A 72,089-nucleotide genomic window follows, 5' to 3' on the forward strand; every position below is an offset into this window, starting at 1 on the left:
TAACTCTTCCTTCCTGACTCTACAGTATTTCTTTTTTCCGTACTCTTCTGTCCTACCATTTCATCAACTGTCCTCACCGGATACATTCCATCACACATATCAGCGTTTCTCCATCTCCGCATTCTACTCTCATGGGTCGTTCCCCATAAACCTCGCAATCTGCCTCTAGGTCCTCTGAACTCTTCAAGCCTTTCTCTCTCCAATTCATGCATCTCATCTTCCCACTCAGCCAATGCCTCAAATTGAGTCGGTCAAGGTCTTGGTTCAAGCTTAATAATTTTTTCTCTCAAATTTTGTAAAACAGCAGTACTAAAAGAACCTACTTCTGGAAATGCTAATACACCATCATTCTTAGTATATCTAGCCCAATTTTCTAACCATATACATGTGTGGTAGCCATATTTTGTCATTATGTACGATGCAGGCGTTTTAGGCAGAGGAAGCTATTTTCCCTCTCTCGTCACTATTTCCTTATCCTTTTTTAACACATTTTTTAATTCCTTAAACCATGTAGGTTTTTCTTCTCTATAATAAAACTCAATTTTCCTCACTGTTTCCTGACTTTCAAACAATCACGCACTCTTCCGCAAACTGCTTTGCTGCACCAACCTATCACAGTGCGGTTCACACTAACGCACCAATCAGAACAAGATACCTTTCAATCACTCTCAACCAATGCTTGTACAGCCTTTGCTATCGCACCAACCAGCGCTCACTCTGTTCTAATCATGCAGAGCAATCCCAGCGCGACCCTTCTTATGTCAGACCTACTCTGGTTTCTACAGCTTCGGCTGACCCCTCCTTTACAAAATTTATCGGCACACGGTATTTACACCTTTAAACAACTAAAATCTGTTAGTAACCACATAAAACATCTCCATTCATCTGTTTCGCTAAAACCAAAGTGGTAGTTTCCTCAAACTCACTAGTATTCTGTATTTCCAGTAGACAGCGCTTACCTCTTCTCTACCACAGAATCTTAATTTTGCCGATAAAGTAGCACACCCCTCTACCTTACCCTTTCTCAAGCTCTGGTGAAAACCTATTATTTTCTTAGGGAGAAGTCTTAATCAGAATACACATTGATTCCTGTGCTTAAGCCCAAGATTTTATAGGTTGCCTTCACTATACATTCACCACTTTTACACGTAAATGTCCCTAACTTGTAACATACGACGATGTCACCACTTTGAAACAGACTATCTGATGTGTGACTTACATGCCACATGTTCCTCTTCCTAGACAGAGTAACCAGCTTCCTACTTCCCGGAAGCCACACATTCCAGACTACACATAACGTAATACAGACTCAACATATAATGTTAGTCATAATTTCTGTATATCGAAATTCTATATACATTGCCTTACTAATTCTATACATTACTTTAACCAAGTTAACCTACAACAACCAGACTCCTGCTACCAAGAAAAATGGATCCAGCTCTGCTCCAAACCAAACCTCCAAACCATCACTATATTTCCTAGGAGCTATCACACTTTACTCGTCGGTGGGGCCCATGACACCGCGAGTCATTCATGCACAAAAAATCACCATGCTCCCAGAATCAGTGAACACTAGAGGAGGAGATTCTGGATTTAGCGGAGTGTCTTATTTCATTCTAATTAATTCTAAAAAATGTATACACTATATACATCTGCAGTTTATCAAATTTACCATGGTTTTCTCCTTAAGAAACATTAAAACACCCCACCATTTGGTCAATGGATCAGCTAGTAAAAGTTAACTAATGGACAACAAGACCAGCTTAATTCTCCATTTATTAAATTTTTATTCAGAGCCTTAATCTCCTAGCATGACCTTATTTTATTTAGCCTTAATTCAATAATAATTAGACATTTAATTAACCTGAAGAAAAGAAAGTTAAAATTCAAACAGTTTACATTTATTAGCAGAATAGTTCAGAAAATAAGTCAAAACCATATTTCCAAGATTTCAGTAAATGGACATCAGGGTTAGCACAGGAAAGTTCCAAACCCCCCCTCTCTATTCTTTCTTGATGTTCACCTCCCATTCGGACTCCGCTCCCATCAAAAGTTAAAGTCAAGAAAATGTCAAAGTCATTGCACCGTGGAAAATTGTTCAGTCCGAGAGGATGTCGTGGTGCGAAACTAAATTCAAAAGCAAGCTCTCTCTTCACTTCTTTTATACCCTTTTTCCCTAACTATCTATCTAAAATTTGAAACTTTTAGGGTCCTTGCTCATTTTCATTGGTCCGTTTAAGGGGTGGATGAGCATCACCTCATCTCCTCATTGTTCATATTTCCGCCAAGTCATCGTTATAATCAAAATAAGGTTTCGATTGTTCCGTATCAGTTAACTCGTGTCCTTTAACTTGTCACTCGGAGCCATATTCCCAGGCTCACTCCGCTGTCATACAAATCTTGGCACCCTTTTACACTCCAGGCCACGCTGACCTTGACCCACGCTGCACAGGCACAGACTGCTTGCACATCTCTCAAGCATAGTCGTGCATGCGTAGATCACCACAGTTTCGGAGGCTCGCAAACATTCCATTTTTGTCTAGGCCGCATGGGCCATAATTGGAACGATTATAGAAACAAACACAATTAAACGTTAGAATTTCGAAGTATAGCCCTTCTGTTTACCTCCCCCCATTCTAAGGTAACCCTGTTAGTTGTTACATAGCATTCTAGCAACATTTAAGCGTTGTTTTCTTACCATTCTCCATTATTTCTGCCACAATAAGACATATAGGAAGCTTCAATGCACGGGTTTTCGTTAGATTATGATATTTGCGTACTATGATAGTATGACAATTTCACTCAATTAATATATTATGATTCGCAACACAAGCAAATTAGTATCCCACGTGTATTTGTGTATGTGCTTTCTATTCTATGTTGGTTAATTTCAAAACCACATGATTAATACATATTACAGTTATCGGAAAGAGACTTTGTGAGAGGTAAACAAAAATGTTTGTTTTCACCCTCGCTATCAGTGGGGAGAAGGGCAAGGGGCATAAGGTGGAAGTCCTGCCATAGATAATGTTAAGTACAAGTAGCCTTGTACATGTATGCCTGAATATATATATTTACATACATTTACAAGCCTACCACTCAAAAATGGGACAAGCCAGATATAGAAGTAAGACTAAAGGCTTTAATCCTACTTTTATTACTGGCGGGTCCCCGTTTTTGGTTCTTAAAATCTGGTCACCCTAAGCATGAGGTGTATCACCTCATGTTTTTATTGGGGTTTTCTTCCTTGCTAACCCAAGTCAAAGATGATTCTACTCTCTGGTCTCCACCTCAAGTGTCTGAAGTAGCTCCACGGCGCTGTGGCCTTCATACTCATTGATCTTTCATGCCTGCAAAGTTTTTAGGTTCTATGTTAAAGAGGAGTCCACTGATGCATCCATTCAAAGTTTGTTATATTTCTTCCCTTCAACACTGTCCCAGGCACTTGTGTTGAAGAAGTGAGATTTGCCCGACTCAACACTTTCAATATGGCTGGGTAAGAAAGCATGTAGGTCAGCTGTATAATTTTGCGCTTCTGCTTGACCTTAGTGAAGGATTTCCGTTATTGTTGGATTTGGTTTGAGACCTGTAGTCATGGAATATCTGTAGTATCCTGAATATGTATCTCTCCTCTTGCTTTGTTCCTATCTGCTCAGCCAGTGTAAATGTGCTGCATGGAATGTTGGTGTGGTGATGATGAATGGATTGATTGGGTGCCTGCGAAGTGAGGTGTGACAGTTGGAGTATGGGCTGAGCAGTAGGCAGGCTGCTCCTGGTGGGGCTGCTCTACATGTACTTACCAAGCTACAACTAAGACTAAATAAACCTACTTAAAACTACATCTCGGATTCTGGACCTCATAATTACATAGATTTGATTCCTATTCCTGCTGTCGCTCATGCTACTTAAAGGATAGTGCCACGGTCCAAATAGTTCAGTATTCTGGTGCTCACCGGTTCAGCTGGTGGGGTCCACTTTATCAGTACTCTGTAGGCCTTTTCGGCTATTAATCAGGCTAGCAGTCCCTCAGGTTGGCTCTAATATTGTAGCAGGTAGCCAAGGACTGTTCTGGATGCACACCATCAGACCTTCTAGTATACATCTGAGGTTGTTTCTGATGGACCTACTCTCTCCTTCTCAACTTTCTAAACTTTTTTGTAGCCATCAAATGGCCCTCTGCTGAGCAATATAGTCTCAGTTTATAGACCAGAAATCAGAGCCCTTCTGTTGCAGTGCTCAATGAACACTACCCAATATATTAAACTGGATTCCGTGTTTCACAGTAAGCCAGTGGAGAGTGTGCAGAGCTTCTGTATCATGATACCATCTCAGGAGTTGTAACAAAGCACCTGCTGTCTCATCCTGCTGCCACTGTTGTCAATATATCATATAACTTCATACCCCAGCAGATAACGACACTAGCACGCGTAGCAAGCATATCTGCTAGCAGGCCCTTCTAATGGTTCTCATATGTAAAAAGTCAGGGCCTCATTTATGAGGTTTTACTGCAGGGCAGCGCTGCTTGCCTTCCTGCTACGCTCTATGTGTGCTGCAGAATGCAGCACACATAGAAAAAGGAAAAACAAGGAGAAATAAAGATATTTCTCCTCATTGTGCCTCATTTACGCCTCCCTGGGGAGGCGTACGTTTTTGGCGCTGCCTCAGATTTACGATTTCTCGTAAATCTGGGGCAGTGTCAAAATGCCATGGATGTTGCTGGGAACGCCCCCAGCAACACCCATTGCACTCCCCTTTGACGCAAACAACGGCATTAAGGGAATCAATATTAACGAGGCAGCATTAAGCCAAAAAAAGTGGCTTAGTGCTACCTCGTAAATTTGGAGCAGGCTCCTGCGCCACTGAATGTCACAAAAAGTGATGATCTGACGGCTAAAGGAGCCTCATAAATCAGGCCATCAGTTTTCCATACATTATTTACTAGATGTATCATAGATGGACAACTAGTTATAGGTGCTCCCACCATCATTTTCTCCATTTTGAATGGGCACTAGTCTAAGTACTCGATAAGTAGCAACGTTCTTCTAGGTGTCTATCTATTAGCTTCAATGTTTGGCATCGGCTGTGTAGAAACAAAAAAAGAACACACCAAACAAATGCAGAAGATCAATCACTTCTAATGTGTGGACATTGAAGAGGCCATGTGGTGTATGATGGCCCAAGAGAGCTCAATCTCCAGCAGAGATCATCAAACAAAGAATAATTCTGGAGTGCCTACTGAGGGTGATTTACTGCATGAAGGACAGGGTAAAGGTAACTATTTTTACCTCTGCACCGGATGACCTTTTCCATACTAATATTATAAAGAGAGAGCCCAAACATTTGAGGCGGGTAATCTCAGTGACCACAACACCAATCACAACACCCAATACAGCGTTGGAAAGGGCAGTTGCAGCAGAAGGACATAGGCTATACAGACGACCACCATTTCTTTTTGTTTTTGTTGCAGAGTTTTATATAGCGCTAACTGAATCAGGTATCAGAGCGCTTTACATAGCACCAGTTACGTTACATGAGGACACACATTCATTTTTGTTAGGCACGGGGAGATTAAGTGATTTGCCCAGAATCACAGGATGTTTGGCGTCGTTACCAAGACTCGAACCCAGATCCTCAGGTCCTCGGCCGAGCGCCTTAGCCGTTAGGCCAACTCCTCTATACGTTTAAAAGGTAAAAGAACTGTGCCAGCAAAGTAGTCCCTTGTGGGCGTGTCTGCGTTGTGCTGTGGGCATGGGCTGGGGGCATGACTAACGCTGGGGGCGTGTCGTACGACCATCACATCGTGGGCTGTGGGCGTGTGCTGGGGGCGTGACAAACGCTGGGGGCATGACAAACGCGGGGGGCGTGTGTCCGCCCTTCATGCCATGTGAGTCGTACATACAAGCGCCAATTACGTTGTTGCGCAGCATCAAGGGGCACGCTGGTGACGTGACACGCTGGGGGCATGAGAAACACTGGGGGCGTGTGTCCGGCCTTCATGCCATTTGAACGCATTTGCTCCGCATCAAGGGGCACGCTGGGGGCGTGAGAAACGCTGGGGGCGTGTGCTACGTTCCGCCCTTCATGCCATGTGGGTCGTACATTAATCAGAAGATCGTCTGCTGTGGCCGTGTGCTGGGGGCATGACAAACGCATTCACCTGGAGGCCTGGTAAGTAACATTACTGCAGCCTCTCCTGCGCGCTGTTACTGAACTCTCTCATTCAACGAAATTACACGCGCCTGCTACCATCAACCAGGGCTCTAGCCGGGCTTAGGCGGCGGATCAGTACACCAATTACACGCGCCTGATAACATCAACCAGGGCTGCAGCTGGGCCTCAAGCGGGGGAACACGCGCCTGCTAACATCAAACAGGCCTGCAGCTGGGCCTCAAGCGGGGGAACACGCAAATGAGCGTGTCTGCAAGGACAATTACTGCAGCCTCTCTACTCGCTGTCACTCAACTCTCTCATTAAATGGATTTACCCACGGCTGATAACTCTCTCATTCAACGACATTACACGCGCCTGCTAACATCAACCAGGGCTGCAGCTGGGCCTTCTCCGTCCCTATTCTAATGAAACAAAAAATGTTGTCTACCGCGAGATTTTAAAATAAATTGCCCTTGCCAAATACACACATTACACACATTCTATTTCATACCCGGACAACGTCGGACGGGCTCCTAGTCAAATAATTATCGTGTTTTTAGCAACCCAAAAGAGGACTACCCTGAGATCAAAATGGTTGATTGTGTCAAAAGCTTAAACAGTTAATACTTCTCCACTACCACCATTAACCTCCAATCACAAGTCTTTTAGAACTTTTTACTGTCAGGCTCCAAATGGTGGGCTGGGAGGGGATACGTTTGATTTTGTTTTACTGAAGTGCAATCAGGCGTCTGTAGTTAAGGTTGACAGCTCACTTCTTAGGCGATGCCATTTTTGCCCCCTTACTGGCGTTCCATTGACCAATTTGTACTGAATGTTGGTGGGGTGAGGGTGAAGACAGTTCAGTGGGACATCTAAGAGCATGCCAAATGTGGTCTACATCACTGAAACAGCTCACAAATAACAAAAGGGTTCCAAAAGAGTTTTCTGTTGCTCGCAAATACAATGGGATTTCCTTTCCAAAGAGGATTTTTTGCTGACCATGAATCTGAAACTACTAGGGTGGCCACCTACCCCCAGGTCCTTAAGGCCACTGTGGCCAGTCCTGGAATTTTGACTGACAGCCAGGTGCATTCTGGGTATCAAAGTCTTGTTATGATTCAATTTAATAAAATAGACCAACACACCTGTAATGTTGAAGACTGTGTCTGGAATGCCATGGCCCTGCGGCCTGTGCTGCAGCCCTTTTCCTGGTCTGCAGCACAAGCCACAGTATTAAAGAGCACTTTTCCAACCGCCAGCCCGGCGGTCTCATCATAATTGGGGGTCGGACCACCGCATGCTTGTCGGTCGCTCTCCCGACCGAGGTGATACTGGGCGTCGGTCCGACCGCCCGTTATCCTAATAAGGCCTTTTATTTGGTAAAAATGTGGTCAGCCATTATAAAGCAAAATGCGAGTGTCCTGTGTGCATTTGTAAGGATATGTATATTTTTCAGATTATCAGTGATTTAACGGTTCTCGAGAAAGTAACACCTGCACCTACAATGCAATGCTGAACACACACATAGGCTTACCCTCACAATGTTCACAAACAGTGCGAGGAAAAAAAAACAGCAGCACGGAGGGAAAACCGAGGCTGCATTATTCCACAGTGTTTGACATGCCGGGAGAAATCAGTAAAATAAGGCCTTAATACCCTCAACCCATCTGACCTGACCAGCATCAGAGTGCTATGCAGAGACCTTGTCTAAGGAACAGGGAAAGATGAACCCAGTCCATTACCTCCTGCCGTGCCCACGGGTAGAACAGCAATGTAAAGCCCTCCTACTCCACAAATTTGCGAACTGCAGGAGTTTACAAACACCAGGAAAGATTTATGAAAAAATGAATCCTGAGATTGAGTGGTTGTGAAATAACCCCTATCAACCTTGGGCTCAAGTAAACAAAAAGCCTAATGTACATAAAACTTGTAGGCCATTTAAAAAAAATTAAAAAAAGATTTTGTAGAGCCATAGACTTGACTTGAATTCAGGAAAGGTTTTTTTTCCATCCTCGTTAGTGAATCTCACCCACTCTTTTACATTTGTGCACCGTAGATACAGAAATATTATAGAAAGATTAGGGAATTTGCAAAAGAAACTGAACGATCCTAAAAAGAAGATGTAAGGAAATGCCTTTTTCTGTCACCCCTAAAGTTTTGAACTGATGCTGCTGCTGGTTTTTTAGGTCTCGCTGAACCAACGCGCATGCGTTGTTCTGCGAGATTATAGTGGGCAAAACAACTCTTGAAACCAGCGAGGATTGTCCCCAATGCATGTGAGTTACTCAAGCGCGATGCTTCCCCAGCTCGCGCTTGAGCTCACTTCTTAATCGCACACCACCATCAAAGGCTTCTGCTCTCCCTCACTCCCTTTCCTCCCTCCCACTCGCTGGCCACGTCGAGAGCTTTTGTAAAAGGGGCTTGCTTAAACAGACCCCCCAGGATATAGCGGCATGGATTAGCAAATTTAGCGGCACAAAAATGGAAATTTAGCGGCACAAATATGGAAATTTAGCGGCAATTTTGCGGCATTTTATGTGGCCATTTTTCCTACAACAAACACAGATATCTTAGTTTTTTTAGTTATTTAACAACATGAAGCTATGTATAGTTGGTTTATTTACAATGTAGACACACTGTGAGGTCCTCAGTGTCCTTTTGAAGTAAATGATCAGTCTCTCCCAAATGCAGAGTCACAGTTATTAAAATGATATTATTGCCTTTGCTGCTGTACTTCTTTGAGGCCAGACAAGTGATTTGAAAAGTAGCATTTTTCAAGGAACCCAGTAGTTTGTTGTCCGACTTGATTTGGAGGAGGTCAAATGCAAAATAATGGCAATAAATAAGGTGATGCTTCCCCTTTAATGTGGAGCAATGTGGGTGCCTAATATGGAAGTGTTCTACCTGGTCGGGCAACTGATCTGGTCAATGCACTGGATAGGCAATCTGCGTGGTCGGGACCTCCCTGTAGCTAGGTGCCGTGATATAATGTTTCATTAATGCACAGTGATATAATGCAATGACTCAAAACGGAACTCAGAGGCGTAACACAGTGTCCTAAAGCCACTGTGGTGCAGGGTGCACCACAACCTTTAGGTGCCCCCATTCATCCCCAAAACTGTGAATATATGCAACATATGGAAGTCTCAGGACCCCTTAACACATTCTGCAGGTGGTTCCATCACCTTGAATCACACCATTTCCTAAACTGAGAATGCTTTGACTATAGCGCAAAGATACTACACACCCACCCACTTTGGAAGGCTTTTTTAGGATTGCAAGATGTTGTGGGTGGCAACTAATTCAGCTCCTCTAACTTTGCTGTGGTGTACCGTCAAGTGTGATGGGTGTTTGGGAGCCAAAGAGCAGAGGGCGCTCTAGGCCAATTTCTAAGTTAGGTGGAAATAAGCCTGCATGAAGCCAGCTGCCCGAGTCCTTCCAGCCAACTTACAATCTTCATCCGCAGTGTGAATTTACAAGAAAGGAGTAAGATTGCGAGCGGACATGGCAGGTCTTGTGCGGGCACAACAGGATATGCTCAGGGTAAAAGAAGGTACACATTGGCTGCTGGAACTTCAAGGATTGCCCTCTATAGAAAGAGATGATACTCTTGCAGAATATTGAAGCCCTTAGAAAGGATTTGAGAAGGTTGTTGGTTTTGATAAGCACTGAGGAGCCTATTTCTGGATGTAGGTTACACATAATCTACGTAAGGACCTGGACAAGAAAGAGTTTGGCAGGAATATTGGAGACTGCAATTTAAAATCAACAGGTTTGACACAAGTGCATTCAGTTAACTAAATATTTGAAATAACTGCAATACTTAAATATTTGAAAGTCGCACATCTTATTTTATTATAACAAGATTTTAGAAATAGAATTCGGTAATGTCGAGCAAAATCTCTCCGTTGTTGACAGTTTAAAAGACAATGTTGCCTTTTGGTGATATATCCAAAGACGTTCATTGCTGAACATGAGTGGTGTTAGGTGATAAAGTCTGCATTTCTAAGTTTAAGATCAGGCACATATCTGTGAGTCACTGCACAGCTTTGAGACCCAGCAGCACCGACCTCCGATATTGCTTTTTCCACCTCCTGCACGTGAACAACATATCAAGTTAGCCTCTCTCTTCTCTTCTACATCTGCACTGGGCCCTGGCTGCCATCCACGTGCCATAATTCTCTTGAAGAAAGCTTTCTTGAGATGCAATCGAAGGCTCGTACTGCTCCAGTGATGGGGAAATGGTTGTGGGGAGAATTCTATACAGCTCACCTCGCGGTTCCTTCGGAGCGCTAGGTGCTGTGATCTTGCACTTTACCTTGCTGGTTCTGGGAAGGATACTGTGTTTGTCCTGGGGAAGCCGCGAGGTCACTCTATAACCTGCAGTGGGGGCTTCAGACAACCGCTGCCCATGTGAGCTCATGCAGACGGCGCCCACAGGCCCGCCGGGCCGTGCAAATAAAACTGCTTCCCCGCGGCTGACACAAGCCAGAGCACTGCAAATTCATGGCCCTGCTTTTCTCGTGACAGACTCGGAAAATTTAGTTGTGTCTGATGGATATTGGGCTCCGTCTACACGAAGCTGCAAGAAACGTCCTGGAGGTCGGAGAAGGTCTGTACAGATCAGATGTTCAGTGCACAGCTTCAGCTGAGGGTACGTACCTGCAGGAATGTAGCGAAGTACAATGCGAAACTAAACTACAAGACAGTATGTGGAGGGAGAAACACGCTCTAATCAGACCCCCCAGGATATAGCGGGTTTTGTAAAAATGCCGCGCGATTTCTACAAAAGTGCCGATTTCGCGGCAAACCGCGAAATCGCGATATCCTGGAGGGTCTGCTTAAAGCTTGAAGGCAATCTGCTTCCACGCCCCCATGGTGTTTCTGGCTTTTCTCGCTTGCTAATCAGTTTTTTTCCCCCTCCCACCCTTCCTTTGATGTCCGCCGCGCGTGGCCTCTCCCTGTAGCCTCTCCGTCCTTCACAGCTTGTTACCACTGCAACTTTGAGATATTTGGTTTTGGGTTACCCTGTCTTCTTTGGCTACACCCAGCATTATGTACACCCCTTTCACCACCCTCTTGTATTCAAAGCTTTGTGAAGACACAAACCTGATATGCTGTCACTTTGCAAAATAAGAAAAGAGTACTACAACATTCTTTGTTTCATAAGTCCGACGTGACCATTTAAGATCAAATAAAGACTTTTAAATAGTGAAACAAGACAGTTCATTAAGGTTTATGTGAATTTGTGTTGAGGTGATCCTGTGTTCAGTGATTTTTCAGATGGAGAGATTTTTTCCAGTAGCTCGCAGGAAATTAATTGTCACGAGAATAGGCCCTCATTACCAAAAACTGGTATTCCAGTCTTAACTCAGAGTTGCTGATATCACTTGATTGTGTCTTCCTCGTCAGCTGTCCGCTTACAGCAGACGTACATTGTGTAAACATTTTCCTATGAAAGGTTTTCCTTTGACGACTTTCAATTTAATGGCACTCACGTGAGTATGATCTTTAGAATGTATACTGTTCAGTTTTTCAGTTTTCATGTACTGTGTTATGACCACGATTACATGAAAGAAGCAAATGTCCTGAAATTGAAGTTACTCAATAGAGGCTATCCTAACAAACGGATAAAAAGATCATTAAAACGTGCGTGGTATTGCCCACGAGAGGAACTTTTGATAACACGCCCTAAAAAAGATATGCAGAAAATTGTGTGTGTAACTACCTTTGGAACCCATACCAACAAAATACGCAGTTTGATAAGAAAACATTGGTATATTATACAAAACATTGATCCCTCAATTGAAGTGCCTCTTTTCGCGTTTAAAAGAGGGAAAAATTTGAAAGACCACCTTGTACATTCCTCGGATGTGGAAACAAGGGGCAGCATAGGTACACTGGAGTCTGTATGGGGTCTACCACCGGTGGTGGGCCACTATCCATGTGGAAACTGTGTGGCTTGCCCATTTACCTTTAAAACAACTGTGTTTCAACATGGTGATCTCACACACACGTTGCAGACCTTTTCGAATTGTAACACGCGCAGTGTTGTGTACTGCATTTGGTGCCCCTGTGGCCTACCGTATATTGGACAGACACAACAGCCAATAAAGGCAAGGATAGGCCAGCATCGCAGTCGGATTAGGAAACAAATCCTGACAGCACCACTCGTAACACACTACAAGGATCTGAATCATAATGCAGATCAGATCAAATGGCAGGTCATAGACAATATAACAATGCCGGAAAGGGGTGGTGATATTTCACAGATCCTACAACGCAGAGAGTGCTATTGGATAGATAGAATTGACTCTATCAATTATGGTTTGAACTCTGCAGATGAATGGAGAGGATATGTTTCTAATGTATAGAACTAATACACTTTACCAATCATGTCAATGATGTTGGATCTCACAGTATAACTTTTTATGTATGGGACATGATGTATGTTATCTGAATAGTTAACAAACAATCAATGTGAAGACATAGAAGAGATAAATATTAATGTGTCCAGAACTATATGTACCCTGGAAAGGTTAAGCAGGCCCTCCAAAACTACCATACAGTTGAACGATAAATTAGTGGCCCCAAGTGTCAAAATCACTAATGAAAAAATGGTGTTTCACTCAATGGGGACTCTTGTAGATTGTATAATATGAATATATAATTTTCTTATTACACATGTAAAGAATGATGTATTAAGTGGTTTTAAATAGGATTTACATTGACCTACCAAGTTACCATTAACATGCTTAACACTGTGAAGTAATTTCCCTAGATAATACATCTTCAGAACTGTTGTTGAATATTTTTAATGTTTATTTTTTAACATTTTTCCAAACATTACGTAATATTAAATTGCACGTTTAAATGTATGTCTAAATTGTAACTACTGCATAAAATTCTCATAACACTGAAAATACGGGCACTAAAGCAAACACATTCGAACAATCGATTTTAGGACCTGACCGCGATCGAGTTTTCCTAACTCTCACGGTCAGGTCTGATACAAGTTGATATCCCGGGCATAGGAGGGGCAGTCCAACACGGACGGAGAGAGCTGTGAGACGCCATCGGGCTCCACAGCAGTGAGGTATGCATAACTCGTTAACGATTCAGTCCTTTAACATAGCAATATGTGGGCAGCGTAACAAGTACATGATTCCTGACGCGTGCGTGATTTATGTTTAAACAGGCATTTCCCCCGTTTTGAACAACACGGCCACCATTGGATTATTGAACCGGTTGTAAATTGGACTATTCTTGCCAATTACTAAAATATCACAGGTACCGATTAACAAACGTTTTTTGAATGGTTGAAATAATGCTAATTAAGATAGATGGCATTCTCTATATATACAATGAAACTAAGTACCTTACTTTTCTGTCAGGTGCAACCACAGTCACCTTTAAACTACGTTACCACTACCCACGTGCACATTTTGCACATTGAAATTCTTTGACCACCACAAGTGGTAAGTGCATTATTCTTAATTTACCACATATTGATTGGTGCATACTCCTCATGGCTTGCTTCATTAATCGCCCCCCCATTCTTTTCACTTTCTCGACATCTACAACAGGGCCCGGCTGGGTCACTTGGTGGTGAGTAATTCCCTTCCATTTTTTCACCGTGCATGGGTGCACACAGGATAAAATCCAGGTATTTAGGTCCCCACCTCTTTTTACATATGAACTTGAATTATAAAATTAGTTGTCACACAGTAAACTTATAGCCCCTTCGTATTTTTAGATTCTAGATGTCCTTCATTGTCCTGTCCTGACGAGACCCATATCCCTGAGGGTCGAAACGCCGTCGACGCTATAAGGAACAGAACCTAATATAAAGTGTCTACGATTGTGTAGAAACACTTTTAAGAATTATATTATTTTCCTTGGTCTTTTTCCTTTTCATATATTCAATTAGAAACCCCCGTGCCTTATGAGCATCTATGTGTTTTATATATGTTTAACTTGGTTTTTGTGATACACTTGGGACACACTGCACTCTTATGTATTGTTTATGGTTTTCCTTTTTTTATGTAATGTACTGTATGATATATTGTAACATGATTCATACTATGAAGTAAAATACATAACTACTATACACAATTGTACGTGCATCTCTCTTTTTCATGCCTGTCAATCCTCAGTACTAATTTTCATTGCTATTGAGCTGTAGAATTAATTTATACTATTCTGATTACACCACTGGAACCATTGTTCTTGTTATAATTGTTGGCCCTGGTTCCTTTGTGAGTAGGGTTTCCCTTGTTTTTCGTTGATGACCAGCTTTGCAGCATGAGTAGTCCGAAAAAACCATTATTTAATGTGACATCGACAAGAAGAAACGTGTCCAGCATCAGTCCTTGACATTGCACCCTGTGGTATTTTTTGTGCCTTTCGGTCATAATGGAGGGCATTGGCATAGGTTTATCAGCATGAACCAAGACTGAAGATCACACCTTGCAATTTGAACAGTTTGTGGCTCAGTTATTTTGTGAATTCATACTGTCTAGAGTTCTGAGACAGTGTTAAAATGACTAAACCTGTTTAATTCCACTTGCGGCTTTAGTTCAGGGTAAAATAAAAACACTATGTTTACGTTATGCTTCAAAGGGCACACTGAGTATGCCACCAGTGTTTATCTATGGGCCATCCTAAACAAGGAGCGCAAGGTTACAATAAGTTCTGCAAGAGCTTTAAAGGGGCCTGCTTAAAGCTTGAAGGCAATCTGCTTCCCCGCCCCCCTGGTGTTTCTGGATTTTCTCGCTCACTAATCAGTTTTTTTCCCCTCCCACCCTTCCTTTGATGTCCGCCGCGCGTGGCCTCTGCCTCTCTGTCCTTCACAGCCCCTCTCTGTCCTTCACAGCCCCTCTCTGTCCTGGAATCTCAAACCCCTCCTTCGTGAACTACAAAAGACAATTAAAATATCTTCTCAATCAGCACATCAGGCTTTAAAGTCCATCATACAACCTGAATCCCAACTGAAACCTCCTCCTTGAGTTTCACTACTTTGTTTATCCCTCTCCAGGAATTGCGGTGATTTGACTTTAAAAAGACTCTATTCTATAACTTTTAATCTGTAACTAATGTGACTTCAAAAAAGACTGCACTCTGTAACCAATTTGTATCCAACACTACCTTTGACAATATTTGAAAATCAAATGTTTTTAAAGCGCTCTGATACACTCGGGTCTTGCCAGTGCTATATGAAAAACTCTTTAAATAAAGAAGTTTGATACCCATAGGAAGGTCTGTGTTCAACACCAGAGGTAGTTTCAAAGCCTTGGGGACTTCATTCAGGCAGACAAAGTGCTCCTTAGGCTTCAGATAATACAGTCCAAATGAACATCTGACAGTACTAAGGTAACACTACAATGCTACCAAATGGTTAACCTCCACAGCATCACTCAGTGCCACCCCAGCACCACACCAGCACCACTCAGCACCACCACAGCGTCACTCAGCGCCACCCCAGCATCACTCAGCACCACCACAGCACCACTCAGCATCGCCACATCATCACCCAGCGCTACCCCAGCATCACTCAGCACCACCACATTATCACTCAGCACCACCACTCAGCACCACCACAGCATCACTCAGCATCACTCAGCACCACCACAGCATCACTCAGCACCACCACAGCATCACTCAGCGCCACCCCAGCATCACTCAGCACCACGCACAGCACCACTCGGCATCACCACGTCATCACTGAGTGCTACCTCAGCATCACTCACCACAGCATCACTCAGCACCACCCCAGCATCACTCAGCGCCACCCCAGCATCACTCAGCGCCACCCCAGCACCACTCAGCGCCACCCCAGCACCACTCAGCACCACCACAGCACCACTCAGCGCCACCCCAGCATCACTCAGCACCACCACAGCACCACTCAGCATCACCACATCATCACTCAGCGCTACCCCAGCATCACTCAGCGCTACCACAGCACCACTCAGCACCACCACAGCATCACTCAGCTCCACCCCAGCATCATGCAGCGCCACCCCAGCATCACTCAGCACCACCACAGCACCACTCAGCACCACCACATCATCACTCAGCGATACCCCAGCATCACTCAGCACCACCACATTATCCCTCAGCACCACCACATTATCACTCAGCACCACCACAGCACCACTCAGCACCACCACAGCACCACTCAGCACCACCACAGTACCACTCAGCACCACCACAGCACCACTCAGCACCACCACAGCACCACCACAGCACCACCACAGCACCACTCAGCACCACCACAGCACCACCACAGCACCACCACAGCACCACTCAGCACCACCACAGCACCACTCAGCACCACCACAGCATCACTCAGTGCCACCCCAGCACCACTCAGCACCACCACAGCATCACTCAGCGCCACCCCAGCATCACTCAGCAGCACCACTCAGCGCCACCCCAGCATCACTCAGCACCACCACAGCACCACTCAGCACCACCACAGCATCACTCAGCACCACCACAGCATCACTCTGGAACACTACAGCATCACTCTGGAACACCATAGCATCACTATGCGCCACCACAGCATTATTATGCGCCACCACAGCATCACTCAGGGCCTCCACAGCATCACACAGGGCCTCCACAGCATCACACAGGGCCTCCACAGCATCACACAGGGCCTCCACAGCATCACACAGGGCCTCCACAGCATCACTCAGGGCCTCCACAGCATCACTCAGGGCCTCCACAGCATCACTCAGGGCCTCCACAGCATCACTCAGGGCCTCCACAGCATCACTCAGGGCCTCCACAGCATCACTCAGGGCCTCCACAGCATCACTCAGGGCCTCCACAGCATCACTCAGGGCCTCCACAGCATCACTCAGGGCCTCCACAGCATCACTCAGGGCCTCCACAGCATCACTCAGGGCCTCCACAGCATCACTCAGGGCCTCCACAGCATCACTCAGGGCCTCCACAGCATCACTCAGGGCCTCCACAGCATCACTCAGGGCCTCCACAGCATCACTCAGGGCCTCCACAGCATCACTCAGGGCCTCCACAGCATCACTCAGGGCCTCCACAGCATCACTCAGGGCCTCCACAGCATCACTCAGGGCCTCCACAGCATCACTCAGGGCCTCCACAGCATCACTCAGGGCCTCCACAGCATCACTCAGGGCCTCCACAGCATCACTCAGGGCCACCACAGCATCACTCAGGGGCACCACAACATCACTATGCGCTACCACAGCATCACTGAACGCCACAGCATCACTCGTCGCCACCACAACATCACTCCGCGCCATCACAGCATCAATCTGTGCAACCATTCAACAACAACTGGTATGTTCTCTCAATGTTTCAAGCTTTATTACAAATGTCACAAAAAGATGTTAATATTTCACTTCTGTTCTTGCATTTTCATCACAATAAAATACACTGAACATAATCTTTACAAAAGTTATTTACAAAAGTTTAAGCTATTGCCATCATAAATTACAATCACTTTTATTTAAGTATTAATTATTTAAAAAAATTAAAAGCTATTGTTATTTGTAATATCAATACATCTAAGTCACGTAAATACAACACATGTTGCATTACAAATGCTATAGGTGTCACATTTCCGAAAGTTATAACTATTGGCATTGTAAATGACAAAGCTATTAATTTAGCTATTTTCAAAACCAACACATAAATACAAAAATTGTCATGTACAAGACCAATAGCTCAAACTTTCCTAATGCGAGACCTATTGTATTGCAAATGTTTGTTTACTCTGAGGGGTTACTGAGGTCTGCTGACCAGACCTCAGTGCCAGTGCCCTTACCCATAAAACATGTATTTTTTTTAATGTATTTTTATTATTTTGTTGTAAATGAGAAATCAATAAAAGAAGCCAGTCAATCACAGCTAGCGCCCATTTCAGCAAATACATATTGCAGATGCACTGATTCAATTGTATAAAGATCGATACATTCATCCAGGTATAGGGGCACAAAAAAACCAACTCAGCGGACAGATCTGAAGCAATACTTGGTAGCCAAACCATATACCCCTTAAACTGGCGGGACCAGCCCGTACACTGTACCAACCATTGCATCAACACATTCCCCTGCAGTTTTCATAACATAGTGTGCCCTCCACCACCCCGAGATTTTGTAGAATTTATGGGGGCAACCCCTACTGAGGTAGGTCACTTTCTCGGCCGCTATATAAAGGTCCATTCATTGTCTCGATTCCTGTAGGGAGGGGTATCTCGCTATGTCCCTTTTTACCACCACTAGACCCAGTGCATTAAACAGGAGCATGAAGTGGGGGACATCCAAGTCATTTGGGCTCCCAATAACCTTAGGGACTGCCTGGAGGCTGTGACCTTTTGGATGACATCCTCCTGTCTCAAACTAAACGGAGACAAAACCGAGCTAATGCTACTAGGTCACCGCCCAAACCCCAAAATTGACCACCTCTGGCCTACCTGCCTTGGACCCCCCTGCCTCCTAAGGACACAATCAAGAGCCTGGGAGTTTGGCTGGACAAGTCCCTCAATTTCAACCACCAGGCAGCAACATTATCAGCCACCTGCTTTGGTCTACTCAGGCTTATCCGAAAAATCATCCCCTCCTACCCTTTAATGCCAGAAGGATCCTCATCCAAGGCCTTATCCTATCACGTTTGGACTTTGGAAACGCCCTATATTTAGGGGCCCCACAGTCCACTCTGAACAAACTGCGGGTCATCCAGAACTGCGCGACACACACCCTTCTCCAGATCCCACACCGGGCCCCAGTTAAAACAGAACTTAGGAAGCTCCACTGGCTCCCCGTCAGGGACAGAATTGCATTTAAAGCCCTGTGCATCACACACCGAGCCTTCTGGAAATCAGGCGCTACTATCAACCACACACTGGTCACCCCCTACCAACCAAACAGACAGCTCAGATCCACCCTCTGACACCTTCTCACAGTACCCAGAATCAAGAAGGTTAGATGTGGTAGACGTTCCTTCTCCTACAACACAGCCAAACTCTGGAATTCCCCACCCCTCCACCTACGTAGGGAACCGAACTTACTGTCTTTCAGAAAAAAGCTCAAAACCCAGCTGTTCAATGACTAGGACAGGCTCCCTGCCCTCAGGGTAGCTACCACGCTTTACAAAAACTCTTTTGATTTCATTCATTTCATTTGGAATCCCCAGAAAAATGTCTTTTCGGTCAAGTGGGAGTGAAGGGTCCAGTATGTGTGAAAGTTCCTTGGTGTCCTCATTCCAGTAGGCAAGTATGTGGGGGCATTCCAATAGTGTGTGCATATAGAATAATCTTTTGTGCCCATGCAAGCATTCTTGTCACCTTACCCCAGAGAACCAGGGCCAACTGTGTCACCGGAGCCAGTCTGTGGATGCCTTTCCCACCATAGAGGTAGTGAAGGAACCAAATATTATCCTAATGGACCATACTCACCAATAGCCCATATATCTTATCCATAAATAATAAGTCAGTCGGCAATGGAGAAGGTTCAATAGTTTATTCCACAAATACAAACCCTGACAGGGGAGCCTCAGTCTGCACCACCCTCAGAGGTGCGCAGAGGAGACTGACTTCACACAAGCAGTACAAGCATATATATGTTTCACACATAGCACAATGTCACCTTAGAAGGAAAGATACAACTTGTCAAGGAGCCAACAGGAAGACCCATATAAGGTACAATGGATTGCTAGTAGCTCGGCCTAAGCTATTCCGGGGGCAGGTCAGTAAGGTGCCTCCCTCTCTATCTGAAGCTCGGGGAGGACAAGAACAGGTTTTGCTAGAATGTGCACATCCCACTAGAATGGAAGGTGTGACCTTGAGTTTCCCGGAGCTACAAACTAGCGAGTGGGGCAGACAGCCAAGTCTGCCATCATGGTTTCGTGCAGAAAGCTTAATCACGTGATTTCAGGGAAACAGAACTTAAAACAGAGAAACAAAAGAACATGGCTCCGGTCACACCAATAGGTTTGAACAGACAGGGAGTGAATCATTCCTAACTACAATCATACAATGTGAATAATGCAATGCTAACGTGTGGTTATAAGGTTATATAGTATATATTAGGCCAATAACATGTATTCATCGAATTTATATCCCATCAGACGGCCCTTTTGGCCTACTATAGCCAATATAACTAGATTTATTCTACAAACACTCCCTCATCAATCTGCATCAGATCTGAAACCTCCTTCAGAATCATTTGTTTGTCGGCTTTGGCCTGTCGTGAGACGTTCAAGGCAGACGTTATTCTAGCTGCACAGAAAGAACAGCAAGCCGGATTGCATTGGAGACATAGGCAGCAAGTAAATATTACTCCAAAGGCTCCAGCTAGAACCATAAATATCTTCCAACCCCAAGTAGCCAAGAGACCCCACAACCAACTACTAAGGGACAAGGTACCATTTTCAACATGTGCTTCGCTAGCTAATCGATGCAATTTCTGAATTGCAAGATGAATGGTAGGGGCCGAATCAGGAATGAAAACACAACAAGAGCTGCCGATCACGTGGCAAGCTCCACCCCTATCTGCAAGGATGACGTCAAGAACCATTCCGTTCTGAAGCGAAACAAGCCTTGTCGCCTGAAGCTCAACAGTAATGTTGGTCAGGATCCCAGTTGTGGTCTGAACCACACTTTCCACTATTCTTGACAGATGTATTATACTACGGCTATTGAAAATAGGTCCCCAAAAAGGGGTAAGACCTTTGGCAAAATCCTCGAATTGTTGCAAGGAGGTGTCTGTCTGATCGGTACTCTCAGTATCAAAACTCCTAATGCTTCGATTAGCTGCTACCTCTCTCCGAACCAATTGATGTGTCTTGTGGTAATCAGATGGGGCAATATAAACTGGAGGGTAGAGGAATGAGAGGTAGCAGCGCCCTGCCCATCCCCTTTGGAGCCAAGTATACGCGTTTTCACCGCACACAAAATATACATCGGGAGGAGTAATCATGAGAGGAGTACTGTATGTCTGCAAGGTGTAAGTGTAATTAAATTTACTCTTCCCTACCTTAACATGACCTCGTCCTTGTATGCAAAATGGGGAGGTAGTATTAATAATGGGGATCGGCAAGGCTTTGTCATTAGTGACATTTCGTTCTTTGAAATGCTGAAAATACATGGTGTAGTTGAAAAGTTCAAAATCCTGCATTTCCTCATGCAACCAGGTAGCATTTTTATAATCAGTATACACATTCATACAAGCATTTGGATCCAAGGATCATTCTCCTCCATTTCCTTTGGCATCAAATCTTTGGTGCTGTTCTATATACTTCAAAATGGCCTCATAATCCTTTTCAGTATATATCTTAGGTTCAGCTACATAGTGAGAATACATTAGTGACAGTAATTGGAACCATGCTTCACAGCTAGCTAAGTAAGATAACGGTAGGGAAATGAACAATTCATGGTGGTGCATTACTGACGGAAGATACCCACAAACCCAACAATTCGTTTTGTTCGTAGTGCTATGGGTCTGATGTAACATTTCAATAAAAGCATTTTTCGCATAAGTTTCTCTATGTCTAGCCTTATGAGGAGGTAGGGAATAGAAGATGTGTCCCTCCGGGGCAGGGGTAGTTCCTAGCAGTTTCTGTACAGGGTGCTGGAATTCTAAATACGCAAATACACACATCAATATCACTGTGATTATAAAAATAAAAGCAACGAATGCCACCTTCACTCTGGTGGACCACTCGGAAAACAAATGCATGTTATCAACATATCGTCGAGGAGCAAGTGGTCGTTCATCCTCCATCGCAAATCGAGCAAAAGGAAACACGCTCTCTATAAGTCCAAAGTCTAACTCTGATCCTCTCTAAAAGTCCAACACTAATCTTATATCCACAAAGCACGCACACCACCAGAGGGTTCTTCTTTCCTGTGTCCGTTAGAGTCTCACAGGTAGACTCCTATTGTTCATCAAGAGAACCAACTTTTATATCCCAGTAGTACAACCGCGGCCCTTAACTCAGTCTTTCTTTCTGAACAGAGCTATTTAACACAATGTTCCCAGCTCTCAGCGGGTTCAGTCCAGTGTCTCGCTCAGTACCACAGTAACTCTATCCGATTTTCCTCAACTCAAGTCTCTGTCTAGCTCCTACCATTGGAAGCTGGGGTACCGCGCTGTTTTCAGGGCCGCAGGTCGTATTTACAACGGCCAGGTTGCTCCTGGTCAGAAAACAATTCTGCTGAAAGGGTATCCGATGCATTTGAAACCTTTGGTGCCCTGGGAATAACAGACTCCGCTGTTCGAGCGGTTACACTTTCCACAGTGGGCAACACCTCACTTGGTTGCCCTATTTCTTGGGCATCCGAAAAGGGCACAAAGCTTTGATTCAGCTCTACTTCCTGACTCGGAATTCCTTCTCGATTCCTGAGATCAAATGGCAGGGGCAGCGGGAGACGTTTCAAATGACTAACGTGAATCCAGTGTTTCCTTCCATGCACTTTCACCGCTGTTCTGGTCACCAGGATGATTTGATAAGGTTCTGACCACCTCGGCTCCAGACTCGATTTCCGTTGAAAATTCCTCACCATCACCCACTGGCCGGGTTCCAAGCGATATCCAGGACCCTCCGGTAGTGGCTGCAATGTGTCCGATACCTGTTGATGAATAGAACGCAAATCTTTAGTCAAAGCGTACAGATAATCTGTCATCAATGGGTAATCAATATCCCTAAAGGATCGGGGTCTGGGGACTCCCCACACGTTGGCAGGCCGACCATAGATCACCTCATAAGGAGACAATCCAGTTCTAGTATGGGGGGTTGTTCTCAGGGACAGTAAGGCCAATGGGAGGGCATCAGGCCACTTTAATCCAGTGCTCTCACAGATTTTAGCCATTTTCAATTTCAATGTTCTGTTATATTTTTCAACCAATCCAGCCATCTGAGGATGTCTAGCGGCGTGGAACTTTTGCTTGATCTGCAACCCTTCACACACACTCTGGACTAGCAGAGCATTAAAATGAGGCCCGTTGTTGGACCAGATAACGCGGGGCAAACAATATCGAGGCAGATATTCCTTAACCAGGTCTTTTGCAGTGGCAACTGCAGTGGCTTCCTTGGTGGGGTAGGCTTCAACCCATTTACTAAAAGCACATACCACCACCAATACGTACTTTAGGTTATTCACTCTTTCCATCTGTATATAATCAATTTGTATCGCCTCAAAAGGCAAGGATGGCGGGGCAAAACATCCACTCAAAACAGATTCTCTACCTCCTGGATTATAATGCAAACACACCGGGCAGTATTTTACTATATGTGCTGCAGTTTTGGACATATTTGGGTTGTTCCATACTGGGTCTAACACAGCACAAATACCTTTCGCGCCTATGTGGGCCGAGCCATGGGCCATTGTCACTACAGCATATACCAATGCATTGGGCAGTAACCATCGCTGTTTCTCAGATAGATCTATCCAACAATCATTCTTATCTAGTTTTCCTACTTCTTGTTCCCATCTCCGTACTTCATCTAGTGTTGCTTCTTTCTGTAGTTCTCTCACACTTTCAATAGTATTATCAAACAAGGATGTTTCTGCTACCCATCGGGACGATGTACTAGGGAACATGGGTTTCATTCTAGTCTGGGCTGTTTCTTTTACTACTGAATCAGCAAAAGCATTTCCCTTTCCAGTAGAATCGACAACTTTCTTGTGGGCGCTACACTTAATGATGGCCACTTTCTCTGGTAATGTTAAGGCAAATAACAATCGGTCAATCAAAGGACCATGCTGAATTTTCTGACCATGTGTAGTAAAGAAACCCCTCTCCCTCCACAGCCTCCCAAAGCTATGGGCCACGCCAAAGGCGTACTGGCTGTCCGTGAAGATGTTCACCCTCAATCCTTCACTCAACTCGCATGCTCTTAACAAGGCTATTAGTTCAGCTGCTTGAGCCGAGTGATGAGAAATCCTTGCTGTTTCCACCACAGTCATTAGTGTCGTAATTGCATAGGCAGCTGTCGCAGTGCCATCTGGTAACTTAAAACAAGAGCCATCCATACATACAACTCCCCCTGGGGGTCAGATAAAGGGGTGTCAGAGAGATCTACGCGCCCCTTTGTTTCCTCTTCTGTCCTAAATATACAGTCATGGACATCGTCCTTTACATTATTCGAAGGAAGGGGCAGCAATGTGGCTGGGTTCAAAGTGGCACATCTTTTGATCGTGATATGGGGTGCAAACAGAGTTAGTTCATATCCTGTCAATCTGGCACTCGTAAGGTGCTGGGTCTTAGTTCTATTCAAAAGAATATCCACTGCATGCGGTATCATGACTGTGAGATCCGTATTCAGAACTATTCCCTCTGATTGCCGGATGGCCATCGCTACTGCAGCAGTGGCCCTTAGGCAACTCGGAAGGGTTCGAGCAACAATATCCAAGACTGATGAAAAGAAAGCATAGGGTCTCTGCTTTCAGCCAAAACATTGTGTTAACACTGAAAGTGAGCAACCGTCCACCTCGTGCACATAAAGTGAAAAAGGCTTCCGGTAATCTGGAGTACATAAGACAGGTGCAGAACAAAGGGCAGACTTTAAAGAATCAAAGGCTTCTTGACATTCATCCGTCCAGGGTAGGGGTTCATGCACATCTTTGGTTGTCAAATACAACAAGGGTTTAGAGAGGAGTGAATAGTTAGGAATCCACTGGCGACAGTAGGAGGTTATGCCAAGAAAAGCACGAACATCACGTTGAGTACGAGGAACAGACATGTTAGTAATTACAGATATTCGCTCCGGGGTCAATCGCCTCCCCGCTTTCGACAGTAAGTGGCCAAGGTAGGTCACTTCCTGTCGGCAATACTGGAATTTAGAAAGGGACACTTTATTCCCTTTGTGAGCCAAATGGTTCAGCAATTTAACTGTGGCCTCCTTACAACCGTCTTCCGTATCGGAGGCCACTAGGATGTCACATACTGGATGATCGAGTTTCCTGCGGGCAGAATTAATTCATCAAGAACAGTCTTCAAGGCTTGGCTATAAATGCTAGGACTCTCTGTATAGCCTTGAGGTGCGCGTGTAAATCTAAAACTTCGGCCAGCCAATGAGAATCTGAAGTCATGTCTGCTATCAGGGTGAATTGGAATGCTAAAGAACGCGTTCTTCAAATCTATTACTGAAAAATACTGAGCCGTAGGGGGAATCATTGTTAAAATTGCAGAAATGTCAGGCACCACCGGATATTGCGGGACCACGATTTTGTTCACCTCTCTAAGGTCAATCACAAAACGATATGTATTTTTATAATCCGGGGCACCATCAATTGGGGTTTTCTTCAAATTCGGCAAAATCGGACTGTTACAGACATTGGCAGCTGTCTCTTCTACCACCCCCTTTAGAATGAGGTCACGAATAATGAGCAGCAAGTCCTGTTCACCTTCTGGTGAAATTTTATACTGAGGAATGCGGGGCAGCTGGGCATTAGGTTTCAAGGTTATTGACACAGGAGCTATTCTTAACAGACCAACATCAGTGTCTCCCGAGGCCCATAGTGTGGAAGGGACAGTAGAGAATTCAGGAGGGAGGTTTTCATTTTTAGCAAAATACTGAGTTGCATTTAAAGGAGGTTTTTGCATTGTTAAGTAAACACCATCAGGGGAACAATAAATTTGCACATTCAACCTTTTCAGGATGTCCAGTCCCAAAAGATTTTCTCCACAATTTGAAGTCAAAAGAAAAGGTGACTGTATAGAAATGGGACCCACAGTGAAAGGCAGAGGCTTAGAGACGGGGCTTACTACAGGTATTCCAGAGAATCCCACTGATACATTATTTTGGCCAGACAGAGCAGCCCCTGGGACCAACGTATGGGCAACCGAACTATTCATTGCCCCAGTATCCACTCGACATTTTCCTGGTGCTCCCAACAGTTCTCCTTTAACATAAGGTCCCTCTTGGTCGACTGGTACTGTAATGTGGCCACCGCTCTGTCCATGGCTATCTCATGCATAATCCTGTCCATCATACCCATCATCCCTGTAAGTCTCATTGTAATACTGTCTATTCTGGGGATTATCAAAATAATTTTTCCGAGAGTCTTCATGTTGCATTTCTTCTCGTTGCATACTATTTCGATCTATATTTCCTTGACCTCTTCCTCGTCCTCTAATAGGACCATTCCTAGCTAGCAACAGAGGGCAATCTGCCCTCCAGTGTCCTTCCTGTTTGCAATATGAACATTGATTTATGCCAATGTTCGGGGGACCTCCCCTACCTCTTCCCGTCATTGCACCCTTCTGGAATGAACTACGTACTCCCCGTCCAGCATTCTGTCCTCTACTAACTTGCTGCAACAAAACTCTAGTTTTTAAGTCCTTAGTCTTTTTCTCTGACTTTTCTTTACTTTCATTTTCCCGATGTTCATAATATTGGGCCATACTGAGAATCACAGACGGAGCAGCCGTAGTCCACGTGCTCTCAGCTGCATGGAGGCAGGACATCACTTTCGGGAGCAAATTTGTAACAAACCTATTGACAAACAACCGTATTCCACCCTCCGTAGATAGATCTTGCCCACTAAAATCTATAAAGACTTTCTCAAACCTAGTAAAGAAATCAGATACGCTTTCATCCTTCTTCTGTTTGCAAGCCGTTAATTTGTCCCAATCAACTTTCCTGGGAGGGAGGAGGGTTTGCATATAGGTAACAATTTTAGCTGGTACTGCCAATACCTCATCTCTAGGTTTTTCCTCAGGTTTGCGCTCCTTGTCCCATGCTTTCAATTGGTCCCATGTCCCTCCTAATTCGGGGGCATGGTCAGTATCATGTATTTGTCTCCAGATGTCTACCGGGATCAAGAGACCAAAAAATAGCTCAATATCAGGTATTGTCATGATAGCAGAATTGGCGGCCTCAGTTAGTTCCTTATAGTAGACCGTGGGATTTTTACGAGGATCAGGGAGCTGAGCTTTTAAAGTGAGGACCTCGCTTTGATTCCAAGGGGTATAAACCCATTGTTCCTGAAGCCTAGCATCCACCCGAGCCCTAGTTACCACATTATTGGCATCCTTTATTTCTGGTAGTTCAGGATAAAAGAGGGGGTGCACCTCTCTCATAGGGTGCTGTGCTCCCCAATCGGCACACTTTCGGTGCATTCGTTCACGATAATGTACTAGAGTTTCTACATTCTGATATACCTCATCAGCCTGTAATTGGAATTTATGAGCTCGATCTCTTATATCACGCAGTATCTGAGGAGGGAGTCCCTCCTCGAAACACTGTTCCCATAGTGAAATTAATTGAATCGCCATGTTCTCCAAAGCCAGTTGCTGCGCAACCGGTTCAAAATCTTTCATGGTACTCCAAATGTCTTCCAAGGTGTAAATGGCATTTCGCATCCACTGGGGTGCCTGAATTACTATAGCCTTCCTTTCTTCAGCACCCAACAGCGACCTTGTATATACTCGCTGATCGCTCAAATCAGACCTGAGGCGCTTGGGCGTGGTATCTAGGCAAGCCGCATATCAGGGATTTATAGCAGTCTGAATTGGAGAGGAGAGAAATACAGGGTGCGAAGGGGAGGGAACAGCCGCGTACGGCTGTAAGGATATCAAGGGTGAGGTAGTCTGTCGGAGAGTGGGAGGGGGGAGTAACGCACTCTGTACTGATCCGTCAGCAGGGGCTGTGGCAACAGTTCCTAGCGGTGCTCCACCAGCCGGTGCTGCTCCAGGTTGGTCCGCCCGTACCAAAGGTACGGCGGGGTATAACCCCTGAGGGGCATAGGGAGGAGGTGGTCTGGCTTCTAATAAATCCTCTAATTCGTCTCCAGTATCGGGTCGGGCTACATAACTTTTGTCCGTTTCTAAACGGAACTGCCTATCCATTTGTACAATGTTTTCCTCCACCTTTGCTTTATCATAAGCTATAGCTTTCTGCGTAACTTTCTGTCCCGATTTAAGCTTTCCTAATTTCTCTTCCCTTATCCGTCGTCGTTTTGCCTCCTTCAACCATAGGTTCAAGGAGTCAAACATCGACTGGCGGCTTTTCTTCATGAATAGTTTATTCTGGATATAATTGATCTTTTTCTCATCGAACGACCACGTTATAGGCCATTGCAAATCAGAATTGTCCTTGGTATATTTATGCCAAAGTGTGTTAAATAAAATCGGTTGGAGACCGTGTTTCACATACATAACGAAACTGGGGCTGCCTTCGGGAGGGGCAGGCTGTCTTTCTTCCAACCTTGCACTTCGCCGACAGCAGCACCCAAAACATATTTTACTAAAAGAAGGCATTACAATGATGTTTACTCAATTCTACTCACATACTCCAAAAACCTTTCACAATCAGACGCGTCTCTCTCACCACTCACACTCTTGTATTCTTCCACAATAAAGTGCTGTAAAGTGTCGCAAGGCCGTTACTCGTTTTATGCAAATGACGTCTTCAAAATACGAACAGAGCCCGTCAACTCCTGTTCTGGGAATCGATTCAAAAGAATGCCAGACCAACAAAATTCAACCAAAAAGGAACAGTCACCAGACTGTTCTGAGATCACCTGATAGGCGAACCACGAACCCTCTTACAGGCCATCCCACGGTCCTGTTCTGGTTGGGCCGGGCAACTGGGCACGTAGCTCCAGAACCCTAGCTTACCCAGTTGCTCCCAGGGCTTTCCCGAAGAGGATTCGGCCGAGCGAGTAACTCCGTACTCCGCTAAGGCACCTAGTGTTATCTCAAGTTTTCACCAAACAAGTCCGTGAGGTATCTACCCGCGCAGCCACTTCGCCGCAACGTCAGACCCCCAGATTCCCTTGTGGTCCGGCTTCCCCGGCCACCAACAAAAGCAGTTAACCGCTACCATGGAAACACTTCTTCCAAGTATTTCTTATCCAATACAATCAAAATTCACTCACCTGGTGCACTCAGGTCGATTGCGAGTTCTCCACTGCCGACTCCTAAACAGACCGGCAGTCTGTTTTTTCTCTCGGGTTTAGCCCGTAGGACTCCGGCATAGGGTCTTCAGCAGCTGGGAGGGATACTGGGCTCGAGAGTGGAAATACTTGTTTTCGTACCACAAACGGGTGTCTCAAATCAGGATCCTCTTTCTGCCCACCCACTTGGCCAGAACTCCTCCCTGTCTCTCTTACTCCTGTTTACAGGAGGGGCCGACCCTATCGCGGAGTCCCGGCGGAGTCGCCAACTGAAGGAACCAAATATTATCCTAATGGACCATACTCACCAATAGCCCATATATCTTATCCATAAATAATAAGTCAGTCGGCAATGGAGAAGGTTCAATCGTTTATACCACAAATACAAACCCTGACAGGGGAGCCTCAGTCTGCACGACCCTCAGAGGTGCGCAGAGGAGACTGACTTCACACAAGCAGTACAAGCATATATATGTTTCACACATAGCACGATGTCACCTTAGAAGGAAAGATGCAACTTGTCAAGGAGCCAACAGGAAGACCCATATAAGGTACAATTATTGCTAGTAGCTCGGCCTAAGCTATTCTGGGAGAAGAGGGGTCCCAGTAGCAATGGAACATATAACCACACAAATGAAAAATAATCAAAGAAACATAAATTGAGTCCACATTGTTTACTTCACAATGGGAATGCGTATTGAATATGCAAAATTAATATACACAATAATAGATCAATAGTTTACATAGTGCCCCAGAGAGGGAAGCGGGAGGGGTGGTGTAGTGATTGTGGGGAATTGGTGAGGGAGAGAGTGAAAATTCGTAAGTGACAGTAAAATCAGCAATTGTCGATCATTTGACAAAGTTACAGACTATGTACAGAAAAATGAGACCAAAATGTTCATTAAATTATTCAGAACTTTGCCTCCCGTATTTACAACATATATTTATATATTAGATAGGTTGTGTGTCCCCTCCAGTCCTGATGAAGACCCTACAGCAAGATAACCACTGATATCTGCACCTTTGAGGGTCGAAACGTCGACATCCGTTCATTCTCGATCGTCAACTCCACACCCCATTGTCTTCATTTATTGGACTGCTTGGAGTATGACCTTTTCTGAATAATTTAATGAACATTTTGGTCTCATTTTTCTGTACATAGTCTGTAACTTTGTCAAATGATCGACAATTGCTGATTTTACTGTCACTTACGAATTTTCACTCTCTCCCTCACCAATTCCCCACAATCACTACACCACCCCTCCCGCTTCCTTCTCTGGGGCACTATGTAAACTATTGATCTATTATTGTGTATATTAATTTTGCATATTCAATACGCATTCCCATTGTGAAGTAAACAATGTGGACTCAATTTATGTTTTTGATTATTTTTCATTTGTGTGGTTATATGTTCCATTGCTACTGGGACCCCTCTTCTCACTTACTTAATAACCCAGGTCCCCGTAACTCTAACTGGGTCAACCCCCCCTATTATTAATTTACTTCGAGCAGAAAATGCTCTGCGAGGTTTCACTTCATGTTCAATTCATTTGATCTCAGCACATCATGGCCGAACTGCTTTCCTACTCTGAAGAGTATATAGATAAATTATTAGAAGATCAAAATAATTTGTTAATCTCCTCCGATATTCCCACCATCGATTTCTCACTGAAGGATAAGATTTCCCGACTTGAGCGGTTGGAGAAAAAGCTGATCCGTACTCGGTGGCACGGCCATCTCCTAACTAGGTACCTCAAGGAAAACGTTATCCCGATTGGACTGCAAATAAAGATTGAGCCAGCCATCTTTGTGGAGGTACCCAAGTTCAGGGAGGGATTCAGCCACGTGGCGAATAACTGCAGCCGTCACTGGATGGTCCTCGGCGTTGAAACTGCCGCTGACCAAGTTAAACTAATCACTGCTGAAATCAACACCTTAAAAGCAGAAATTACGGCTGATCCGAATTTCGAAAGCGCTAAGGAAACCATCACTAACCTACATACCTCACTCCACGACTTCGACTTAACAACTCAAAATCGAAAACTGGAGAAACTGGCACGAGACATTAGACTGTACGATAAGAAGAAAACTTATCCGTATCTTCAAGAGGACCATTTCAAGCAAGACAATCAAGGCAGATTCCTTAACAGAGGCCGAGGAGCTTCTAGAGGCAGACGTAATTATTATACCTTTTCCGACTCTTCCTACAGCTCGGAAGGTGAACAAGACCAACCCGGTCCCAGCTACCAACAAAACTATCCGGATCCTGGTTACCACCAGCAATATCAGTACAACCCTTTTTTAGGGCAACGCCAGGGCACATGGCGCCCACCTCGAGGCAGAGGAAATTTCTGGCCGCGCGGCCAACAACGTGGATCTCAGCAGAACACCAACACCTGGAATGGGGGGCGTGGCCAACAACAAAAACAAGTACATTTCCAGTCGGAGCCACAGCACGGGGAACGTGTTACCCGCAACAAAACCTACAGATGGTAGTTGGCACCAAAACCTCAGAGGCAGCAATCTATCCCCGTTTAAGACTTCTTGGAGGAGCTCCCCCTGGCACTGACAGCCCGGTTGTGAATATATCGAAACAAACTTTAAACGATGATGAAATTAAAATATTGGAGAAGGGATTATCATATGTCCCCACTAGTCATCCAGATTCTTTTGTTATTCGCACCGAACTGTTTAAATTTTTTCGCAAAATAAGGTTAAAATATTTCTTCCGAAATTCGGCACCAAGTGCACAATCATCTGTAACGGGTCTGAGACCTCCATCAACCTTTGTCCCATTCAGTAGTGCTATGTCACATAATATTCTGGCCTACGAATCGGTTGTGTTACGGGATGTACTGCAACTTCTAGGAACGAAAGGCTACACCAGATTTAACACCAGCAAAAATGAGAAATTGGCCCTACAATCATTGTCTCAGAATACTAAACTTGTCATCAAACCGGCCGACAAGGGCGGCGCCATTGTGGTACAGGACGCCAGTTCGTATGAATCAGAAATTCTCCGCCAATTAAATGACGGAACTAGTTACCATCTACTAAGATCTGATCCTTCTCAGGCAATTGCACGAGAAATTCTCGAAATAACCAAAGCTGGTCTAGATCAAGGGTTCCTATCTGAATTGGAGTTTAATTTTCTGAACAAACCACATCCACGGCTGGCCACTATCTACACCATACCTAAGATACACAAATCAATGGTCGACCCCCCTGGCCGACCTATAGTATCTGGGTGCGGCTCGATCCTCGAGCCCCTGGGGAAATACATTGATTTTTTTCTAAAGCCAATTGCAGAGGCCACTCCGGCCTATTTGCGTGACACCATGCACACTATAAACATCGTGGAACAACTACCCTTTGATGCCAACCAACAACTTCTAGCTACGTGTGACGTCGTGTCACTGTACACGTGCATTCCGCAACAGGAAGCCCTAATGGTTATCACACGTTGCCTGCACCAGCGACCAGCCCCGGTTCAAGTACCGACGGAGTTTATAGTGGCTTTGCTACGCATAGCCATGACTAAGAACTTTTGTCTTCAAGGATAAATTCTATATGCAAACATCGGGAGTTGCCATGGGAGCGCCCTTCGCCCCGGATGTAGCCATTTTATACATGGCAGCCTTCGAACAAGACACTGTACTCAACTCGATCAATCCATTCAGAGACCATCTTGGTCTCTGGATGAGATACATAGACGACATTTTGCTGATATGGCAAGGCGACCTGGAACAACTGATGTTTTTTGGCTGGTTGAACGCTCAATCCCAGTTTCTAAAATTCACCATCCAATCAGACAACCATCAAATCAATTTCTTGGATCTCACAATCTACGAGAACACAGGTCATCTATTGACCAGACTATACCGAAAACCTGCTGAAAGGAATTCACTTCTGCACTACGGCAGCCACCACCCTCGAGCATTGCGAGACAATCTGCCTTTCGGGCAATTTCTACGCTTACGCCGAAATTGCTCCATCAAAGATCATTATTTCACGGAATCGGAAGAACTGAAACAGAGACTTCTGAGTAGAGGCTACCCTAAACAATTGGTTAAGCGAGCAAGGAAAAGAGCCTGGTTTTACCCACGTGAGGAGTTACTGGTCCCTAAGACTGATAAGGACCAAACCGAACAGAGAATCGTATGCGTCACAACTTTTAACACTAAAAGCAATAAAATAAAACGCATCATTAACAACCACTGGGAACTGATATCGGACGATATCCAACAAACAGACCCGCCATTACATGCTTTCAAAAAAGCAAGGAGTGTCAAAGATCATGTGGTCCGCTCTCTCCTTAGGACACCGGAGGCCCCTACCATCAATACTATGTGGAATTTACCTCCAATTTTGGGCCACTTTCGATGCGGCTGCTGCAAAGCCTGTGACAGTACGATACAGACTAAAGAATTTACATATCGTCATCACAAAATTCCGCTCAAAACTCACACCAATTGTAACACGGTCAATATCATTTACGCCATCCTTTGTCCGTGCAATTTGATATACATTGGACAGACTCAGCAAAAGGCTAAAACCAGGATACTTCAACATATGAGTAGAATCCGTTGCCAAGTCCAAGGCGCACCCATGGTTGACCATTTTTCCACAGCAGGTCACTCACCAGAAAGTTTGAAATGGGTAATCATTGAAAGAGCCACACTGGGACCTCGGGGTGGGAGCCTCTCTAACATCTTGAACACTCGGGAACTCAAATGGATGTTCACCTTTGACTCAATTGAATCAGGGCTTAACGAACAGGACAGTTCTTTCTCTCAACTAGCTACTCTGACCTGAATATTGTTCCAGTCCGATCCGTAGTGGCCTTTACCCGCATGTGCGAGGTACGCCATCACTGTTTAGTTTTGAATAATGTCCTACTGCAATCGTTAATGGCCTTTACCCGCATGTGTGAGGTACGCCTTCTGTGTATAGGTCATGCGACTATAATAATGGTTTTAACATCATAATTGTTTAGCATAATGTTCCATTAACTATGTTTGTTAAACAGGTAATTCGGCCCTCTCACGGGCCCTCTACCCTCTGCCGAGAGGTATGCTATGACCAAAGCTATATGTATGTATGATTACATTGTTGTCATAACTGTTCGTGTTTCATGTTGGAACAACACCCACACTGTTATGCTTGTCTCGCACTTAACAATTATTGCAGATTATTCCCGTCGGTCTGGATTTAATCAATTGCACTCGCTAACGCTGCCCCCTTCCTTTAGTGTGACCACTTTTTCCTATGAAAATCTTTGCTAGTCGCTAGCAACGTCACCCTTAACTCAGTATGTTTACTATGTCCATTGTTTACACGTTGCCAAGCTACCTCAGCCAGTCCGCCTACACTATTCGACTTCGTCACGTGACCTTGTTGCCACGGTGATATTATCATACCCGGAAACCGGCCCCGCCACTTTGACGGCAAGCCGCGATCTTAGAGTGATTCAATCCTATGATCGGTAGGGAGGCGTCGGGTGTTGTTTGACCTTCCCGCTCTTGATTCTTCGTCCAGAAGTAATCCAGGCACGGTCTGGTAGTAATCCCAGTGTTTTATGCACCTCCCTCTCCTTAGACTAATATACGAGAGTTTTCTTGCCTGACCGACACGGACCACTATTCCAGCCGGACGTGTCTTCATTACGGAATTTGGGTGAGTCCGGATTCCGTCCTTTATGCTTTATGTAATCTGACCACGCCAGTCGCCCTATGTTGCCTAAATGTGCCTCCGCCTTGCTTTTTGTTAGAATTGAATAACGAAGGTATCTGCGACCCCAATTCCAACCCGCAACATCTTTACAACGACTGATGTAAACCACGGTGAGTTTTTCACCACCATTACCTAGTACCACCCTCTGTTCAATAGCTAGTGCGCTCTTTACAACTTGGATACACTTATTCCACAGATCTATCCGTGGAACTTTTTCCATACTCGATTCGGTCCTGTCAATACCACGTCTGTGGTAAGTTTTTTATTACTTCTATGATGTGATGTATGTAGTCGCTTTTGACTCCTTGGCCCTGACTTTGCTCTGGCACCACGCTGACCAGTCTTTATTAGGGAGCAGTCACCCTTTTTCTTGACACCGTCCACCTTGTTGGATCTGGCTCATCCCCACGTGCTCATGACCAGATAGTATTTAATAATTCTGACGCTTCAGCGCTAATCTAATTTACTGCATTTCCAGCGTTGACACTGTCCCAACTATCCGCATGGGATCTTAATTTATTGACTTTAATTCAACCCTTTTTGGGGTGATGTGCTACAATGTTTGAATTATATACAGGGACTTTGCCTCCCGTATTTACAACATATATTTATATATTAAATAGGTTGTGTGTCCCCTCCAGTCCTGATGAAGACCCTACAGCAAGATAACCACTGATATCTGCACCTTTGAGGGTCGAAACGTCGACATCCGTTCATTCTCGATCGTCAACTCCACACCCCATTGTCTTCATTTATTGGACTGCTTGGAGTATGACCTTTTCTGAATAATTTAATGAACATTTTGGTCTCATTTTTCTGTACATAGTCTGTAACTTTGTCAAATGATCGACAATTGCTGATTTTACTGTCACTTACGAATTTTCACTCTCTCCCTCACCAATTCCCCACAATCACTACACCACCCCTCCCGCTTCCCTCTCTGGGGCACTATGTAAACTATTGATCTATTATTGTGTATATTAATTTTGCATATTCAATACGCATTCCCATTGTGAAGTAAACAATGTGGACTCAATTTATGTTTCTTTGATTATTTTTCATTTGTGTGGTTATATGTTCCATTGCTACTGGGACCCCTCTTCTCACTTACTTAATAACCCAGGTCCCCGTAACTCTAACTGGGTCAACCCCCCTATTAATAATTTAAGCTATTCTGGGGGCAGGTCAGTAAGGTGCCTCCCTTTCTATCTGAAGCTCGGGGAGGGCAAGAACAGGCTTTGCTAGAATGTGCACATCCCACTAGAAGGGCAGGTGTGACCTTGAGTTTCCCTGAGCTACAAACTAGCGAGTGGGGCAGACAGCTAAGTCTGCCATCATGGTTTCGTGCAGAAAGCTTAATCACGTGATTTCAGGGAAACAGTACTTAAAACAGAGAAACGAAAGAACATGGCTCCGGTCACACCAATAGGTTTGAGCAGACAGGGAGTGAATCATTCCTAACTACAATAATACAATGTGAATAATGCAATGCTAACGTGCGGTTATAAGGTTATATTGTATATATTAGGCCAATAACATGTATTCATTGAATTTATATCCCATCAGTAGTGTACGTAGGAGTGCTTTTTCACCCTGCGCATTCAAGTCAAAATATTGGGGGATCCAGAGGGGCATAAATCCAGTCATCAATACTGATTAGGTGCACCACCCAGCAGTAAGCTCAATGTCTGGGAGCATCAGCCTCCCATTATATTGAGAGCTTTGTAGGATCCATAGTGATATTCAGGGATGACATCTATTCCACCCTAGGGTCTGTAACCTCGCATTAATCTTGTCGTACATAGACCGGGCAATGGGATAGTACATGTTTTGGAGGCATACAGTAACTTAGGTAGCAGGATCACTTTGAATAGGGCTGCACGCTGCCTCAATGAGAGGGAAAGTCCCCTCCATCTGTCAACGTCTGTTAAACATTTTGCCAGGACCCTTCTGATGTTTTCACCTCAAATAGGACTGGAATGGTGGTTACTGAGTCAGTCACATAAAGAAGCATGTCATCAGCATAAAGGGATATTTTCTCCTCCGTTGTGTCCGTAGTTGAAATTCGGAATACCCCTATGCTTGAGTGTAGTTGGATCTCACATGCCAAAGTTTCCAATGTCAGGGCAAAGAAAATCGGAGACGCCCAATTATGATAGCAATGGCCACATTTCTGGGGCAGGTGTGGGTGATTTGGTGGACAGGCGGAAAGTTTAGGTACCCACCTCCACTGTACAGTGTGTGACATTGTTTGACCCCAATTATCATTATTATTCTGAATGATGTATTTTATGCCTTTTAGATGATTTTAATAGTAGTTGGCAAATTTTAGAACTATGTTTTTTTATTATATAATTTATTAGTTTTAACGGTGAATGTGATATGTCCTTTCACTATTAAGTTTCATTGCATCGATCATTTGCTATGGTCTACCCGGCTTTTACCATGTACTGTGATAACTTTTGTGACTCTTTTAAAATCGAAATAAAGTTTATAAACTGATCGGAGAAAGGGGACAACCCTGTCTGTTCCCCCAGCCTACTGAGAATTCAGCCAATGCTTTTCCATTCACCCTGGCTGTTGCCATCAGGATTTGGTACAGCACTGCTACCCATCTACAACATTTCGGGCCGAAGCCAAATTTTAGCAGTGTCTGTTCCAGTAGTGTCTAATGGACAGCATCAAATGCTTTATCAGTGTCTAAAGAGAGCAGGACATGGGGAGGCAGTCGGGAAAGCACAGCTGTTAACCATATATGTGTACGTCTCTGGTTGTGACGTGGAGATCTACCATGCATGAATACCGATTGATCACTGTGTATCAATGGTACAATGACTTGTAGGAGACATGTGGTCAGAATAGTGGCTAACAGCTTCGTTTCAACTTACAGTAGGAGAATCGGGCGGTATGAGTCACATATGTCTTTGGGTTCCCCTTCCTTGGGGAGAACTACTATTGTTGCTCTATGGAGGTCTAAAGGTAGTTCCCCCTTCTTATTTACCTCTTGAAAAAGGTTTAGCAGGTGAAGTCGCAATAGATTTGCATAAAGTTTATTGAACTGGTCTGCGATGCCATTGGGACCTGGAGTTTTCCCGTTTCTTAGTTTGGCTATGGCGTCCAGAATCTCACTCAGTATGAGTTCCGTCTCCAGCAACTCTTGTGACTCAGCATCCAGAGTCGGGCTGGGGATCGAGTTCAGATATGTCGCTATGGCCTGTGAATCATGAAGCTGCCTGGCAACATAGAACTGTTTGTAGTATTGAGCAAATTCATCCACTATTAAGTCATCTGTGTTTAGGCAGACCCCAGCCTGATTCACTGTGCTTGGCACCCATCAGGCCTCCTGTCCCCTGCGACCTAGCCATGCAAAAAGTCTACCTGCCTTGTCTCCTCTTTCATACAGGTGGTGTAGAGTGGCCATCATCTGCTGATTGGCCTTCTCCTGTGCCAAGTCCCTATATTTCGCATGACATGTCGCTATCTGCCTCAAAACGAGGGGGTCTGCTGCTGACCCTGGTACAACATGTATGTTTGATTGGCGTATACTCAATTTGCATAAGTTAACTTACCCTAGTATATGGTAGCAGGGACTGTAGCACTTGTAGTGCGATTCTGAGTGTGACAAGGTAAAACGTGTCTCTCAGCCTGCCACTGCAGACTGGTAGAATCTTTTAAAACTACTACCTCGACTTTGCCAGTTCCACAACTGGCAATACCAAACTTCTCTTTTAAAGTGTATAAATCACCAATTCAGCAGGCCTATTGAAACCTAATGCAGGATGCAGCATATTAAAAAAGCATAACGTGTGTTACATGTTCTAACAGTAAAAACTAACAATTGTCGTTTTTACTGTGAGAGGGGCTAGTAGCTCCATTGGCGAATGCAGAGTTGCACGCTGATGACTCAGGTGAGATAACTTCTGAATGGGACTGCTAAAGTTGGTACTTCAAGTTACCAAACAACTTGTTACATTAAACCCGACTTGATTCCGAATCCCAAGTCAAAATAAATGTAACTTGTTGCCACATGCAACTTTTAGAAAGTTGCCACGCATTTGCCCAAGTCTTTCAGTGGCATTTTGCAGATGTTGGCCACAAGACAATCTTCTGCTCTCCTGGGGAGACATGTAAACGGCTTCCAGGACAGGTAACCATAACGGCCTTCCACCGAAGTACGTGTTATGTCTTCTTGGCCTGAAGCCCCACAAGTTGTTAGCCCAATAGGCGAGCTTCTAAGGGAAAGCTGCCTCTGAAGGGAAAATGGTGAACATCCATGACAGGGGCTGCTCTTTTATCTGATTATACAGGTTGGCCTCAGTGACCGAGAAGGGGGAAACACTGGCAAAACAGTTCTTTCCATTGGCATGTAGCCCCCAGATAGCCACAGTTGCAACTAAGCTCCACAAATCAAGAGAGGTATGGATATTTTGAGTAAACTCAAGTGCACAGTGTTTTGGACCTTAAATGGTGTATATCCAAACATAGGCCAACAATATCAGATTGAAGTACTTGCTCTATTGTGCAAGAATACCACTGTCAGTCTCATGAGAATAAAACTGCTTTGTCTCCAGATTTAAACAAGTTGCCTTTCCAGGTACTGCCACTTTATGGTCCACAGGGGCAAATGATATTCATGTCATTGAATATCAAAATCGATCTTCAGAAAAAGCTCCTCAAGATACCCCAGTACCCATTGATGCCTAAAAGGTACGAAGGGATCTGTTCTGTAAAAGCTGATTTGATTAAACAGGGAGCTCTGCTATTTATTGTTAGCCAATGTAACACCCTAATTTTGCCGATATCTAAAGCGGGTAACGCCAATGTGCATACATTTGACTACGGTCTTACAGTGATTAATAATGTGGCTAGCCAAAGCTTACCTATGGTTCCTAACCCCACCAGCATCCTTTCCTGCACCCTTGCGGATGCTCGGTGGTTCACAGTGGTAGACCTTTGCTCAGCCTTCTTTTCTATCCCAATATACAAAGAAAGTCATATTTTTTTTGGAGGGGGATTATATAGTGCAAACTAGACCCACAGGTATCAATGCGCTTTACATGAACACCAGTTGCGTTAGAGATGGACAAATTCATTCTTTTTGTTTTTTGTTTTTAGGTTAGGTACGGGGAAATTACATGATTTGACCAAAATCACAGGATGTTGAGCTTCCCTGCTAAGGCTCGGTTCCCCAGCTTCAAGGTCAACATTTTCTCCCCAGAAGGATCTTGTGTCCGAGGATCTCAAAGTTGACAAAGTCTTCCTCAAGGAGTTACAGAGTCCCCATCTACCTTTTCCCAAGCTCTAAAGAAAGATCTAATCATGTAGGTCTTCTCTGGGATTTCCACTTTGGTTCAACATGTTCATGATTTATTGTTGACATCTATTACTCTAGATCACTGCAAGATAGACTCCATCTCCCTCCTCACCAAATTGGCTAACAAAGGGCATAAGGTTTCAAAGGAAAAAACTGCAGTTTGGTCATCCTCAAGCACGGAACCCTGGTCATGAAATTTCATCTGGCAAGCATCACTTTTCTTCTGACTGTGTTAAAGCCATCCATAAGTTATCCTGTCCCATTACTGTTTCCAAGGTATGTACTTTTCTGGGTATAGCTGGGTACCTCAACATTTGGAATGATCAAGAGAAGTCAAAAATGCATTTGTTAAAAACAAGCAGACATGGACTTCTACAACAGCCATAGGATTTCCTGATTATGTTAAACTCTTTACTGTGTACTGCCATGAATGCAATGGTTTTGCCCTTGGGGTGCTGGTTCAGAACCAAGGAGGGTAGAAAAAACCTGTAGCTACTATTCCTCCTCCTGGGACCCAGTAATGGCTGGGCTCTCACCAAGTTTGCATGCTGTGGACGCTAATCTTGCTAAAACTTCTAAAAATATTATATTGAGTTCTCTTTTGAATGTTGTAGTACCACAAATTTGTTGTTCTCCTCAGCACAATGACTCAACACCTCTTTCCAGCCCAGTGGTCCCAAAAGGAGATCCTAATATTGTCTGCGTTCTACATCACCCATGCCTGTTACCTCATCCTGAACCCCGCTTCAATGATGCCTATCCTTATGGAAGAAGAATCCTGGGATTGTTTAATTGTCATCACTCATGTTACTAAGGCCTGTCTTGATTTGACTGATGTACTCAGTTTCCAATTGTGAATTAATATACTTTGTCCATGGGTCTTGTCTCAGAAATATAAATAGTGTCCTGGTTTTAGGTTGTGCTACGGGCACCGAATACCAATTTGTGGAGAGTTGTCGCTTGCCAAATGTAAGGTCTGTCCAAGTAGCTAAGCTTGTCGCTCTCAACCAAGCTTGCATTCTAGTCAAAGTAAAGATTGGGCCTGTGTACACAAACTCAAAGCATGCATTTGGAGTGACGCGTGACTTTGGGATCCTTATAATGCAACAAGGGTTCTTAACAATAGCTAGAATCCCCATATTAAGAATGGCCAATGTGTTCAAAATCTCCTCTTGCACTACAATTAGCAAAGAAAGTGCCAGTGGTTAAGGGTGCAGGGGCTACAAATGTCTTTAACTGGCAGTGCTGATCCTGTCATTTATGTTGTAAGTACCAATTTATGTCCTGTAATCTCCCTGAAAGATCTTTCTCTGTTGCAGGAACAAGGCTCTGAAAGCGAGAAGCAATACTCAAGCAAATGGAAATTTGAAAAATACCCTGAGGGGTTATAGAGAAACCGTTTTGGGCACCTGGCTTCACCAACATTTCTACTCCCTGCCTTGCATGTTTGTACCATGGAGCAGCCCATGCCGTCAGGGACGGCAAGTTGTGTTCTTTTCTTTTATGGCCCCAAATTATTGTCACTCAAGTGCCACCTGTGTCTCATGATTAGGCCTCCCTGTTTTATGGTATTTATTTTTTAAACATTTCTGTCAGTATTTAGCCATATTTATTGTTTTGCCATTTAATTTGAATTTATCTGTATTTCTTTGGTGTTTCTGAATAAATGAAGCAGTAACTCGTGTATTTGCACATTTATTTAACCAATAAATCTGGACTCGCACTTTAATGTCTGTACGATTTTAGCACTTCTAGCAGCCAAATATAATCAAACTATAAAGCCACATAAAACTATTTGTAGAATAGCAAAAACGTGTTAGGATTTGCAGTAATTCAAGTACATGTAATTGGTTGTTATCTCTATGTGATCTAATTCTTTGCAACTATAGCCTGGGAATTCATGAACAACAAGTAGAGTCACTGAGAAGATGCTCAATTTTCTGCATGTTTCTACTTTTCAAAATAAATACAGACTGGAAACACATTGTTTTCTGTGTGTATTTATCTGTAAAAATCAGTGAAAACTGGGAGCCTTACTCATAATGCTGGGAAAGGGATCAAGACCATCACCACTCCTCCACTTCCCTCTTGTAGCCTTTTTTGTGTACCTCTAGATGGATTTTATTAAAATGCTGAAGTGTGCATCTTATTTTTATGCCTTGGCGAGTGTCTGTTTTAGGGGTGGGTGGAAGCTTACCCCGTGCCAGAGCTGTTTCCATCACAGTAGCAAAACAGCTACGCAGAGATTTCTTCCCTACTTCCAGGTCTCAAATCGAATTTTGTCTGATCGTGGAACTCAATTTCAACAATAGCGAAGAAGGTTTGCAAAGGTTTAGTGATAGATCAGAACCTCCACTGTGCATAGCACCCAGAATCAGCAGACATGTAAAAAGAGGAACAGTGCCACTCTCAAGAGTAAGGAGAAAATGCCTGATACCCGCCTTTAGGACTAGGGTCTCTTACAACAGTACCCACTAAGAAAACAAAGTTGTTTTGTTTCTTTTTAAAGATCTGTTTATTTCAGGTTTATCCCCCAAAAACTTTTAATCAAAGAAGAAGTGGGGACTAGGAGCTAGTTGAGGTCCAGAACCTATGCTCCACGTATGAATCCAGAAATGGGTAACTGTTCCTATAGGGACACAATTCATGTCCGCACAGAAAATGAAAGGGGGAACAGAGGAGTCTAGGTTCTGTTCTCACACTCCCACTCCCAAAGAAGACAACTTCAAACTTTACAAAGAATTACATCAACTTTTCCGGAAAATAAGACTAAAATCCTATTTCAACGACAAAGTAATGCCTGAAAGAGGAGACACAGGACTCAGCACGCCATCGAAATTCACACCCATGACCGCCATGGCACCTAGCAAAGTACTTACCTATGAAAAGGCAGTCTTGAAAGAGGTTAATGGACTATAACAGAAAAAAACATACAACAATCTGTCAACCAAACTGAGAAAAGCCATATCTACACTCAGAGAAGATCAAAATATCACCATAAACCTGCTGACAAAGGTGGTGCCACTGTAATAATGAATACTTGCGACTATGAGCAAGAATATCTATGCCAGCTAGCTAATACCAAGTATTACAAGAGACTAGAAACCGACCCCACCGAGACCCTGCTCACTCGTATCGAGATTGCAGTTAATGAGGCATTGACACATGGATGGATTACCACACATGAGTTAGGCTTTCTCATAAATACCTCCCCCTAAGATACCATACTGCTATCTGCTCCCAAAGAGACGCAAAGGCCTTCTTCCACCACCAGGACAACCAATCATATCTGGGATTGGCTCCCTACTGGAACCGTTGAGCCAATGTAGTGACTTTTTCCTACCACCCTGGTCCAGAGGACACTGTCCTACCTAAAGGACACGAGGGACGTCCTCAAACTGATTGCGGAAATCAAATCCGATAACATTAAAGAAATCAATCTCCTGATGACCCTGGGCATGGAAGCACTTTACATGAACATTCCTCAAGATTCCATGATCATAGTAGTGGAAAACTTACTACACAGATCCCTACTGATACCCCTGTGGAGTCCATAATGGAATGCATCACTCTGGCTCTAAAGAACAACTTCTTTTTGTACAAGACCAATCTATACCATCAAATACAAGGTACTTCCATGGGGAGTACCTTTGCACCGAGTCTGGCATGCCTATATATGGCACAATTCGAGGCCCAACACATCTTTACTGACTCCAACCCCTTCCAGGAGAATATTCTAACATGGAAACGTTACATTGACAATATCCTCACCTTCTGGAAGGGCACTGAAGAGAGTTGCCACAGGTTCAACAACAGGATCAATAACCTCAATCAATAACTACACTTCACAAAATCACTGTCTAACAAGGAATCCCTATTTTTAGTTCTTTTGATCTCCCTCGAACGAGATGCTTACATACTAAAACCTGCAAAAAAGAAACAGACTGCAACAGTCTCTTCCCCTTTGATGGTCACCACCCGAAGGCCCTACGAGAAAATCTCCCATATGGCAAATTTCTCAGGATCCGGCGAAACTGCATCTCCCTGACTGATTATGATTCTCAAGCAGCCGCTCCGACGACCAACCTGGAGAATAGGAACTACCCAACAGGTGTAAAAAGGAAAGCCAAGAAGAGAGCACGCAATAACAACCACGAAGGCCTACTGGAGAACAAAGTACAACCAGAAGAAGATGTGATGACCTGCGGTACCACCTTCACTCCCCCTTTCCAACAAGATAAAAAATATCATACTAAGGAACTGGAAGATCCTAAACACAGACTCCCTCAACATAACACAACCCATGTTCGCCTTCAAGAGTACAACTGGTACACACGCTACCACATCCCCGCAAAAAACTGGGAGAAAACACCTTCTGGAACCTTTCACCAGTAAAGGACATTACCCTTGCACAGCCTGCAGCGCCTGTGCATCCTCAAAACAAACCAAGACACTGCAGTTGGGAGAGTTTACTTGGGAACAAAGACAACACAATAAATGTAACACCAACAATTGTGTATTCCTCATCTCTTGCCCTTGTGAACTCCTATACATAGGGATGACCACCAGGCCAGCCAAAGTCAGGATTGGTGAACACAAGAGCACCATACGATGCGAACGCATCTCAACCAGAATGTGCAATCACTTTATCGGAAAAAACACTCGCCTGATGACATCAGGTGGACTATCATAGAAGCCAACCCAACTTGGAGCACCATGGCCCTACTAAGACATGAACAATGATGGGTTCATCACCTCCAAACTCACAAGTAGGGATTAAATGACGATATCCCGTGGACGGAACTATGATCCACTATATTATGGACTCTGGGTCTTTGGCCCCTCCTAACCAGCACTCTTGACACTATAACACTTAACACTACAAGACGTGATTCAGTGTCATCCGTGTCATGTCTCTTATGCCAGACAACTAAAAATACATGAGATTTACGTACAATGTGGGCCACAGTAAGCATTAAAAAATGCACATCATCAGTCCCTCTCATTACACATGGACTAACATATGTGCAGACAGTTCAGAGGCCAGGTCGCTCTCCACATACTCCCCCTGTTTAGGTCCCTATCTACCTCTATACACAAAATGATAACCAGAACAGCCTATGATTTAGGTCCTGTTCAATTTGTGGTGCGGATCCCAACACACTGCACTTTTTTAACTATATACACCCCCTGGCTTTCCTTGCCTACATGATCTCCAAAACAGCCTATGAATATGTCTCTCTTTAATTTGTGTTGATAATTTCAGCACTTTGCACTTTTTTTACTATTTACCCCATGGCACCCCTTGCCGCTGCCGACACGAGTGCAAGAACACACACATAGTTATTGTCCCCAACATGACAGCCAGAGTGCAAGCTCCATCTTGCATCTTGCACCAGGTACCATGCCAAGATGTCTCCCATCGAACACTGAGTTCACATGCCCATCACAATTAGACACTCCTTAACACCCCAAGATGGCGCCCGCGCATGTGCGATGGAGTGATGACAAGCCCTAGGGAAGTCAGGCAACCATATGTCAGGCGCACTACTACTTGACGGGGACCGACAAACACTCCAATCAATATGCAGGCATGCATGCGAAGGTAAGTGTTGCAGAATAGCGCACCTAGCAGACACCGTGAGTACATTGCTTTTACCTCCCTAACGGCAACTATTGGGTGACTCTGTCCGAATAGACTCTAAGGTAGCAGCATCTCGCACAGCCACCTTAAAATTATTTGTTCTCTTTCTGTTTCCTCTCTCCCATTGCAAACCATAGCCTTTTTTGGTGCGGGCGGCCATGCAATAGCCTAAGGAGTGATTTCTATGTCAGGACAGGAGGCTCTGATTATGCTTTCTCATTTCTTTAATATAGAAATGCTCAGCAGCCAAAAAAACAATAAAAAACTACAGTACCCATGAACCCCAAGGTAACAACCATAGAGACTACAGTATAAAAGGCCATATAGACAGTCTCTCTTCCTCTTTCTTTGCTGCTCCGCAGCCAGTTAAGTGCTTTTGGTTTTTTCTCTGTTGTAAACTTGCATTGCTATGTTTGTAAACTGCTTATTACTTGCCTTGTGTTGAGCGCTTTCACTCGCGCTGCATGTTAGCGTCCCACGCGCTTTGAATTTCATTTCCGCATGTTCCGACGTTGCCGTGTATTTTGGACTCCGCTTTGCGCGCGCTGAACAGAGGGCGTGAGCTCACCTCCCTTTTAAACCGGGCGCTTGTCGCCCGCGTTTACTTCTACATTGTGGAGCAGGAGACCGGGGTTTGGGAGGCTCGCGCGTTGGGTGTGCGAGCTCTTCCGTGTGTTCCTTGAGGCGGCCGTTACCGTGCTTGCGCGGTGGCCATTTTCTCAGCATCGCAACATTGTTTCCACGCCTCAGAGAGGAATAGAAGGTCTTATTTCTACGGCGAAGCCCACAGCTTCAGGAATTAACCCCTTCTATGCCCATTGCTCACAGAATAGCTTTTGGCTGCATAATTATAGGCTTTGCCTAGAGTGCATTTTTTTTGTGACAGCAAGACCTCCCTCCACTTTTAATTACTTCTTCTGTGCAGTTTTTCCTGCATTGTTGGCTTGCTGGGGTTTTTTTTGTCAATCCCCCTGCATTGTGCCTTTGGCCACATTCATTTTAGTCATCTCGTGGGCATTACCTTTACACTCTGTGTATCATGGAAGATTAATATTATGAAGATGATGACTATAGCTATGAGGAGGATGCCTCTGGCTCTTTAGAGCATGATTTGGTGGAGGCTTTAGACCAGGGTGTGCAACACTCCATGAATACGGCGCTTGTGCGGGCCATTAACCCTTTGAAGCGTCATTTGCATCAATATGCTCTGCAGCAGGGTTGGGTGCCTGCTGCTCGTAAGTCCTCTACGTCGCCAGTCAATCCTCACAGGTCTGATTTTCAGAAGTTGGCTAGGAGTTTGGCGTCTGAAAAGTCTAAGTCCGCGTCTGTTCCCCCACCTACTGATCAGGATGACACGCATTCTTCTACGTCTTCGGACCATGATGACCCTCCCCCGAGGAAGAAGGCCTGTAAGGAACATTTTGTGGATGCGCCCACGCATCCTCCTGTGCTGACTTTTGATCCGTATGATATTGTCCACCCTCACTCCACCTCTTGGCTTCCCTCTCCTGCTGTGGCGGAGTATGTTCAGGTGCACATACGCCGACCTTTTGAAAAGGATGTCGGGGCTTGACTCCGGTCTGAATGCCCGCGCCCGGATCTCGCTGACCACATGGCTGAAACTCCTGAGGTTGACCCCACCATGGTCACCTATCTGAGGAAATACGCAAAGGATCCTAAAATGGGTCTTGACAGGTCTTGGCGCTCCTGTCAAGACAAACTTCTTGACTTATTGGGTCCTCTCACCAAAATTCTGGATGTTGGTTTTCTGGCCAAGGAATCATCGGCCCTTGTAGACCCAGATGAGCTTATTGAGTGGGCTCAATGAGCTCTCTGCCAGTTGGGTAATGCCAACTGTGCGATTTCCTGCGAGAGGTGCCGTTCCATTCTCCTCAAGTTAGACCCCAAGTTGGCTGAACTCTCCTCCTCTGAATCTGGTCCTGAGGCTCAAGGTCTTCTTTTTGGTCAGCCCTTTTTGAAGGAACTTACAAAGTTTGTGGCCACGTTCAGTGGTTTGGATAAAGCGCAGGCTTCCTTGAAGCGTGCGTTTCGTCCGGTTTTTGGCAAGGCCGGACGAAACGGGGAACGCTCGTTCGGCCGTGGTTCTCAAAAACCTTCCCAGAAAGGGTACCAGTCCCAACTAGGCGGTGGACAAGATACCGGCTACAATTCCCGATCCAATTTCTATCCCTCTCGCAAAGGGAGGGGACAATATGGTAAATGACGCTCCGGTGGAAACAGAGGTGGCTACCAGGATTCCAATACTTCAGGTGAGCCTGATTCCTGCATGCCTGGGGGGCAGGGTGCAGTTTTTTCTAGACAATTGGCGTCTGATCTCCAACGATGCTTGGGTGCTGGAAACTGTTCAAGGGTACAAGATAGAGTTTTACCACCCCCAGCATCAGGCCCGCCCTCCCACACCTCTCTCTTTTTCCCTACAAGATCAAAGCTTAATTTCAGCCGAAATAGATTCCTTTCTCCGGAAGGGGGCGATAGTTCAAACAGATCGACATCCCCACGGGTTCGTCAGCACGGTGTTTCTCGTTGAGAAAAAAGGGGGCGGGTCCCACCTAGTTCTCAATCTGCGAGATCCATCTGTTGCGAGATCTTCTACAAGAAAGGGATTGGATGGTTCGTCTAGACCTCAAGGACGCGTATTTGTCGATTCCCATCTTCAGTCCTCATCGCCGGTTCCTTCAGTTCCAATGGCAGGGGACGTGGTTCGAGTATCAGGTTCTCGCGTTCGGCCTCTCGTCAGCACCTTGGTGCTTCACGAAACTTCTGAGGCCTGTCGTGGAACACCTACGCGCACGGGGTGTTCGTCTGATTATTTACTTGGACGACATTCTGCTTATGGCGGATTGTCCGCTCAAACTACTATCTCATCTGGAGTGGTCCATCGACCTCTTACAATCTCTGGGGTTTCTGGTGAACGTTCAGAAATCAGTCTTGGCTCCGACTCAGGTGATAGATTTTCTGGGTTTCCAGGTCAACTCACTTTCGTGTCAACTTCTTTTACCCAATCAAAAGGTTCGGTATCAAGAGGGGACTGGCTTCGGTTATTTCCAAACAGACTGTATCATTGAGATCGTTAGCACGAGTTGTGGGTCTCTTGGCGTCCTCCATTCAGGCGATCTTCCCAGGTCCCTTACATTACAGAGCGCTTCAGCGATTGAAGATTCGTCATCTCCAAAAAGGCCTTCGCTACTCAGATCAAATTCCTCTTTCGGAGGAAGCAAGGTGGGAGATGCAGTGGTGGTTGGACCACATGGAGGTCTGGAATGGACGAGCCCTGTTCGGTGCGTCGCCGGAACTAGTGATAGAGTCCGATGCCAGCCAGTGGGGCTGGGGAGCCCGGTGCGGTCCTGTCTCAACCGGGGGTCGGTGATCTCCCCAGGAGTTCTCTTCACATCAATTGCCTAGAGCTCCTGGCAGGGTCGTTTGCGATCTTTTGTTTCTCTCCAACTCAGTCCACTTGCTGCATTTTTCTCCGCATGGACAATATCTCGGTGGTCCGCTATGTCAACAAGTTGGGCGGCACGAGGTCCAAGATATTGGCGGAAATAGCCAAAGATTTTTTGCACTTTTGTCTGCCACGCAAGAACACGGTTATTGCAGAATATCTTCCCAGCCGCAACAATCAGATTGCAGATTGGAATTCGCGACATCTTCGGGACTTCAGAGATTGGAGGCTTCATCCTCGTGTGTTCCGAGCTCTCCTCCGGATCTGGGGCCAGTGTCAGATCGACCTGTTTGCCTCTCGCCTCAATACACAGCTCCCGCGGTTCTTCAGCTGGAGGCCGGATCCGGAAGCCCTGGCCACGGATGCCTTTCTGCAGACCTGGCCGTCGAGCCTATGCTATGCCTTTCCCCCGTTCATGATGATTCCCAGAGTCTTGGCCTACACGAAATGCTTTCGCTCTGAGTTGATTCTGATTGCTCCTCTGTGGAGGGCTCAGGCGTGGTTCCCGGTTCTCCTAGAAATGTGTTGTGCAGTGCCGCTCCTTCTTCCTCAGAAGTGGAATCTCTTGCTGAATCCCGTCGGGACTCCGCATCCCCTGATTCTCTCCGACAATCTTTATCTGTTGGCATGGCGGATTTCGGGGACCGCTGGACGATCCCAGGCCTTTCTCGAGACACTTCCAAGTTCATTAGTTAGGCCTGGTCACCCAATACTCACAAACGATACAAGGGGTCCTGGAAGCGGTGGTGTGACTGGTGTGCTCAACGGGAGGTCTCCATGATCATTCATTTTTTGGCCTCTCTTGCTTCTTCCGGTTTGGCTTATCAGTCTGTCAAAAATTTCCGTTCCGCCATTTCTGCGGGCCATGTCCATAATGATGGTAAACCTGCAGGGGAGCATCCTCTGCTTACTAAACTGCTTAAGGGTATCCGTCTGTCGAAACCCCCTTGTCCTAAGTACGTCTCTTTATAGGATGTTTCCATTGTTTTGCGTTTTCTTGAGGCCTTCCAATTCTTTATTGTCCCGTAAACAACTGTCAGCCAAACTGACTATGTTGTTGTGCCTTGTTTCCTGCAAACGGGTGTCTGATGTTCGGGCTTTGGATTTGGCAGGTCGCAGCTTTACGCCAGAGGGTGTTACGTTTCTCCTTTCCAGACGTACCAAGACTAATACTACTTCGATTACCTATCCTTCTTTTCCCACTCATCCCAACCTTTGTGTTGTGCAATGTCTCAAGGATTATGAAGTAAGTACTGCTCCTTTACGTTCAGATATGCAAGGGCAACTGTTGATTGCTTTACAGAAACCTTTTCGCCCCTTTACCCCAGCTACTTTAGCTCACTGGGTTAGATGGCTCATGTCAGAAGCTGGCATTGATGTTTCCATTTTCGGTGCCCATTCGGCACGTGGGGCGATGGCTTCTAAAGCATTCTCCATGGGTGTCACTCTTTTTGACATTATGAAGGCAGCAGATTGGTCTTCTGACTCTGTGTTCAAAACCTTTTACTATAAACCGATTGATCATATTGCTTCTGTAGTGGTGGATCAGCTTTAAACAAGCATAATCGGAGCCTCCTGTCCTGACATAGAATTCAAAATTTGCAAACATTTGTGACAAGAATTTTCAATTCTATTAAGGACAAGGAGGCGAGGATTATCCCACCCATTGTTGTTACTGTCTTTTGAATGTATTGCTATCATGCACATCTATGATATTTGTCTATGGCTTTCTTCAATTGCCTTGTTTTTTCTACCCCCCCTGATTTCTGCTTACACTTTTTGCACTGGATGTATATTACGGCTCTGTGTCTCTTTTCAGGTTCTGACCCGAAGTAGAGTTTTTCTGTTGCACCTGGCTTCCCTTCTTCTTCAAGGGACTTCTGGTTCCAGTGTTCTTCAGATGCCTGTTTCCTCGCTCAGCCTGGACTTCTCCGGCGTTTGTGGACTTCCTTCCTGCTGTTCTTCGTTTGGATTTCCTATTTTGATTTGAACTGTTTTTTCCTCACCAAAGAAAGAGGAAGAGAGACTGTCTATATGGCCTTTTATACTGTAGTCTCTATGGTTGTTACCCTGGTGTTCATGGGTACTGTAGTTTTTAGGTCTCGGCTATAACGCGCTGAAAAGCGCGTTCTCGCCAGAGAACTATTGTTGGCGTCTCAGCAGTCTGAGACGCCGAAGTGAGACAAGACCTGGCCGCGCGCAGCGTTTTCCCATAGGATAACGTTGTGCGCGCGGCCATGTCTTGTGTCCACAGCTGCATGGCATACCGGATCGCGTCGCGCGCCTCTCTGGAATGCAGGGGCAGTCTGCAGAGGGGCGCGCGGCGCTGCCTCTTCTCTCACCCGCCCTCCCACCTTCAGGCTCTCCCTCTTCAGTTGTTAACTCCTCCTTGCCTCAGCAGCTGTGAGACCGTGATTGATAAAGTGTACCTTGCAAACTGTGTTATTGTTTTAAGGCTCCAAAGTGTAACTGCTTGGTCTTGGCTCACATTGGTCTCGCGAAATGTCAACACTTTATTTGGTAGATCTAGCGCGGCGCTGGGCTCGCTCAAAGCACGGCTTTCACAGGAGGCATTGGAGGCCTGAGGGGGCGGGGCGGGCAGCTTTGCCGGCGGACACCGGCCGGCTCAGGGGCATTGCTCTCCCCCCTCACGCTGACTATGTCTGTAGACTGCTCACACTCTGTCCCGGCAGCTAGCCTTACAGTCTATTGTGAGATCGATCCAGAGCTCCTTGTGACGTGCACTAGGGTGTCGAGGGCGTTGCTGTTTGTAGCTGGGTCGGGTGTTTGTAGCCGGAGTTGTGCGCTGGTCCCTTCCCACCCAGCCCCGTTGAACAGGTTAGACTAGTGGCAGTAATGCGCCGTTGTGTGAGGTGGGTGTGCCCGAAGGGGTGCTTGTACCATATTATGCATCCCCTTGGCTGGCACTCCTGCCAGCTGCTTTTGTGGCAAGTAGCTGGTGCCAGCGAGGGTTGAGGAGGCGTTCGGGGGTTCTGTCCTGATGTGTGCTCTTGTAACTCGCTGTGTATGTTTTCGTGGGCATGGCTGTAGTCAGCACTACCCTACTTCCCTCTGTCAGGCGTGTGTGCAGTGTAGTGCCTGATGTGTGCCCTTCAGGTTATGCGTGTGGTGTGCAGTAGGCAATGTTTATTATGCTACTGTGCTGGATAGCTGTGTGGTCAGCATGACCATTCATGTAGTGCTGGCCACAAAGTATATTTTCTGTTGCCGGTTTTTTAATAGGTGTATTTATCATCCACTCAATGGCATTCATGTTAAAAGTCTGACAAGGATGAAAGGCTGCGCTGGGCCCGTGTTATCAGAACCTGTGAGCTGGATGTCACACACACACAGTGCCCCGCAACAGATGCTCAACCCACTACACTGCATTGCCAGCTTGTTGCATCTGTTGCAGCCATGTCAGGGGGTGGGATTGGAAGTCATGCTTCCGGCTTAGTGTGGTCTGTGTGCAAGGAAACAGTGCTTTGAAGCCGTGCCCACTGAGCCTTGCAATGAAATGAAAGCCTGGTGGTTGTCACATAGTGCTGGACATGCTATATGCCATAGAACTACAGTTACCAGCAAGCCTCAAACTTTCGCTTGTTTAGAGACACCACATTCATCCTTAAGGTTCATGGCAGGCATAGCAGCCATGATTCAGTGTAGCTGCAGTGAAGACCTCGCAACACGGATGTGGGATTTTAGTGGTGAACATGTGACTTTTTAAAGGATTATTCATCCGACATACATACTGGTTTACAGAAAAATACCTTAAAGCTGTCTGCTGCTTCAAACCTACTTTTCCGCCCTTGCAATACATAGAGTATATGACATGGTGACGGATTTATCTGCTGCAATAAAGGGATCCTGCGAACGGCATCTGTAAACTTCAATATCACATAAGCTGCGCTATAACTTGACATTATTGCATGGGTAAAATACATTGCATATTTAAGGTTCGACTGGCGCTAGACCCTGTTCTTTAATACTTAATATTATCACATTGTCTTTTAAAATAGCACTTTGTTTCACTGTAGATTACATATTGCCTATCTGAATTGTACACATCTGTGCATCTTCAGAACTATCATACTGATTTAGCCTGCAGCGACCATGCCCAGCTGCACATAGCTTCTGCCAAGATCTCTACAGCAGGCGCACTAGGTCACCAAGCTATCGTACCAGCAGAGTGGTTTATCATCTTAAAAAGAGTCAGTTTAGCATCCCTATCAGTTCTTGCTGACCATTCCTCAAGGTGTAACAATTTGCGCAAGAAATGGGAGTGCAACACAATCGGATATAACAGGGGTCGCTAATGTACGTATCTGCTAAAGAAGAAACGCTGTCATTACCTATTCCTTGGGGGGTGAAATTCGTGGAAGCTGTTCCCACTTGCCATCAGCCTAGCTGCTGCCGCCTGACCTTTCCTCCCGCCGCCGCCATCCAAGCAGAGCGGCCGTCGAGTGGAGGAGAAGGACTACCTCCCCCAGACTCCCCAGCGGCACTGTCATCAGCCGCCTGCCGCCAATCACGCGCCTGGAGGCGTTACAAGTTCTGGACGCAGCCCCCGCGTCGCGGGACGCACGCGGGTTGGCGCCGGGAGAAGCCCGGGACAAGGGCGGGACCATCTAAGGCCATCATAGGCCTGAGGAGGCCGGGCCTGGCCAACCCCCCTTAGATTGGAATTCTAACCAGAGGGGAACGGACTTAAGGTATAAACTCCCTTTTTCCTATTGACTTCTTCATCCCCCTTACAGATCTCTCCAAGCTGTTACAGTTGCGGATTTGATGAACTACTCCTGGGGGAGGTGATATTGCTTCAGTGTCCACATTAAAAAGCTGGTTCGCTATGAACTGCAAGGGGGCTATTAGAAATCTAGACATTCAGAGTAATTCACTTAGGGAAAAAATGGATTATTACATTAAGAGCTCTGTTCTCCCTATTGCCCGTGAACTAGAGAGGATTGAGAGCTCGGTGGTTATGGATAGCTCTCCGAGTGTTTGTTTGTCTCCGCAGACTCCCGCTACGACCCAAGCATTTTCATTACTGGAGGAGCTAAATAACATGTGCAGATCCTCATATGCACCTGTGTCATTAGAAGGTTCTCAATCTACAGCTCCCATTTCCCCTATACCAATAATTAGCCCTAGGACTAGATCACCATCTCAATCTATCCAAACCTCACAGGCTACCCCACATGCAACACGCCCAAAGGAAAAATTACACAGCGCTGATGCTACTCAGGTCCCATCCATCCAGGTCTCCCCCGCTAAAAGGAAGAAGGATGAGGTTCGAAATTCGGGGAGGCAGACCAAACAACCAACATTTTCCACAAAATCCCCACTCCCTAATACTCCTAGCATTGTAAAATCTAAAGATTTTACCAACGCCACCTTATTGGCCTCATTTGAAACTTTGATAAAATCCATAGTTGCTTCGTTAATTGACAAAATGACCAGCTTAGGGGATAGACTTTCAGGGGTCGAGGAAGCAATCAAGGCAAATTCACTATTTTTAAGAACTAAGGCAGGATCCAATCAGCCACCATGTACCTCTCGTCCACCACGTCCAGGCCCCACAGAAATATCCTACCCCACCACACAAAGCAAGACCATTCACAAACAACCAGTAATCCCATATAGTAAAAACCCAAACATCTCGAAGGCAGTTACATCTTCACAGAGCTCCCAGTCTAGAAAAGGGCTAAACGAAAAAATGCTACCACACAAGGGAATAGAGGTCAATTCCGACAATGCGCCCCAAAAAACCAAACACCTAAATTTGCCACCTGAGGCCGCTCCTTTCGTGTGCGTCATCTCAGGTGTACCAGAACTCCCACTGGGGAAATACGAACACAATCAAGAGCTAAGAAATAAGGTAGTATTTTGGCTAACCAAAAATAGATCTCTCCCACCCAACATTGATGGTACTATACTTAGCGTCAGAAGGGTGGGCTGGTTAGGACCTCTCCCGAAATATATTGCGGGTGATCTGGTACTTGTCAAATTCAGGAACAGGCATGTCGTCTCATACCTTCAATCGCGACAGCCTCAGCTAGAAGATGGACCTATATCCACTTGGAGTTTAACTGATTTCTATCCCAGAATTTTCCATCCTCTGTCGTATTGCCAAAAAGAACATAACAGCCTTTTGAGGGCCAGAACTGGTCATGTCTTGAGTGGCCGATTTACTCCCACATTTAATTAACTCATCTTACTCTTCTGTTCTTAATGATTAGTTGATTTATTTTATTGATTTTTGTTTAACACGTCACTTTTTATAAAATGGAACCTATTCATGTAATTGTTTTATTTTTGTTCTCTGTACTGTACATGCTTTTATGAAACGTTTTTACTTTTCGAATAAAGCTAATTGAATTGAATTGAATTGAAATTGAAACGCTGTCCTCCGTTGGAAATGACAGTCAATAAAACAGCGCCCCAGGCCAAAATCAAAACAAACAACGCCCCCACCCCAACAAAGACACATGTACTACAAAACGCGCGCACCCCCCCCATATTTATTTATGCGATTTTATATAGCGCAAACTTTACCCGAAAGTGTCAGAGCGCTTTACTGATGACGTCTGCCGACTGCCGACTGCTGGTCTCTGTATATATAATTAATGGTCTCATTGTCTTTTCTTGCAAAGCTCTGCTTACTTCAAATTGCGTCGCTTGGCAAACGCGTTGTTTGTGCCTTTTGTTGTGTTTACCTTCGCCTCCTCTATCAGTGCTCACAAATACCTATCGTATCTCCCCCTCAAAATCGGTTGTATTCCACCTTGTTGCGTTTGGCAGTGAGCAGGGTGTGATGAGCAGAGGTGCCACCTCGCGCGCTCTCGTCCGTTAAGTTGACTCGTCCGGACATGCTTGGTTGCTAGTACTTTGTCTTGTGAAATGCTGGTTTTGTGTAGCTTTATAACTTCGACGGTTGCGTTGCCATTTGGTGCTGTTAAAAGGCGTCACGCGCGAGCTTGTGCACGTTTTCTTTGGCGCAGGGTCCGAAGAGCTTCTGCATGCAAGCTCCAGCCACGTGACATTGGGTGTATTGTTAGGTGTGTTGTATTCGAGGATGGTGTGTTGAGCGAGTGAGGTTTTCAGATTTGGTCAACTTAACAGGCTCTTTGCTGGATAGGTTAGTGCCCGATACCGGCACCTAAAATACTTGCGTTTAGCATCTTGTGACCCTCATCACCTGCATGTGTGTTACTGCTCCCTATGCCAGTGTTTGTATTACGAGAACGATCGAGTCAGCCTGAAAGTAGACGTGTGCTGCCCTCACTGTTCAGATCTCACCCATCCTCTGCTTTCCAGGGATTGGAGGGGGCGGGTTATATGCTCAGGCTGCACCTCTTTTCCGACTGCAGATCTCCTGAGAATCTTGCAAAGTACTGACTGCTGACAAAATACAGCGGCTAGCCTTTTATTCAATGTGTAAACAACAAAAAATGGACACGTTTCAAGGATCATGGCTAGAATCGGGGCACTCGCAGGTTACGTATTTTTATGCAAGCAAGAGCTCTGATCAACTTTCCCAATTTCTTTTTAAAAGCTGCTGTCCTTGGGCATTTTGCTGTTCACCTGCATCGCTGTCGCACGCAAGGCACGCCTGGAGAATTATTAAAGTTTGAGCTATTGGCATTGCTAAATAATGCAACACCAATAGCTTTTGTTGCAGTTGATGTTGCAATATTTAGCAATGCCAATAGCTCAAACTTAATTAACCCGAGACCTATTGCATTGCAGATGCTTGTTTTATTGACTGCTGAGCATTTCTATATTAAAGAAAGGAGAAAGCATAATCCTCGCCTCCTTGTCCTTAATAGAATTGAAAATTCTTGTCACGAATGTTTGCAAATTTTGAACTGAACTTTACCAATAGGTAAGAATGCATGGATTGTAGCAGTTCAGGTTTTGTGTAATACTCTGTGTGAGAAGTTGGCCTGGTATATGATGCTCACTAGTTCTAGTGATCACCTTGTACCATGCCAAGCAACCCATATGGTGCAGGTTGTAAAGTCAACCTTATAGACAAGCTATCCTAGGGGTAGCATGGACTAAGCAGTCTTAGGCTAAACTCTGTAAAGGCATGTGAAGCAAGCTGTTTTACCATACACAATCCTTTGAATACCAAATGAAAGGACACCACACAGATATATATTGAAAATATATATAGATTTATTTCTACAAATAACCCTGATACTCTTTATGAGCACAGAAGCAAATGCGTTAAAACAAAACACAGTTTAAATACACAAAAGTTGCACAATTATGGATGAGCCCTAGGGGCCACCTAAACCATATACTGAAATAGTGGTATAAGAACCACTATGGGGAAAGTGAAGAGGCCTAGGGCCTGGGGAATCGCTGGAGCTGTTCGGGACTAGCAGTGAAGAAGTCGGGAAAGGCCCGCGGGACTCGGGTGCAGTGCGGAAAGTGCACGCTTTACCAATGCAATGTCAATGATGCGTAAAAGTTACAAAGTTAGTTATTAAGGAACCTTCCGAGTGACCTAGAAGGATGAAACTTTAGACACAGACACTAGAGGTGTGTACCAGTGTGGGAACACCGGCGTTGCTGAGTTACCTCACCCACAGGAAGCGGGTGCACAGGGTTGAAGTAGTGTCGGGTTTCGTCGCGCAGGTCGATGGTGCTTGGAGTGAAGATGCTGCAGGCGGCTCGATGTGAAGAGTTCCGGTGGATCCAAGGGTGGATCTGAAGAGGTGAAGACCTGAAAGCAGAGGGGACAATGTTCAAAGTCACTAGCCAGTGACTACCGTGGAACCAGAGTGGAACCAGGCGATGTCAGGTGCAAACAGGCGTTGAGGTGTAGCTTCTCTCTGCAGCCACGTAGACACGAGGGGTCAAGGATGTCCAGGAGTCGATCACAAGCTGTCCCACGCAGGCTTCTCGCTGTTGGCGGTGTCGGCAACTTGATTGGAGCAAACAGGCCTTGGCTAATGCAAGCCACGCAGGAATCAAAAAAGGCTTGTTACTCGGACCAGCAAGGTCAGAGCAGGTGCTCCTTTTTACAGGAGCAAGGGCAAGTCTGGAGCAACCAGACCCGCAGTGTAAGTTGAAGGTTTCATCGCCAAGATGGCCGCTAGCCACGTGGCAAGTGGACGGGATGGCGCGTCGAGTGGCACAGTGCAAAAGGGCCCCACGCAGATCGTGGAGATGCTGGGGGGCTGATCTTCGGTGCAAGGGCTGCTCGAGGTTGGGGCTTCTCAAACCCCAAAGCACAGCGTCGAGGGTGCCTCTGATGCTGCGCAGTCAGCGTTTAGGGGGTCTTCCAAGAGGTCCGGTCCCACGTCTCTCGGTGCCTCCACGGGTCCCTTCTTTGCAGGGACTGTGGATCGGGCGGTGAGAAGTCTGGGAGTCTGGGTCTTGTCAGGCTCTGGGCTCCGGCTCCGGCGGGAGGAGGCGGCAAAGCAGACGTCGAGTTGCTGGTTGGTGCCTGTGTTCACAGGGTGGTCACTCCTTGGCCACAAGGGAGATTCTCTTCCGTCTTCTGTGCAGCAGAATGTCGAAGTCCAGTCTTCTTCTGTATTTCAAGTTGATTCAGGATGATCTGAAGTCTCAGGACACAGCTCCCACTCTTATTCGAATCTGGGGGGCCGGATCCCCTACTAGGTCCCTCCTCTGGGTGGAACCAGGAAGGGGGGTGGTTACACCCCCTTTCCTTTGTCCAGTTTCGCGCCAGGACTGGGGCTGGAAAGCCCCAGCACCGGTTTGAACTGGCCTATGCACAGGGACACCTTGTGTGCCCCAGGCATGTCTGATTCTATTCAGCCCTGTCCTACCCAATACACAAAATCCTGTCTGGGGTGGTGCTAGCACCTCCCCAGGCAGGAAACCCTTTGTCCAAGCTGCCCTCGCTGGAAGGACTCCCAGCAGCAGGAGGTCAGACTTGTGTCTGTGGTGGCAGCATCCATTTTGTGATGCTGAGGCTCTGTTTAACTTTAACCGGGGTTCAGGCTAGGTACATGTCGTGTCCCTCTAGAAGGGTGGAATGCTACCCCGTCGCCAGAACTGGCGAGGGGGTAGTATTCCAATTCGTATGACACCTTACTCGACATGTTTTGATAAAGCCAAACCAAAGATAGCATTTAACCGCGAGGTTCATAATGCACTTAAGAGTATATGGTATGGCACTATCATGAAACAGCTAAAGGACATTGTTCCGAAAGCTGCAGACAGGCTCAGCTCATGCCAGAGCACCATCTCACATATTCCCAAGCACCCTGCCTCCAGGATTGATGAGGCCTTCCATAGGAGTGGCTGATAGGGATATATGTGTCCATTTTAGGTTAGGTATAGGCATACTACACCTAAGTAAGGGGTGATTACACCGACTTACCCCAGCTGAGTGATCAGCCAGTTGTGTCAAATATGGAGGCCAGGCCAGGGGTGGCACAATACATGCTGCAGCCCCTGGTAGGCCTTGGAAGCACCTATGCCCTGGGTACCTGGGTACACTGTTACAGGGGCCAATAAGGTGAACCAGTTCCAATGTCGTTATGCACCTAAAGTACATGGGTAACAATTTAGAGAGAGAACAGCAGGCTGTGGGTCTGATTAGCAGGCCCACAGCCACATTAAGTCATAAACCAGTGATGCAAAAAGCAAAAATTTGGGGTGACCATAGGATAGCAGACCCTACTCTCCTACACTCTGTACCGACAATCTATGATTAGAATGATATTTACCGCCAACTAATCTAACCTGTTCGAACTTCCATGGAGACCATACACTAACCAACAACAGTGAGTGTGTGCACAGAGTGAATGTATTTTGGTAACGTATTCTACATCCTATTCTGACACTCCTAGCACCTCTCTCTGCAAGAGAGTACATAAGTTGGATGAGATGCCCTCTACCATCTCACTATTGAGAACTACACAATAACTATGTTTTCATGCCTGTCTATGTATTGTGTGTTTTTATATTCTCCTGATTTTTGTAGGTCGCAAGAAAAGTGGTTATAATGAGGTGACGCCGTCCTGTAGATTACACAAGGGAGTCTGCTATTCCACTTCTAAAACTGGGGTTCTTTATGAAATACTTGTTTGTTCGAATTTCACATTTTAACACTAACCTTTTTGATCCTGATGAAGCACCAAGGATCTGTATGACCATCGTAGGGCATGAAACATGTCTACCAAATAGTTACTAGGGTACATTATAACCAAATCAGTAACACATAACCTACAGGTTTTTTAACCTGAAAAGGGAACCAACATATGAAAAATAACTTTCTGGTATCCCCTAGCCTGTTTTAATCATTCACTCACTCACCTTCTTCTCACGACCCCTCTTCATTGAAAATCTGACACCCTCACTCATCATACAGCGTAATTAAAAGATCTCTGCCAAACGGACCCTTTGGGGACCAATAGGGCATTGAAGCGCCGGCCCGATAAGGAGCAATGCCCAATGAAGCATGACAACCCTTGGGATGTGTGAGGGCAACAAGAGACAAAATCTGTGATTGTCTCTGTCTGTGAGAACAGAACCTAGACTCCTCTGTTCCACCTTTCCTTTTCTGTGCGGATATTAATTGTGTCCCTATAGGAACAGTTACGCATTTCTTGGATTCATTTCCCAAAAAAAACCAACATAACAATGGGCCAGATACATCAAGGTATTTTGCAATCGCAAACAGTGCGATTCGCAAAAATCAGTCGTCGTGATCGCAAAATAGCACTAAGTAATGCATCATCAAAATTCGTAGAATAATTCAGAAAGTCCCTAAATTTGCGATTCTCAGTTTTGGGATCATGAAATAGCGAATTCGTATTTGCGAAGTCGCCATTAGGTAATCACAAACCTATGCATCAAACATTCGCAAATTGCGATTATGCTAGCATTCGCAATTTTGCACATGCAAAATAGCACCAATTCAAATCAGGTTTTAACCAGGTGAAAACTATTTAAACAGCCCCAGAAGCCCTCAGAATGTTTCACAATAGCCGAACTGTACTTCATGGTGAGGAGGACGAGGATACAAGCAGCAGCACAGAGATGAAGGAGGATACACATTTTTAGATTACGCATTACAGTGTTGGGGCAGACAGAGGAAAAGATTATCGAGAAATATAGAATGAATTCTCCCATGATCTATGATCTGATAGCTGAGTTAGATCCACTACTGCAGCTTCAGACTCGCAGAACACATGCCATCCCCACCCATGTGCAAGTCCTATGTTCACTGCACCTCCAAGCCTCAGGTATCTTCCAGGGGGTAATAGCTGTAGCAGGAGGGGTTTACCAAAGTGCACTATCGTGTTTCTGTACCGCATACCTGGACACTGAGGATACACCACAACATAAGATTTCCCTCAACACCACAGGAATTGCAGCAAACCAAATTTGACTTTTACCAGATAGCCTATTTCCCCCATGTAATTAGTTGCATTGATGGGACGCTTGTAGCTATATGTCCCCCCCCTCAGTGAATGAGTACGTTTCCAGAAATAGGAAGTCCTATCATTCACTGAATATACAAGTCATTTGCAATGCAACGAACATCATCACAGACAGTGGCAAGATTCCTAGGTAGTACATATGATTCCTTCTTCTTCAGACACAGTGGCATACATACATGTCTTCTTGGGGGTGAATTTGGTGAAGGATACGGTCAGACTTCTCACCCCGCTGACTCTGACGGGACCTCATAAACCCCAGCCATTGCTTCCTTTACAGCCCCCATGCGCGACCGACAACGCCTTATACATGACAGGGAAGGGCATGGGGTTTTCTTGTTATGGACCCTTTAATGCTCAGTTATCTGACGGTGAGGAATTCATGAGCCACATCACCTTGAGAAACGTAAGATCAGAACCTTAAGAGGAGGGTGCACGACACAGTGGAGAGAAGAGCAGTTTAGCTTAGGAGCAAGGAGCAGTTCCACGTGAGCCAGCTGCCAAAGACTAGGGGAAGCAGAACCGAAGAGAGGAGAACACTGAACATCCCTGGAGAAGAGTGGAGCACGATCCCGGGATATCGAGACAGACGCCCAGAGACCAACACCCCCACGAGATGCTCAGCCACGTTCCAGGAGGAGCGTGGCTTGCTCGGGTGCGTGCCCATTTTTTGGGGAGTGGGAGACGGACAGAGGGAAAGACTTGGGCCTAGATGTATCAAGCCTTTTGCGATTCGCAAAGGCCGGAATTCTGCGAATTTCGGCCTTTGCGAATCGCAAAAGGCTTTTTTGCATTTTTTGATACGTATAAAAAAATCGCAAAATAAGGAATCGCAAAAATTTGCGATTCCTTATTTTGCCTAAGCATTTAAGGAATCGCAAATTTTGGGATTCCTTAAATGCGATGTATGTAGGTATTAGAAATTGCGAATTTGGGTTAAGAAATCGCAAATTACCACCAACTTGTAGTTGGTGGTAATTTGCGATTTATTTTAAAAATGCCCTATTTGGCATTTGTGAAGGTGGCATGTGATGCACATACATGCCCATAGGGCATGTATGTGTGCCATATGCACACACATGTAAATTTCAGGGGTGCAGCAGGGTGTCTTTGAGACACCCCTGCACCCTTGAAATTATTCTCAATTTGCGATTAGCAAATTGCGAATCGCAAATTGCGAATTATTTCACAATCATTCCTATGGGCCTCCTGGCCCATAGGAATGCATGGGAAATTATTCCTTAATTGCGAATTCGCAAATTGCGAATTCGCAAATAAGGAAGACTAAGAAATCGCTAAAAAATAGCGATTTTCTACATACATTCCCTTTTGCGATTTCTAAATAGCGATTCCTTAAAAATCGCTATTTAGAAATCGCAAAATGGAATCTTGATACATCTACCCCCTAGTCTTGTGTTTTTGTTTAACCCGCAACAGATACCTGCTTGGTAAACACATGTAACTCTGTTTTGCTTATTCTCTGGTCATTGTGAGACATAACAGTGAGTAATCCATTGCCTTCTACCTCACAGGTGACAGCTCATATCCTGTGCGCTCATTCATGCTGACACCATACCTGAACACAAAGGGAACAGTGGTACAATGCAGCACACACATCAATGTGCAATGTGATTGAGAGGACCTTTGGCCTACTGAAAAGTTGCTTCCGCTGCCTACATAAAATTGCGGGGCATTGCAGTAGAGGCCAGACACTTGTTGTAAAATTGTTACCACTTTTGCCATGTTGCAAACATTGCAACTGTTAGGGGCGTTCCCCTGGAACTATAGGATAGTGAACCCGATGAAGACAATGAGCCAGGACAACCTCAACAAGCAGCAAGCACATCGAGTGCAGCAGAAGGAAGACAGAGACTTGCAGAAATAATACAGAATTATTACTCGGGTGGGTAATGATGATATGAGCCACTACATGGTTTCATTGCTATTGCGATTTATTTAAACAAGAAGATTTCAGGTTGTGTTAATGCACACATACCAAGCAGAAAATGTGCAATGTGTAAGTCAGAACGCAACAGGATAACTTTGCCATGGTACTTGTACATCAGCCCAGACAAATTTGGATAATGGTTACCTCACCAAATGACATCCCTGTGCTCAATGCCACACTATTTTAAGTGGCCACATACTCCTGTTGCCCGTTCTATGTGCTCTATTACATCCCTGGTTGAGCCTTCTGAGGCTGTAGTATTCCTTGTACTGCGCTTTCTGCATCCGGTCACTGGTGCCATGTTGCTACTGAGGCTAGAGGCATCCTCAATATCCCCTCCACATTACTGGCAGCAACTGAAGTAGTTTGCGATTGCTCCTCAGCAATGGTGACCTGTATCAGTCCCCTGGCCACATCACCCCAGCAATGTGTCATTTCAACCTGCATGCCCACAGCACATTGAAACAGTTGTGCTGTTGTGGTGCTCAGGTGGTTGATGGCCCTAGAGTAGCCATCTAAGCGGCCAAGAAATTGTAGGTGTCTTTTGCGGTGGGACACCTGGTCTTCCTGTATCACCTTGCATAACTCCTTGAGTGCTTGTGTCATGTCATAAAAGTGTTCATTTGTTACCCTCCGACCTTCCACCACAGCTGTTGTGAGCTGTTTGATGCTGTCACTCATCTCGCCCATGTTCCTTGCAAAAGATGAAAGGTGTGGGAAAAACAACGTATAATTAGCAAGGACCCCCTGAAGACATAGATAACGTAGTTCCTAGGTCAGGGAAATAAACTCAATTGACAAAAAACAACCTAGGCAACTTTAAATGTACAAGGACCAGGATTGATGTAGAGGGACACAGGCTGTCAAATATTATAAAATCAGATTTTTATTCTCAGTTTTTTTTCCTCCCGGTCGAGACGCGACCCTGTGCGTTACTCCCAGGGAATCAAGGAGCCCTGTCGTCCATCTTCAGACAGGGAGATCTTTTAAAATATGGCAATTGATGCAAACTACATCCAAGACTCGTCCTTTTATCCCGACTAAGAAGCAAATCTATGCGTTATCTTGAAAGTACTAAAGAGCTCTGCCATCTAGCCTCGGGCAGGGAGATCTTTTAATATACTACACTTTATCTAAATCTCAGTTTGAGACCCATCACTTTGCCCAGTCGAGACGTGAATCTATATATCACCTCGAGGGAATAAAGGAGCCTTGCCGTTCATTTTCGGGTAAGGAGATCTTTTAATACATTGTGCTTCATCTCAAGTTTGACAAGGAGTTTGATTCTAAATCTAGGCATTATCATAGCCTGCTTGAACGTTTGTAAAAAGACTACAACACGAAACATCAAAATCACAATGCACTATCTCCACTTCAGTGCTACTTAAATTCACGTGGCAACTCCAGAAGAAGGCGCTGGTCGCCGAAACGCGCGTAGAGAATTATTAGGCCACCTTTTTTGATACTTTGATATTGTTTTTTCTTTCAATTCAACAGTTTTTACATTATGTATAAATTACTGTATAAATAAACCCATGTATAATGCACGATTCATGGAACTTGTAATTTTGACTAATTTACATTCGTAATTGTTTTAAGTCACTGTTTATTGTGTCCTTTTTTAAAAAAAACTGAGAATAAAAATCTGATTTTATAATATTTGACAGCCTGTGTCCCTCTACATCAATCCTGGTCCTTGTACATTTAAAGTTGCCTAGGTTGTTTTTTGTCAATTAAAGATGAAAGGTGTGCCTGCATTGAACACATGTGTTTGCATTGCAGGCGCTGGACCCTCAACATTGCATTCTCCAGCCCACCAAAGGACGTTGAACTGACGCCTTCCTCCGCTCTCAATTGTGCACCTGCCCTGCGCCCCCTGATGCGGACATTCCTACGTTGCACTTGGACTCGTGGTCTTGATGTGGGTGTCTGCCCAGACTACGCTGTTGGAGGGTCAGGTTGGCTCTCCTCTTCCATTTCTAGTGCAGGCAATGGTGCCACTGTGATCCTGCGTCTTGTGGGTTCAGAAGTTGTGGGTGATGGGAACACTGCGATGTCATCTCCTGACTGTGGCTGAGTCTCCAGGGGGTCATTGCCTTCACTGTCATGCGCATGTGCATCTGTGATGTTAAACAGTGCAATTTCAATTTGCATATTTGGACATGTGTTTCATCTTGCACATAGTATTTTTTAATAAAGTTATTTATCAACACACTGTGTGCAGAGATTAAACTTGCTTGTCATAATTGAATACACCTATGCTGGTTTGCGACCGACTCGCCTTTCCAATTTGGAGTTGCTGACTGCTGTTCCCAAAATGCATTGTGTGTTGCAAGTAAAATGTGGACTGGAGTACTATTCAGTATACTAAGCCAGATCTGACTTACGGAGTATATGTTTTAATTCTACCATAGTATGGTCATTTGGATGTATGACATTACAACGCATGCTTTTACATCGCATGCCTTTACAACGCGGTATTTACAACGAATACCTTTACAACGCATAGTGCTTTTAGGTGCTGGATAGTGAATTGTTTAATTTACTATTCCAACTCCAGTCCCCATGGATAGTAGGGAAGGTGTTGGATAGTACATTAAACCTATTCCCTATCCTAGAGCGCCCCCCAGCGCAATGCGTTGTAATGGTTTGCGTTGTAAAAGTTGCGTTGTAAAGGCACTGCGTGGTAAAAGTTGCGTTGTAAAGGTTGTTTACCGGTCATTTGCATGCATCTTACCTTGAGAAGTCCTGGGCGGTGCAGAGGTATCGATCAGCGTCACTCTAACAACAGCCTCAGGCTGTAGGGTAGACTCCACCAGGTCCTCTAAGGCTGTGGAGGGTGTTTGTGTGGATGATCCTCATCCAGTCTTTTTTGCATCAGCTAGCCTTGCAGCAACCCTTTCCTTAGTCCGGCTCCCCAGGTCATACCACTGCTTGGACAGATCCGGAATGGAGCGCTGTGTGACCACCGCACTGCACTGATTTTGGATTGTATTCCCAGCCATATTTTTCTATTTTCTGACTCTGGGACCTGCAGTGACTGTTTGCCAAACAGTTTTTCATGGATCTTCACCACTTCCTCTATGAGGATTTCCAACTCCTTTACACTGAACTTCGGCTTTCTTTTGCGCTCCTTCTGGGGGGGTTCCTGATGCCATGCTGATTTATTGCACAGGTTCACCTGTCCCAACAGGCTTCCTAGTGCTGTGCTCCTCCAGTCTGCCTCCTCCTCCTCACTCTCAGCACACAGGTAACAGCATGGGATGGCTCACTTCTTGACTGTGAGGTCATCATGCTGCATCGACTTCACAGATTCGTGATTTTTTTAATAGCAAATTCACAAAAAATGTGAGTCGCATGTTTGAAATCACAAACAGCGATTGCGATTTTTGCTAAATCGCAAAAAAACTGCAAATTTTTTGATGTATCGACATTTGCGATTACCAAATAGCGATTCGGTAAAAATCGCTATTTGGGAATCGCAAAATTAACTTTTGATGCATATGCCCCAATATCCGGTAACTCTTCAACATTGCAGCAGGGTTACCTACCACATTATTTGGTACCATGCCAATAGGGCTCTCACTCGCCAGCACCTGACAAGGAATCTATTCCATAATATATATAACAATTTTAGCCTGAGCATAAACCAGTTCAGCCTGGACCGGTGATTCCCAGTCTTGCCATCACTCACACCAACTACATTCACGCATGGTGTCACACCCAAGCTTCCCCAGAAACAAATACTCATTCCTGGCTGTGCCACTACGAGCTTGTTGTTGCCGCAGAGGATCCTGCACTAGCACCAACTCTATATGATCCCAGGTTAGATCCTCCCTCTCTGTGCACTCCATCCCCCCCCCCCACTAGTCGTTCCATCAGCTCTCCCTATAAAGTCAGGTCTCACTCTGCATGTTCGTCCGTGTGCACTTTTTTCAATATGCATTCTTCTGCCACTTTCCACTCTCGCAAGTCTGCCCACCATTTATGCGACAGCGGCTGCTCAGTCTTGGCTCAGAGTGTAGCTATATGTTGCTGAGCCAGGACCAGTCCCAACAGGGCAAATCTGTGCTTCATCTTTTTCCCCTGCATAGGAGCCGGCAGGAGGCCTAGAAGGCAGGGTTGGACAGTCAGCTTCACCCGGGTGTGTGTTATAGTGCTGATATAGGCAACCCTCCCCACGCAATATGAACATAGCATGCACTGTAATAAATAATTACACAAAAACAGGTTTGTTAGAAAGCAGTTTTCTGCAGGTTTATTTCATACAAGGAGTATGCCAATGTGGTGGGTTAACTTACACGAGGTCCCAGGGCAGGCAGCAGTGAGTGACCTAAGCTGTCCTGCCCGCCTGATGAACCAAACTGCACCTTGGCCAATCCAATCGGTGCTACCATTTATGTGGGGATTCTCCCCCTTAAATATAATGGACCACCAGTCCATGACTTTACTCACGCCTTTTTAGGAGCGGAGCGTAGCAAGGCAAGCCCCGGTTACTCAGGCTTACATCCGCCCGAAGGACTAACGGAGTGCGAACATTTATTCAGGGTTCTGCCATAAAGACTCCTGGGGTTTGGCATAGGGCACCCCTATTGTGCTCCTAACGAGGGTACCCCTATGTACCAGTTAACCTCAGGCTCACCCTGTAACTCCACCAAAGCCCTGGATTTGGCCGCCGTCATATCCAGGGAACACCCACCATGGCAGGCTCCATAACCTCCTGCAGCAAACTAGAAAACCTCTATATTGACCTATATTCATTTACAACTAGGCATTACTGCTCATTTACAATTTACAAAGGATGCAAACATAATACTGAAATCATTCACTTAGATTTGATGTTCAGTTTCTTCATTACTTTTATTTTATATCATTCTTATTTCATTTTTGTTTTTCTCATTTTTTAGTGACAATCTTTTCAAGATTATATTTTATACAGTGACATGAAGACATATATACAGATAAATGTAAAAATACAAAGTTAATACTTTTCTTATCCGGAACCCCAAAGCATTGTTTCTATCTTTCACACCATCAGTCATACATACTCAATCTCTCATACTCACTATCCTGACAAAACTATCATAACAAACACAGTGAAAAAGGCGAATACATATGTTGTGTCCTTTTGTAGACTCCTCAAGATATTAATTTAGTACTAGGGATAAATAGTCTTTTCGCACTATATTTCTTTCTTTCTCCAAAATTATAGTTGTGGTTTGTGTGAGGGTCTCTGGTGCGTACGGCCTACGTACGTTTCGGTGGTATCATTGCTTTACATCACCTTCCTCAGGGCCAACATGTAAACTGGACAACATACTATTAAAAACAGGGGGTTCACATTTGTCTGAAATGAGAACATAAATTCAATCATTAGTGTCTGTGCATCCTTAATATACATTTCTGATTCGATAAACTGTACATGCCATGTGCTTGTATGTGATGAAATCGCAGACATAGACGGGTGATCAGGTGCCTAAAGCAAATGGTACCTTATATCCCAAAGTTTAAAGAAAACCTTATTTAACGAAGAATAGGGTGATCCCAGAGTTTTAAAAGGAAAAAAGAGAAAAGGTTTATGTCCCTTCTCTTTTACTGACTTATATGAGCTTGACTTTCATGCAACATGCTGTCATAGAGCGGTTTAGAAACAGATGTAAAACTACCTGTGACTTGTTTTATATTTTCAGTATGGCCAAGCAGAAAATCTCCACTGGTTTCAAAAATAATGACAAAGGTGGCAGATTTGTTTTCCTGCAGAGGAAATATATATATGTATTGTTAGACCTGTCTGCTTCTGGGAAGACTCTAACCACCATGATTTATTTTTGTCCCCCTTAGCCTCCCCAGACTTTCTATTTTTATTTTTACATATGTCCATCAGGAGTTTTTTTTAATGCTGTCAGGAGGCTAGGTGCTCCTTGGCGATGACGCCATTTTTCCCTCATAACCTGTGAGGCCTAGTCAGCCCCCTTGAAAATCTAGGGATCTCCAGAGACCTAAGATGGTGTCCACCAACTGCCATAACGGACACCACTGGAGGACAGGTCCATAGGTTAACATTAGGGAACTTTCTAGAATACCCTAGAGAATTCTGCAGGTCTCAGGCCACCCTATATAAGGCCAGTGACCAGCAGCCATTTTGTGCTGACCCCAGAGTAGAGGAGTGAGGCAGTGGTGAGAGGAGGTGGACACACTGAGAGCAGCTAGTTGTCATTTGAGGCTGACAGTTACTTCAGAGGATTGTTCCCCCTTTAGCCCTTGACCGATCCCTCTCTCAAGACAACAGTTATTGACCAAGAAAACAAGCTTCGTGAGAAGAAAAACCCTTCTGGATCAGCATTCCTGTAGAAACTGACAGGATCTGCTTTCTGAAACTCAGTCTTATATGCCCTGCCCAGCGCTGCACCTACCAGGGTAGCGAGTCATTTGTGGTCCCCTTGGAGCGCCTTGAGGTGGTTGGGGAACTGTGGAGCCTGGAGCACCTGGAGGAGCGAGTGCCCGATCTGTGAGGTACTTCTTCTGGAGCCGGGTGAGGAAAGCAGCAGCGTGTGAGGAGCGGCGCAGTGTGGTCCGTCTGCGGGACCCCGGGGGCACCAGGCGCGTCAGGAGAAGTGAGGAAACGCTTCCGCGCAAGCCAGTAGCGCGACCGCTTCTTTCAGCAGGAGGGGCCTAGGGTCGAGCAGGCCCAGGGGTGCAGTGTTCCCTGCGTGACGAGGTCCGGGGAGGAACACGCAGGCGCCGACGAGCAGCGCGACCTGAGAGGTGGAGCCATTGCGAGGAACGCGCATGCCCCAGAGATCAGCGCGTCCATCGGGTTGCCTGAGGCGGCGCCAGACGACTTTCCGGAGCGCCGCGTTGACAGCGGAACCCCCTACTTGTGAGCGCTTGCTGGAGGAACTAGCGCTTGGGCAGCCGACCGCCCATCTAACCCCTGGTGATCCGCAGACGCAGGAAATCGCCGCGTTAAGCCTGAAACGAGGCCCCCTAGCCAGCGCTGACAGGAGAACGCGCGCTTGGGCTGAGGAGGCCGGCAAGGCTCTTCCCACGTCAGTGCAGGGAAGCAGCTGATCGGGGGAGCTTGAGAGGCGGGTACCAGCTGAAGGCCTATGGACTGTGGCATATCTGCCACCCAGACAGTAAGGAGAGTGGGAGTGTGAAGAGGGAAGTGTTGGGTAAAAAGGGATAAAAGGTTGACAGCTATTTTAAACAGGTCTATAAGCAGAGAAAAGGGCCTTGACCTTTCTACTTCCCTGGAGATTCATTCTGTGACAAAGGAGAGAAGGGGTTAGGAAGCGTAACCCTAGATGTGTTAACATAACCAATGAATTGGTAGGCTGTAGTAAAGAGTTATTGATGTCATTGTGTATTAATGCAAAATACCCCTGTAGAGTGTGAAGTCTAGGAGCTTCAATTAATTATCCAAGAAGTTCTCTGAATGTACTGCTGAATTCTGATAAAAGTATATGATTTACTGCTTTTTCCACAGCTGGAGGAGTGAAAACTATTTTCTCTAGTAAAAGTGCAATGTTTATTCCTAAAAGCAATTGATGTGATAACCTGTATGCTTTCAAATCCAAAGAGCCATATTATTTTTATAAAAGGTAACGGTATTTTTGCAAACAAAGGTGTTGTGTCTTTATTTTAGTGGTTCATCAATGTGTTACTGTGGGTAAGCTGTGTAAGTACTTAGCCAACGCCTGGAGTTAGCTGTAGACCACTACTGTGCCAAGCTACCATATGTAGGCTTGGGTAATCTAGGTCCAACATAATTGGTGTTTCAGCGGTGGGATCACGGATCTGTACTTACACTTACTTATTAGTAACACAGTGACAACCACGAGACCCCACCTGGAGTTTTCTCCCTGCGGCCCTCCTAATTTATATTTTTGATTTTTCTAAATTTACTTCTGGTGGTGGGTGGAGGTTAACCTCAAGTCACTTCGTGGGTTTCTCCTGTGAGTAATTTTATACCATGACAAAGCTGGAGGTGAATCTTAAAGAGTTGGAAGCCAATACTGTGGCCCAACTCAGGGATTGGTGTCAGCAGAACGGGGTATTTTTCCATAAAGGTGCCAAGAAAGGAGAGTTGCTGACAAGCATAAGGGCATGGTTAGAAGCTCGCCTAAGGGAGGAACCAGAAATGGAAGTGGGTGATGGGGACACTGTTACTGAGGCTGCATTGCTGAACCAAATGGGGAGAGGGAATCTTCTGACAGGTCCCAGGTTACCTTCAAGGGCAAGCAGCAGTGTTTCAGACAGGGGCTTAACCGAAGCCGAGCTGGAAGATAGGAGGGAGGAGAGGAGGTTGAAAATAGAACTAGCCAGGATGGACATGGAAAGGGAGGATAGGAGGTTGGCACATGAGCGAACCATCAAAGAGATGGATTTACAAGCCCTAAACCGAGGATCCCCCAAATCAGAGAATGGTGGCAGCGATACCCAGACCAACATCAAAGAACCTAGACCGTACCTACCAAAAGATATTATGGCTTGTTATGTACCCAGTGAC

General features: G+C 45.2%; 1 long non-coding RNA gene across 2 annotated transcripts; it reads left to right on the plus strand.

The window, feature by feature from the left end:
* The first annotated feature begins 13,176 nt into the window (after nucleotides 1–13,176).
* Nucleotides 13,177–42,076, plus strand: LOC144825029 (uncharacterized). 2 transcript variants are annotated; one of them, XR_013609243.1, is made up of 6 exons: nucleotides 13,177–13,249; nucleotides 13,352–13,443; nucleotides 13,548–13,631; nucleotides 13,740–13,819; nucleotides 39,896–40,370; nucleotides 41,414–42,076. It is a non-coding gene; the product is annotated as an uncharacterized LOC144825029 (long non-coding RNA). The 2 variants fall into 2 exon arrangements; XR_013609242.1 differs by lacking the exon at nucleotides 13,740–13,819.
* The last annotated feature ends 30,013 nt before the right edge of the window (nucleotides 42,077–72,089 follow it).

The sequence above is a fragment of the Lissotriton helveticus genome, chromosome 3_1, assembly GCF_964261635.1.
Source record: "Lissotriton helveticus chromosome 3_1, aLisHel1.1, whole genome shotgun sequence".
Taxonomy (NCBI): Eukaryota; Metazoa; Chordata; class Amphibia; order Caudata; family Salamandridae; genus Lissotriton; species Lissotriton helveticus.